This window comes from Gigantopelta aegis, chromosome 14 (genome assembly GCF_016097555.1).
Source record: "Gigantopelta aegis isolate Gae_Host chromosome 14, Gae_host_genome, whole genome shotgun sequence".
Classification (NCBI taxonomy): Eukaryota; Metazoa; Mollusca; class Gastropoda; order Neomphalida; family Peltospiridae; genus Gigantopelta; species Gigantopelta aegis.
The window spans coordinates 57609410-57681498 of record NC_054712.1 but is presented as its reverse complement, the minus strand read 5'-3'; the positions used below and the strand labels follow the sequence as shown (position 1 = coordinate 57681498).

Sequence of the window (72089 nt, the reverse complement as noted above, 5' to 3'; positions counted from 1 at the left end):
CCACAAAAATATCAAATATAAAGAAATTATGTACATTTATTAATTTCATTAACGTAGTGTTTAAAAACATTTATCTTTCGTAAGTTACTTTGTTGTAAGTTTGATTATATTACCTGTATATTATTGTGAACATGTGTATTGTAAATTTATTTATTTAGTTATTTGAATGTTTGTTTGCATTATTCTTTTAAGCAGTACACCAAACTGTTTGCAAACCGCCTCAAATGAGTGAATAAAGTTCTGTTCTGAAAGAAAAAGTTCAGGTGAGTGACATCAAGGTATTCAAGGTCTGCTGAGATTGATAGCGTCTTTCTGTGTCACCGTCGCGCACCGTCATGCACCGTCATGCAAAATGTAATGTATGTAGTAGGGACGGGTATTATGTGAATTGTTGTGGCTTCCCTGTCAACCGATTTTAAGGAAGTCGTGTAACAAAATAAAAAATGTTCATGATGCAAGTTGATGTTTGTGATTTAAAACACGAAATGTATAGCGCACTTCTGTGTACTAACGCGTATCTAACAATGTCAGACCCTTCCTTTTATAAAATCTTCGAACAGTTGGATCTTGGAGATCAGGGTTTGCGACTGACAACGAACATGAAACACGGAAATCACCAAGTGTATGGGTTCTGGTAGGTTGTATTGTAAACTAAGCCTACAAAACGAAATACGGATTGCTATTAAATATTAAAGTGCACACACACACACACACACACACACACACACACAGAGAGAGAGAGAGAGAGAGAGAGAGAGAGAGAGAGAGAGAGAGAGAGAGAGAGAGAGGAGAGGAGAGGGGGATAAAACTGGTTCATGGGGAAGTGTGACATCGGGAAAATGTATGGAGAGGTGCATTCTCTCTCTCTCTCTCTCTCTCTCTCTCTCTCTCTCTCTCTCTCTCTCTCTCTCTCTCTCTCTCTCTCTCTCTCTCTCTCTTAACCTCTTGTGTTTGAGTGATCTTGTATATGCACCATTCCAGACAGGATAGCGAACTAAGTGTAGGTATTTGTGTGGTTCTCCCCCCTCTCAAGTTGTTCCTATGGAAATGTTCAGATAGAGAAAGTACACCAATGTATTATTTTAAATGTATTTGTATTGTGCATTGGGGAACCGGCGTTACAAGATGGGGAGGTTAGATTATAGACTTAAACGTGTCTTTCAACTGTCAGTGTGCGTGGGGAAAAGTGTACTCAATTGGAAACTTGCGTATAAGCAGACAAGTTGCGTACTTCGTTGAGTACATTGGTGTATGTAGTTACGCCCATGCTCTGTCTCTGTCTCTTGCTAAGTATTAGTTTCTGTTCTTGACATTAGAATAATTAATCATCAAAAGAGCGGAAATTAACATTAAGCTTTGTTTTCAAAGGGACATTCCTGCGTTTGCTGGCTGCATTTTTTAAAAGATGTTATCAACTAACATAAGACTTTTTAACGATTGTAATTACATACCAAATATATTTTTCTGTTGATTGGCCTATTTATCGTTCCAACTAGTGCATCACTACTGGTATATCAAAGGCCGTGTTATGCGGTACCCTGAATGTGGGATGGTGCATATAAAATATCCCTTGCTACTAATGGAAAAATGTAGCGGGTTTCCTCTCTAAGATTATACGTCAAAATTACAAATGTTTGACACCCAATAGCCAATGGTTAATAAATCAGTGTGCTCCGGTGGTGTCATTAAAAACCCACTTTAACTTTCATTTTCTTAGACATAATTTCTGTTGGTTTCTAAACCAACCGAACATCAATTAATACGGTATTATAGAATTTATTAAAGCAAGACACCCTGTTTTAAACACTAATGGATATATATATATATATATATATATATATATATATATATATATATATATATATAACCTAGTTTACTAAATTTAATTCTTAAGACTAAGGAAACAAGGAAGTGAATTTTTGTTTTTTGACTGATGAATATTAATTAGGCGGAAAAGCATACGTAATGTCATTAATTTTGTTTAAAATCTGTATAAATATAAGCATTTTCTGTACATATTGGGTATTTCATCACACGTAAGACTTAGGTAAGAACCCGCTTCTTGTTCTATATTTATATGAATATTTAAGGTAATCTTATTCTTCGTATTATTAAAGGGCAATATTGTAAAATATTAATACCGACTTTAATGACAAAAACTTAGACAAGCCTTTCGCTGTCCAAAAATAAATAATGTTATGAGTTTTTATGTTGATATTTAATAGCAAACTTCATTAAAGGGACATTCCTGAGTTTGCTGCAATTTTTAAGATGTTATCGACTAACAGACTTTTTAACGATTGTAATTACATATCAAACATATCTTTCTGCATAAAATATTAGTGGCTGTATATTAAACGTGTTTTTGATCGTTCTAATATTTGTACTAGGTTACATTTCATTTTATTTCCTAAAATAAAAAAAATTTGTACGTACGAAATTATTTCAAGACAAAATCCAGCTTCTTACAAATATTAAGACGACCAGAAACGCATTGAATATACAGACACTGCTATTCTAAACAAGAAAATATATTTAACATGTAAGTTTAATCGTAGAAATATTTTATTAGTCGAAAACATCTTACAATGCAACAAACTCAGGAATGTCCCTTTAAAGGGACATTCCTGAGTTTGCTTCAAAGGGACATTCCTGAGTTTGTTGCATTGTAAGATGTTTTCGACTAATAAAATATTTCTACGATTAAACTTACATGTTAAATATATTTTCTTGTTTAGAATATTAGTGGCTGTATATTAAACGTGTTTCTGGTTGTTATAATATTTGCACTAGGTGAATTTTCATTTTATTTCCTAGAAAATATATTTAATATGTAAGTTTAATCGTAGAAATATATTATTAGTCAGAAACATCTTACAATCAAACTCAGGAATGTCCCTTTAATAAATGTCGTTTGGTGGTGAAAGGCGCTCTCAAATTCAGCGTAAGATATGCAATGAAAAACAGGCCTATAAACTATAGATCGTCGCGTGTTGTTCAGAACCCGCAGTGATCCCTGGTAAATGTTTACTATACAAATTTGATCACATATATAGGAGTGAATCCATTCTTTTTTTAGTGTTTTTTTTTTCCTTTTTGTTTTGCAATCTAACGAATTTTCTTGTCACAAGTATAGTAAAAATGTTTGTAATTCATATTTCTATAAAAAGTAATTTCAAAAAGGACCATGTAACATATGTTCCGCCCCCCCCCCCCCCCCCCCCCCGCTCTCATTGTCATAAACGGCCACCTGTAATCAGCGGTCATTTCATGTAGATGCACTCGTAATAAGTGGTTACCTGTCTAACGCGGCCAGCGGCCACTTAAATTGCCTCCCAAAATAACTGTATTAAGCGGCCACAGTAAATGTTTACTATTATATAAAATGGATATGTTTAACAACAGTGGTAAGGTGCAGCAAATAAGCGTTCTTCACACCTTCAGGAATACTAGACAGACGGACAGACAGAGTACATAAGCCATTCAGTAGGGAATTATGAGAGACGATATATACAATAAACAAATATTCACATTTATAATAAATTTAAAAACCAAAGATATTAATAGTAATATATATGCATATGAGTATGTCCTCGTAATATTAAAATAAGCTTTTGACAATAAACGAAACATACAAATTAATCAAAAATATAAAAAGTCTCTACGTCTCTGTAGAGTTCAAAAGCAGGTTTTGGCTGTTATAAAAGCAAGTTTTGGTTCAGACAGTAAAAAACTTATCATATTAAAATCAGATAAAGACATAAAATATTTAAAGGCAACTGGAGTGTGTTGATACAGAATAAAACAGAGGTTTTCGTAAAGGGGGCAGTATGTAGAAACATGCAATTCATCCTCCACACACTGGTTAGGACATACAAGACATAGACGTTCGTGAGCAGGTTAATTTCCATATCTACCCGTCTCTAGTCGTATTGGTGCTACACCACATCGAAACTTGGCTAGAGAGCTTCTGTAGTGGCCGGGCATTAACATTTCAACGTATCTTTCAACGTCAAACCAACTCTTAAATATACGATCGTCAAGTCCTCAGTTTTCCAGTATTGTGATATATAAATTCCCTTCACGAATCCATGAGTTTAAAGGCATCATTGATTATATATTGAGGTAGCGGAATATCAATGTCACAAAACTGTCCAATATGTTGCTGTAAACAGAATTGGTGCACATTAAAATTCGAAATTTTATACTTTTCAGATTGGAGTTTTTCTGTCCATATGAAAATACGTTTATTAAGTCTATTAATATCCATATTCACAAGTCTACTCCACTAGCGTAGTACCGTTTTCCACTGGAATACTTTCATGGGAGTCCACCCCATATCTCCATTCACAGCAGCATTGGGACTGCATTTCCCAATTCCCAGACGGTTCTGGACGTTGTTGATAACCGAGTACTCATTGGTACCCCATACACCAGCACCATACGTAATAATAGGCAACACACTGTAGTAATACAAATTACTAAAAACAGTATAAGACATTCCGCCCATAGGCTTGGTTTTAGCTATAAGTAGTCCTAATGCTCAACTAGCAGAGTGAGCAACAGTTTTAGCAGTTATATTAAAGAAAGTTTCGTCAAGCTTGATTATAAATTGACAGATAAACAACAATTATTGCATCTAGCCTATGGTTTTAGGAGCCAAAGAGGGCACTGGTGCTATCAAAATTCAGATTTAAATAAATGGGCCATGTAAACACATGATGGTCACCAATATGGTGGTCCAAATTGAGAAAATGACAATAACTTTCTTATTATTCGGTACTAAAATGTAATTCTTGCACCTAACCCATGGTTCTAGGGGTCATGAAATACGATGAAAATAGTTAAGTTTTTCTATACAAGTTAATTTTCATTAATTCAAGATGCCAACCAATACAGGCAATGTACCTAAGGAGATGGAACTGTTAAAAATAAAGTGCCACTGTATATTTGTAAAATGATTAACACAGTCATTAAAAAAAAACTTGTGGGTTTAAGATAATCAATTAATAATAATAAAATAATTTGACAGATGTAAAGAAGAAGTTTGTTTTGTTTAACGACACCACTAGAGCACATTGATTAATTAATCATCTGCTATTGGATGTCAAACATTTGGTAATTCTGACTCGTAGTCATCAGAGGAAACCCGCTACATTTTTCTTAATGCAAAATACCGGGGGGGGGGGGGGGGGGAGAGAGTTCGAAATACCAGGAGGCATATGCATCCCCCAACAATTTCCCTTGGATCCGCGGCTGTGATTAAATGTTTGTTGCGTGCCTATAATACAACAATGGCTTTAGGCCAGGTGGAAAACAAATTACTTTGAGTTGTCTAGACTACTTATATATGGAATTATTAATATTATTTTTATTTATTTCTGACATTCCAGATTCCGAGACTCACTTCCAACAAAATGTCTGGGATGTTCATTCTCTGTTTGTGCGCATGTGCGGTTATGACGTCAGCGACCATGTATCCAAGTTACAATTATTATCCGCAACCTGGTAAGTATGACCAACTTGATGTAAATCTAAATCTAAATGGCACATTCCAACCAGAGAATGGGTCTTTCGATGGGGTTCGAACCTGCGATCAAAACACCTCGGGCGAGCGCTACACTGAGATAGTTCTGTCCTGGTCAATCGGTTAAGTGTTTGCCTGAGGTGCTTGCATCGCAGAATCGAACCACCTCGGTGGATACATTCAACTGATTGGGGGTTTTCTCGTTCCGACCAGTGCACCACAACTGGTCAAAGGTCGTGGTATGTGCTTTCCTGTCTGTGGGAATCTGTATGTAAAAGATCCCTTGCTGCGCTACGAAAACTGTAGGTAGTACTAAACCAAATAACTTCCGGCTGGGTCAAAGTTCGAGGTGCACCGAACTTTTGATATAGAAGCGAACACCACAAATCCCCTGATTGGTGATAAATGTGTGTTTTGGTGGTAAAAAAAATAGTTTCATCTGGGCAAAAAATGTATGTAATTTTATTTCATCTAGTACCACTGTGTCAAGTAGCTTTTTTCTTGAAACATGTATGGGGTACCTGTAAAAATATGTACTGGAATTTTGTGTCGAACTAGAGTAGTCATAGACGCTACCAGTTATCTCAGAAATGAGCAGCTTGACCTCCATTTTTTAAAATTCACTTTAAGGGTGAGGCGTGGTAGTATTTATATCCGTGGCGTTTATGTCGATTGATACGCTGCAGGTAGGAGTTTTAGCCGCATATGTTACTATTGTCGTCTATGGGATTTGATGTGGTAGTACATGTATACACCCTGTAGCGGGATTCCTCTGCAGACTACGTGTATACACCCTGTAGCGGGTTTCCTCTGCAGACTACGTGTATACACCCTGTAGCGGGTTTCCTCTGCAGACTACGAGCATACACCCTGTAGAGGGTTTCCTCTGCAGACTACGTGCATACACCCTGTAGCGGGTTTCCTCTGCAGACTACGTGCATACACCCTGTAGCGGGTTTCCTCTGCAGACTACGAGCATACACCCTGTAGAGGGTTTCCTCTGCAGACTACGTGCATACACCCTGTAGCGGGTTTCCTCTGCAGACTACGTGCATACACCCTGTAGCGGGTTTCCTCTGCAGACTACGAGCATACACCCTGTAGAGGGTTTCCTCTGCAGACTACGTGCATACACCCTGTAGCGGGTTTCCTCTGCAGACTACGTGTATACACCCTGTAGCGGGTTTCCTCTGCAGACTACGTGTATACACCCTGTAGCGGGTTTCCTCTGCAGACTATATGTATACACCCTGTAGAGGACTACATGTATACACCCTGTAGCGGGTTTCCTCTGCAGACTATATGTATACACCCTGTAGAGGACTACATGTATACACCCTGTAGCGGGTTTCCTCTGCAGACTACATGGATACACCCTGTAGCGGGTTTCCTCTGCAGACTACATGTATACACACTGTAGAGGGTTTCCTCTGCAGACTACATGCATACACCATGTAGAAGGTTTCCTCTGCAGACTACATGCATACACCCTGTAGCGGGTTTCCTCTGCAGACTACGTGTCAAAATTATCAAATGTTTGGTATCCAATAGCCGACGATTAATTAATCAATGTGATCTAGTGGTGTCGTTAAACAAAACAAACTTTAACTTTAGATTGTTAATGAAAGTTATATTCACCAGGCACGGATTCCTGAGAGGTCCCAAGAGATCCGGACCCTCCTCCATTTTTGGTCAAACAATGTACATTACATAATACACAAAAAAGCAAGCTAATCCACAGGGCCGTAGCTAAAAACATTTACTGGTTAATAACCGTTATTGATATTGAAAGTAAAGTTTGTTTTATTTAACGACGCCACAAGAGCACATTGACTTTTTATCTTATCATCGGCTATTGGGACGTCAAACATATGGTCATTCTGACATTGTTTTGTTTTAGAGGAAACCCGCTGTCGCCACATAGGCTACTCTTTTATGACAGGCAGCAAGGGATCTTTTATTTGCGCTTCCCACAGGCAGGATAGCACAAACCATGGCCCTTGTTTACACCTACCAATTGAGCCTTGCGAAGCACTCACTCGGGGTTTGGAGTTGGTATCTGGATTAAAAATCCCATGCCTCGACTGGGATCTGAACCCAGTACCAACCAGCTTGTAGACCAATGGCCTAACCACGACGCCACGGAGGCCGGTATTGTTGATATTGACGTTTTCAGTATGTAACCTCCCTGAAATGGCTGCAAAGTGGCCTATAGATTTCAAAATTTCCTGGGGGGGTGGGGGGTGGAGGGAGGGGCATGTACCCATGAACCCCTAGTGTCTTGCGCATTCCGTACTCGTTCTTTCCAAGAATCCATCTGCACCTACCGTTACATCCCTGAAAAAATATATAATCCCAGCTACAGCCTTGATCCCTTCCACCTTTCAGGCATTTAAAAAAAAAATCCTGGATCCGCGCCTGTTCTCGACTGAAATTAAAGATCGCTAGTGTACCGCACAACACCCGTTTGTCGATCTACTTAATTACACACCAAAATTGCAATATAACAAGTGGAATAACATAACCGTATGCATAAAATTCGATCCGTTAGCCTAAACAATTTATAATCGAGTATCTGAAGTTCTTATTGCCATATACTAGTAACCATTTTGTTTTGTCATTGTAGAATACTCAATATGGTCCGGAATCAAGGGAATCCCTATGACTGGCTATCAACGTAAGTACCAATCCGCTTGTGGAAACAATTGATCTCGCCTATGACGAGCTAACCACGTCCCCGTCGAAATATTATTGGTCGAGAGTGGCTGTCAATCACGCCGTACCTGATTCGTGCATTTTAGTTTAATTTGGGCAACAAAATCAGCCTGCCTCTCCTACAAAAATGGGAGCCCGTACTCCTATGAACGTTGTGAGAGTTTGATGAATTAGATCCCAGAACTGGATATGTTCGTTGTTTGGGGAAATGAGAATACACTGTTTCGCATAGTTTCTCTTTCTTCTTAAAGGGACATTCCTGAGTTTACTGCATTGTAAGATATTTCTGTGATTAAACTTACATATTAAATATATTTTCTTGTTTAGAATATCAGTGTCTGTATATTCAATGTGTTTCTGGTCGTCTTAATATTTGTAAGAAGCCCAAACTGGATTTTGTCTTCAAATAATTTCGTACGTACGACAAAAACAAATATTAGAACCACCAGAAACACGTTTAATATACAGCCACTAATATTTTATGCAGAAAAATATATGTAATTACAATTGTTAAAGAGTCTCTGTTAGTCGATAACATCTTAAAATTGCAGCAAACTCAGGAATGTCCCTTTGATGCATTTTGCCCCAGCGCGTGCTGTAACCTCACCGTGGTGCAGGGGTTAACATTCTCTTTGAGAATGGCCAATACAGCACAACTCCCCTTTTGGGGCATCTTGTTGGCGGTGATGTACAACCCGTGAAAATGGATGATGGGATCCTGGTGACTGAGTTGGGGCATACCTGCGGGTATGACTTCTGGCAATACATCACTTTGGCCCGGAGTTCATATAGACGGGTGGTCAGGGAGGCCCGACCTGATCAATCGGCTGGTCATGCCAAGCTTGATAGCACGCAACCTTTGTTTTGTTTATAGTAGTCAAGAACAAACATTGTTTTAATTACTTTTTGTATTTGTTGCTCTTGGGGCGGTGGCTAGGGTCAATCGGGTGATTAATTTTTTCTTGCCTGAGTATATCAACCATATATTCCTGTCTGGTGGTTATCCGCACCATCATGTCCCCTTGTTGGACTCCGTGGTGGGTGGGGGCATGGTTCATGAAACATTTGAACTCTAATATGGCTACAAACCATTCTCAACCTGTTGATGGGACCCTGAAAAGGGTCCATACCGAAGTTCCGGATTCTTTATCATCAGATGAAGAATCCAAGAACAATAGTTTTAATAAGAAGTCCAGAGTTACATCTTCTGAATCCTGGCCGAGGTTCTTGGTTATCAGTTCAACTATTGACGGAGCCTTGAGCAAGCTTTTACCGCTTGCTGTTCAAAAGGGACTTGTCGGCTTGGCTGGCGAGTCCAATACTGTTAAAAAATTAAGAAATGGAACTTTGCTTGTTGAAAGCTTGACAGAAAGCCATTCTAAATATTTATTAAAGTCAAGTATTTTAAGTAATGTGCCTATCACAGTGACAGCTCATGCCTCCCTTAATTCTTCTAAGGGAGTGATTAGATCTCGTGATTTGCAGGGAGTTGATGATGATGAGATCATTGAGAATTTATCATCACAAGGCCTGACATTTCTAAAGAGGATAATAGTTCGTAGGAATAATAAGTTGGTTCCTACAAATACCTTTATCTTATCTTTTAACAAGCCAACTCTTCCTCAATCAATGAGGGCTGGGTATATCAGCATCCCTGTTGAACCTTACATTCCAAACCCTTTGCGCTGTTTTAAGTGCCAAAAGTTTGGTCATGGTCAGGCTGCATGTAGAAACCACCTGACATGCGCGCGTTGTGGTCAGCTAGACCATGACAGCAAAACATGTCAAAATGAGATCATGTGCATAAACTGTAAGGGACACCATTTTGCATATTCGCGAGAATGTACAAGATGAAAAACAGAAAGGAAGGTTCAGCAGGTCAAGGTTGAAAAGCGCTTGTCATTCCAGGAGGCCAGGAAATTGGTGGAAACATCCACACCAGTTGTTGCAGCAGGAAAGTCATATCCTGCAGCAGTACGGGTTTCTATGACAAGTGCTGCAACCAATACTGGCACTGTGACGAGACTAAATATAAAAAGCTGTCAGATATTGAGAAAACTGAAAAGCAGGTAGCAAAGGCTGCTCAGAAACAAAAAGAAGCCAATAAAATGACACAAGCATCTTTGGGATCAATAGATCTGTCAAGTAGGTCAACTTCTGGGGCGCCAGACACCAGTAGCCGCCCTCAGTCAAGGAAAGATGCAAAGTCATCCATAAGTAAATGTTCTGGACGTATGAAGAAGATTGAGATGCATGCCATCCCAGTCAGCAACTCCTTTAATGCTTTGGTTCCTGATGATGAAGATGGGATGGATTATATGTCCTTTGATCTTCCACAAGTACAGGTAACATCTTCAAAACACAAGGGAAAGTCCAAATTAACTCCCATACTTCCTCCCAATGACTAATTCAGTCATTCAGTGGAATTGTCGTGGGCTTAGGCCCAATTTTGATGAATTAAGTCTTTTAATTCAAAAACATAGTCTTCAGGAAACTTTCTTGAAGGACACTGATTATATTACCATGAGACGATTTAACCTCTATCATAAGTTTCATGAAACTGAAACTAGAGCTTCTGGGGGTGTTTCCATTCTTGTTAATGAAAACATTCCTCAGAGTATAGTAGCATTAACTACAAATTTACAAGCTGTGGCTCTAAAGGTCACGGCTCATAAAACTATAACTCTGTGTTCAGTTTATATACCTCCTCGAAACCATTTTAATTTTAATTCTAGAGATCTTCAAGATCTCATTAATCAGCTCCCTTCTCCGTTTATTATTATGGGAGATTTTAATGGTCACCACACTTTGTGCGGATGCGATGATGTAAATATTAGAGGTAAACAATTGGAAGACTTAATTCTCAAAAATGACTTACTTTTATTTAATGATAAAAGTCATACATATTTTCATTCTGCCAACGGTTATTTCACTTCTATAGATTTAACCCTTTGTAGTCCTTCACGTTTTCTTGATTTCTCCTGGAAAGTTGGTTCAGACCCTTGTGGTAGTGACCACTTTCCCATTATTTTGGAGAATGATGGACCACCATCACTTGAAAGGGTTCAAAGGTGGAAGTTGGCGAAGGCAAATTGGGGTCAGTTTCAGCATCTGTGCAGCACTCGTCTGCAACAATTTGCCATTACTGATGCTGATGATCCCATGTCTTTGTTCACTTCCATCTTGAAGGATATTGCAGATGAAACTATTCCTAAGACTTCGGCAATACCAAAGCGTTTCAGTAAACCTTGGGTTAATTATACGTGCAAAGATGCATTCAAAGAGCGAAACAGGTTGCTTGAGCGGTTCAAACGTGAACCTACAGCAGACAACCTGGATGCATTTCGTATTGCTAGGGCTAAGGCTCGCAGAGAGATTAGACAGAGTAAGAAAACATCTTGGAGAACTTTTGTCTCCAAGTTGAATTCACAAACATCGGTGAAATTTGTCGTAAAATCAAAGGTAAAGAATCCAGTAATACAGTTCATCATTTGTCTCTCAGTGATACGGATGTCACGTCTCAAAACTTGATTATGGATGCATTGTGTATGGGTCGGCTAGATCCTATACACAATCAGGGACTTAGGCTTTGTCTTAGTCCATTTAGAACATCTCCTGTAGAGAGCTTGTACTTTGATGCACACGAACCTTGTTTGGGTGCTATACATGCGCTACCAAGATCGATTCTTTACCATCACCTCCTACACATAATGCGGTGTTTGACTACAAATATATGAGGTTGTTTGATGCATGGCCAAATGCTATTCGTACATTTGGTCTTCGCATTAAGCGTTTTCTATCGCTTTCCAACATTGATTCATCAGACACTTTGGAAACTCCTTTAATATTTTGTTTTACCACCATGATGTATTACACCACCTAAAATTGTGTTTGATCTTTCGCATCTGAAGAAAGATCGTACAGATGCTGTTGTTTATAAACAGTTTTTCATGGAAATTCAGGACAAGTATCGTGATTACATTCCTGTGTATACAGATGAATCACGGGATGGGAATTATGTGGCTTGTGCTACAGTCTTTCCATCAGACACTATCATTTCCATACGACTGCCTGACTCGGCATCGATCTTTAGTGCTGACGTTTGGGCAGTCATTAAAGCCTTAGAAGAAATCAAAGATTCAATAGCATCCAAGTTTATCATATTTACAGATTCACTTTCGTGACTCCAAGTGTGTCTTTTTATTTATTGCCAATAAAGATGTTGTATTTCGTTGGGTGCCCAGCCATGTTGGCATTAGGGGTAATGAAAAGGCAGAGTCTGCTTTGGATTTGCCTCATGCCGGGGTTGGTGTACCTTATACTGATTTAAAAAATAATATCAACAAATTTATCTTTTCGCCTTGGCAACATGATTGGGACGGTGCGGTTGCGAACAAGCTTCATGCTACCAAGCCAGTCTTGGGAGAGTGGCAGTGCAGGAAGGATGAAATAGTCTTGTGTCGTGCTCGCATCGGTCATACATACTTGACCCATTCATTTATTTTGAAGAAGGGTCCTCCACCTCAGTGTGAGCGTTGTCAGTGTACTCTGACGGTACGCCACATTTTGGTGGAGTGTCCTCATCTCAAAGAGACTCGAAAAGATATATTTGGAGAAACAAATGTGATGCAATCATTTCGATTCCATCCAGAACTTTTATTGCAGTTTTTATGTGATACTGAATTTTACTCTAAAGTTTAATTTTATATATTTGTATTTTTACAGTTCTTTACACTGTGTTTTAATTTAACTGTTGAATTTTTATATTGATGTTGATCATCACATTATTGTTGCATTTACCATAGTTTGACACCCAATAGCCGATGTATTTTTCGTGCTGGGGTGTCGTTAAACATTCATTCATTCATTAATTTAATGCATTTTGGGAATATACGGATATTGGAGGGGAGGAGATACATGCTAGGAAAGGAGTGTTGCAAAGCTATATAATTTGAGTAAATCAATTAAATTGTTGTTTCTTTTCTGATTAGGTGTTATAAGTTGTTCTATTCTTAAAAGTTCACTTTGTATAGAGCTAGTTCTCATTGTGAGCTCTCGAAATGAAATTAAACTGTGAATTATCAGTACATCTATAGCAACATACTGTTGTTAATTACGTTGTTTTGTTCTTACTGCGATTTAAAGGGTCTGTCCCTAGTTTTTAAACACTAAGTCATATTTTCAGTACATCTATAGCAACATACTGTTGTTAATTACGTTGTTTTGTTCTTACTGCGATTTAAAGGGTCTGTCCCTAGTTTTTAAACACTAAGTTATATTTTCCACCTGGACCCTAGTTTCAACCGGTAAAAATGGACACTAAGTATGGTTAATTTACAAACCTGTAACACATTTGGATACAACAGAGTGAAACAAGAATCTGTGACTTTGAAATACCCTTAAAAATAGATAAAATGCGACTCCATCACAGTTACTTCTCAAACGCACGTGCGTTTTTAAAAAATATGAAAAAAATGCATTTTGTGGTATTAGAAACACTTCGGTTGTACGGAAATGGATAATCTAAACAATAAAATATAAGTAATGTTTGATTTTAGTGATCATAAACGGCTCTAATTGTGAAAAATGGGCATAAGTTTTTTTTAAAACTAGGGTCTGTCCCTTTAACCAACAGCAATTTTTAACTTTTGTAGGTTACAGACGATCTATCATAATGTCTCAGCCAAGCTACCACTATGCAACATATGGAGGCTATAGACCAAATGGTGGAATGAAAGGCATTGCACCTATTGGTGGGATGATGCCAGGCAGAGGAGGTTTTGCACCTATTGGTGGGGTAATGGCAGGCAGAGGAGGTTTTGGTGGAATAGTGAAAGGCAGAGGAGGTTTTGGTGGGATGGTGAAAGGCGGTGCACGCATTGGTGGGATGGTGAAAGGCATTGCACCTATTGGTGGTGTAATGGCAGGCAGGGGAGGTTTTGGTGGGATGGTGAAAGGCGGTGCACGCATTGGTGGGATGGTGAAAGGCATTGCCCCTATTGGTGGTGTAATGGCAGGCAGAGGAGGCTTTGGTGGGATGGTGAAAGGCGGTGCACGCATTGGTGGGATGGTGAAAGGCATTGCACCTATTGGTGGTGTAATGGCAGGCAGAGGCTTTGGTGGGATGGTGAAAGGCGGTGCAGGCATTGGTGGGATGGTGAAAGGCATTGCCCCTATTGGTGGTGTAATGGCAGGCAGAGGAGGCTTTGGTGGGATGGTGAAAGGCGGTGCACGCATTGGTGGGATGGTGAAAGGCATTGCACCTATTGGTGGTGTAATGGCAGGCAGAGGAGGCTTTGGTGGGATGGTGAAAGGCGGTGCAGGCATTGGTGGGATGGTGAAAGGCATTGCACCTATTGGTGGTGTAATGGCAGGCAGAGGAGGCTTTGGTGGGATGGTGAAAGGCAGTGCAGCCATTGGTGGGATGGTGAAAGGCATTGCACCTATTGGTGGTGTAATGGCAGGCAGAGGAGGCTTTGGTGGGATGGTGAAAGGCAGTGCAGCCATTGGTGGGATGGTGAAAGGCATTGCACCTATTGGTGGTGTAATGGCAGGCAGAGGAGGCTTTGGTGGGATGGTGAAAGGCAGTGCAGCCTTTGGTGGGATGGTGAAAGGCATTGCACCTATTGGTGGTGTAATGGCAGGCAGAGGAGGCTTTGGTGGGATGGTGAAAGGAAGTGCAGCCATTGGTGGGGTGACTAATTGTGGCGGACCTAGGGTATGCCCATAAAAAGAGTATACACAACCATCTGAAAATTAAAACTCTGGCTTTGAACTACATTAATAAATTCGAAAAATTGCACAATATCATAGAAAACTGTTTTTAACGTAATGAATTGATTTTGTTTTGTTTACTGATATATTTTTTTCTGTTAATGTATCTAATAAAACTTTCTTTTTGAAAAACTTTTCTCTGCTTTTAAATCATATTATTCCATTAATACGTTTTGTGTTCCAAAATTTAGTTACAGTCTTAACCCACTACCGACTGTTCTGCGTACTTGCTTAGGTTGGGGTCGTGGGTGTGGGTCCAGGATTTGTTTTTACAAGGGGAGGTCACTGTTTAAATGGAAGTCACGTTGTATAATAGCGGTGTATGCACTTGAAAACACATTAGAAAAAAATTCGTCATGAGCAGGATAATCGAGTCCCTTGACAGACCCCCCCCCCCCCCCCCCCCCGGTTCCGACCTGGGTCAGTAAAGGAATCCGAATTCTCCGCATGTGAACAATGAATAGGATGTATAAAGAAATGTACTATCATGGCTAGGGGGCGAGACGTAGCCAAGTGTCCAGCCAGTGCACCACGACTGGTACATCGAAGGCTGTGGTATGTGGTATTCTGTCTGTGGGATGCTACTAATGGGCAAATGTAGCGGGTTTCCTCTCTGAGACGATGTCAAAATTACCAGTTGTTTAACATCCAACAGCCGATGATTAATAAATCAATGTCCTCTAGTGGGGTCGTTTAAAATAATATAATTCCATTTTATAATTACTGTTTTGTAATAGGCGTCTGGATTGGTTAAAATGCCATCACGTGATCTAAAAAAAAAAACGTTCATTCTTCCATTAACGTGAAAACTGGACTTTTTCGGTAAACAAATAAAAACAGAATATTATTACCGGAACTACTTTGTATCAATTACGTCAACAATGGAATCTCCGAGGATTCCATCCTTTCTATTTGTATCCCAATATCATCTGCCCTGTGAGTGATAGTGACAAACAGACAGACGACAATCACAATGTCGGATTAGAGACACGAAGGTTTTGGTGGAGACTTTACATTAAGCCATCACAATTCAGGCTTTAAACGACTCCGGTTTTGAACTAAGACACATAATGTATATGACAAGCCACAAAAACAAAGCTTCTATTTGAAGTTATAGCAGAGAATGCTCAACAAATAAAAAAAAATAGACGAGCGCAGCTCTGTCACATCTGATAAAAACACCAAATCGACAACTTACACGCGCGAAAACACATACGCCTTCAAGGCTTCATGCACAATTACGCGACCTGTCCTTTCCGAGAATAATATCACACAATCACAAACTTCCTCTGAAATCCACACACACAGTAACACTGAAACCACTTTATCCCTTTCAAGTGGTCTTCACATTCACTTTCAACTAATTATTCAACTTTTGACAACTGCAATTTTAATATAGTAATTGATAAATCTTCTAAATAATTTGATGCTCTCCTTGTGTTAATTAGTTCAAAATTAATACTTTAACCGCTTTACAACAAATCTTCTATTTAAAGGGACATTCCTGAGTTTGCTGCAATTTTTAAGTTGTTATCGACAAATAAAATATTTCTGCGATTAAACTTTCATATTAAATATATTTTCTTGTTTAGAATATTGGTGGCTGTATATTAAACGTGTTTCTGATCGTTCTAAAATTTGTACTAGGTTAATTGTTATTATATTTCCTAAAAAAGATTTTTTCGTACGTACGAAATTATTTGAAGTTAAAATCCAGTTTGGGCTTCTTACAAATATTAAAACGATCAGAAACGCATTGAATATACAAACACTAATATTCTAAACAAGAAAATATATTTAATATGTAAGTTTAATCGTAGAAATATTTTATTAGTAAGAAATAATTTCGTACGTACGAAAAAACAATATTTTAGGAAATAAGATGAAATTTAACCTAGTACAAATATTAGAACGATCAGAAACACGTTTAATATCCAGCCACTAATGTTTTATGCAGAAAAATATATTTGATATGTAATTACAATCGTTAAAATGTCTCTGTTAATCAATAACATCTTAAAAATTGCAGCAAACTCAGGAATGTCCCTCTAAGTATATAGATCGTTCAATTCCTAATTAATTATCGTTTGATATTTTAAAAAATTAAAAATGTTTGCGTTATCGGTTGATGTTCAGTTATTTTAGAAAATTAAAATTTATAAAAAGTTATGTAAATCATTATAATGAATCGGAGATTTGACGGGGGAAAAAAACGAATGGAATTCCCTTATTTGTGTATTGATACAGTTGTAAATCATTGTGGAACAGAGTTCGATTGGATTTTTAAAAATATAGTTTTGTATAATGGCAATATTAATGCATTTGAAATTATAAAAATTGAACATTATATTTTTGACGTTCATGCGATGATAAACACCAAAACCGTTTTACACACTTGTTCATGAACGGTTTCGCGCTATCGCGCTACGTCATTCATAGTGTGTAAAACCATGAAAACGGTTTTGGTGTTTATCATCGATGAATGTCAAAAATATTTAATTTTGCCACCTTGGTGTATCAAACCACCAAAAATTGTATTCGATCTTGTGCATCTAAAAAAAGATCGCACAGATGGAGTTATTTATAAACAACATTTCATGGAAATCCAAGAGAGGTACTGGGATTACATTCCTGTTTACACAGACGGATCACGGGATGGAAATTATGTGGCTTGTGCTACAGTTTTTCCGTCAGACGCAATAATTTCCATGAGATTGTCCGATTCAGGTTCAATCTTTACTGCTGAAACCTGGGCAATCATTAAAGCCCTGGAACAGATTAAGGATTCATGTGCATCTAAATATATTATTTTTACAGACTCACTTTCGTGTCCCCAAGCTCTACAGTACATGAAATTGGAGCACCCCTTAGTTGGAATGGTGATACGAAAGTGTGTCTTTTTATCAATTGCCAATAAAGATGTTATATTTTGTTGGGTACCCAGCTATGTCGGCATTAGGGGTAACGAAAAGGCAGATGTTGCTGCCAAGTCTGCTTTGAATTTGCCCCGTGTCCATGTTGGTGTCCCCTACAGTGATTTTAAATTTCATATTAAGCAATATATCTTTTCGACTTGGCAAGACGATTGGGACGGTGCGGTTGCGAACAAGCTTCATTCTGTCAAGGCAGTCCTGGGGAGTGGCAGTCATCCTACAGGCGATGCAGGAAGGATGAAGTAGTCTTATGCCGTGCCCGCATCGGCCATACATATTTGACGCATTCATTTATTTTAAAGAAGGACCCTCCCCCTCAGTGTGAACATTGTCAGTGTACACTGACTGTGCGTCACATTTTGGTGGAGTGTGATCATCTCAAGCCGACGAGAAATGATATATTTGGCAACAAAAAGGTTTTGGAATCTTTTAAATTCCACTCAGAATTAATCGTAAAGTTTTTAAAACATTTTGACTTCTATACAAAGTTTTAAAATGTACTTGCCTTGATTTTATGTATTGCATTATATTTTTTACTTACAGTTCCTTACACTGTGGTTTTACATGAATATATATAAATAATATTTTCCATATACTTACCATTTGTGACACCCAGTAGCCGATATGTATTTTTGTGCTGGGGTGTCGTTAAACAAACATTCATTCATTCATTCTTCTACCATGGCCTCTAGCTATCCCGATCACTCTGCCATTCGAGAGCAAGACGGACATTGGACAGTTATGGCAGCTCTCTCATAACCGTTCAAATGTCCGTCTAGCTTTCGAACAACAGAATACTCTGGCTAGGCGACTCACATTTCATGGGATGTCTAGAAATGTCCTTTGTTTTGGAGGGGGGGGGGGGGGGCAACGAATCAGAACTACAAAACATTTACCATAATCAAAATGCATATCTTCAGAAAATCGAGTCAAAGGGAAGTTTTAACAGTCCTAACTGCTACCATGATGCATTGTCCTGTGATTTGTCTGGGCGGACTGCCACTGTTAAGACTGGTTTAACAAATTTAAGCCTGTTGTCTGTGTTGTGTTTGTTTATTTTGTTTAACGACACCACTAGAGCACATGTATTCATTAATTAATCATCGGATAATGGATGTAAAATATTAGAAAATTCTTAACACATAGTCTCGGAGGCAAATCCCGCTACATTTTTCCATTGGTAGCAAGGGATCATTTATATGCACTATCCCGCAAACAGGACAGCACATATCACGGCCTTTGATATAGGCCTACTAGTCGTGGAGCACTGGCTGGAATAAGAAATAGCCCGATGGGTCCATCGACGGGGATCGATCCTAGACCGACCGCGCATCAGGCGATATCTTTACCACTGAGTTACCTGCCGCCCCTGTGTATAATGAAACACGTTGTGTACACAATGGAGTACATTGGGTTTACGTAGTAACGCCCCAGCTGTCTCTGTCTCTGACATTAGAAAACGTAATCATCAAAAGAGCGGAAATTAACATTAAGTTTTGTTTTTAAAGGCACATTCCTGAGTTTGCTGTAATTGTAAGGTGTTTCCGACTAACAACATATTTCTACGTTTAAACATACATATAAAATATATGTTCTTGTTTAGAATATCAGTGTCTGTATATTCAATGTGTTTCTGGTCGTCTTGATATTTGTAAGAAGCCCAAACTGGATTGCGTCATCAAATAATTTATAAATATATATTTTAGGAAATAAAATGAAATTTAACCTAACACAAATATTAGAACGATCAGAAACACGTTTAATATACGGCCATTAATATTATATGCAGAACAAATATATTTGATATGTAATTATTGTAATTACAATGTTAGAAAGACTGTTAGTCGACAACATCTTAAAAAATTGCCCCTAACTCAGGAATTTCCCCTTAAACAGCAAGGTCTTCAAGGTCTGCTGAGATTGATATCGTCTTTCTGTGTCACCGTCACAGTCGCTGCTTCAGACAAGAACATATACTCTTCAAAAGAAGAAACGCAAAACCACATTGTCGTAACATTTGGAGAATTGATTTAATTATTGAATGGTGAATCCGATAATTACCAAATGTTGCAGGATTGTTCACAGTTCACTCTAGTCCATTGTGAGTAAGTGATAGGACACACCACCAAGGTCAAGGTCATCTGGAGTCAATACCGGGTGTGGCCTCCGCGTGTGTTGACAACTGCCTGGCACCGCCTGCCCATTGAAGCAACTAGAGTACGGATGACGTCCCGGGGGATGGTGGCCCACTCGGCCTGCAAGGCTGCTGCCAGCTCGGGCAGGGTCTGGGGCTGTGGTTGTCGCTGTCGGAGGCGTCGGTCCAACTCGTCCCATAGATGCTCAATTGGGTTCAAATCCGGTGATGTCGATGGCCAAGGAAGGACATTAATGTTGTTGTTCTGTAGGAAAGCCGTTGTGAGACGTGCTGTGTGAGGCCTGGCGTTGTAAAGTTGGAACACTGCGTTGGCGTTGGCCATAACTGGAACGATGTGTGGCCGGAGTATCTGGTCAATGTAGCCCTGTGCATTCAGGTTGCCCTGCACGTGGACCAGGTCAGTTCTGCCAGTGTGTGAGATGGCTGCCCACACCATGACACTACCCCCGCCGAATCTGTCCACTTCCTGCACGCAGTTTGCCGCATAACGTTCACCACGACGCCTATACACGCGACATCTTCCATCATGACGTCGGAGCAGAAATCGGGACTCGTCACTGAACCACACCTGTCTCCATCGCAGTTGAGGCCATTGTCGATGAATCTGGCACCACTGCAGTCGGAGTCGACGGTGTTGTGGTGTTAAGATGACACCTCGAACTGGACGTCTGGCACGAATTCCTACCTCACGTAGGCGGTTCCGTACGGTCTGGTCGGATATCCTGCGCAAATGTGGTATTGCTGCGGCTGTGGAGGTGGCAGTAGTCAATCGTTCCCGAAGGTGGCGTACCCGGATGTAGCGGTCCTGCCCAGGGGTAGTGACCCGTGGTCGACCGGATCTAGGGAGGTCACGTGTTGATCCATGTTGCTGGTAACGGTCCCACAGTCTGGAGATGGTGCTTGGGGACACATGGAATGCCCTGGCAACGGCCGTTCTGGATTCGCCTGCGTCTAGTCGGCCGATGGCATTGTTTCTCTGCGGTTCACTGAGACGTGGCATGTCCTGGATTGTCAACTGTCGGCCAGATACAGAGGCCAGGCAAGCGAACACCCTGCACTTTTATACTGTCGGTGTTCATGTTGCACATGCAGACAACGCACGTGCAGTGGTGACATGGTTTGCACGTGGCTGCGTTTTTGCGAATATTCACATTTTGGAACTTTATTGTACAGTAGCTGCGTTTTATCGAATGTAACCGTGGGAATGTGTTTGGGACATGCAATGACCTTATATTCACAAAGCATGAACCGGTAGGAAACATAAAATCGGAGTTATAACCCATTTGTACCCTTTTGCGTTTCTTTTTTTGAAGAGTATATATAAAAGTAACACTAATAGCCTCAATGATCCTGACTTACCTAATACCAACTCTGTACAACATATCCCTAACCTATCTGGTCAGAATGCTCAATTATCATTCGTTAGTATCAATGTATGTGGACTGAGAAGTAAACTAATGATACCGGTATTTGTAGATTATGTCTCAAAGCATGATATCCTCTGTTTTATTGAAACAAAAACCAACAAAACAGATTGTATGTCCACATTTATACCAGGCTATGCATTTTATTTAAACAACAGAAAAGGAAAAGTATGCCCATCTGGTGGCATAGCTTGACGAAACACTATCAGTTAGTGTAGTATATATATACACACACATACACACACACACACACACACACACACACACACTGGATTCCCATACTATAAAGAAGACACATTTGATATTATTGATCATGGAATTACCCAGGCTAAAAGGGGAGGTAATTCAATTTTACTTCTTGGAGATTTTAATGCAAGAACAAAATGCTTGCCCGACTACACTGCAATTAATATGGATTCAGAACAGTTAAATAACATGGAAACTGATATGATAGACTTTCTAAATGAAATTTCCACATTAGAGTCACATGGTGTGCAAACTGATAGATCAAGTCGAGATACTGGAAACGTGTTAAATTATTAAACATATGTAAAGCACACAACCTCTATATACTAAATGGCAGAGTAGGCAGTGATAAGCATGTAGGAAAGGTAACTTGTAAAGATAGTAATATGATTGACAGTGTCATGGGCACGCATCATACGGAAACGAATGCGAGAAAATATAGTTTTCTTGTTATGTGATTAATGGCTGGGGAGCTGCTTTGTATGCTGAATTGTTATACTGGGTTTGACAGGGAAGAGGATGCAGTTAGTGAATATGTGCACTTGGTTTACACTGGATACTGCCCCCCCCCCCCCCCCCCCCCCCCCACAGCACCTTGAAGTCATGCAACATTTGTTTAAAATGCATAGAAATGGGTGTGATTCGGTTCCACGTGTGTTTGTTTACATTGATATAACGTGAAAAAGAGCTGGACAACAGGGGTCGTACTTTTGGGTGTTCATTGGCCCAAGGCAGGTAATGTTTCTTGTTAAATGTCAACGGCCTGGTAAAATTAATAAAAGTGCTACAGCGACTGGGGCTATATGAGAAAACATAGTGTAATTAATTGTGATCTGAGGCCTGATCATGAAATTACCCAGGCTAAAAGGGGAGGTAATCCTATTTTACTTCTTGGAGATTTTAATGCAAGAACAAAATGCTTGCCTGACTACGCTGTAATTGATATGGATTCAGAACAGTTAAATAACATGGAAACTGTTATGATAAACTTGTTAAATGAAATTTCCAAATTAGTCATATGGTGTGCAAATTGATAGATCAAGTCAAGATACTGGAAAAGTCAATGGGCATGGTGTTAAATTATTAAACATAGGCAGTGATAAGCATGTAACTTGTAAAGATAGTAATGTGATTGGCAATGTCATGGGCCCACGTCATATATTTCCGATCACTAATCATTTCCACGTATGTCAGACTTGCATCGGAACACGCAAACGACAATGATACATGTAGTTCGGAAAATAGCATACCATTAATGAACGAAAGATTACGTAAATTTGTACCCGAGCAGTGTACCGAAATAATTAACAAAATTAACCTTGACTCGCTTGTAAATATTTCCGCAATCCTCGATTACAAATCTGTCGATATCAAAGCACGTGTGAACCAGATCGTCGATGCGATGAAAAACCTATTTTTAGACGCGGCCGCAGGCACTTTTGGGAACCCTTGCGCGTGCTGTAACCTCACCGTGGTGCAGGGGTGTAACATTCTCTTTTTGAATGGCCAATACAGCACAAATCCCTTTTTTTCTTCGAGATACAATTGAAATTTTTAGTAAAAGTCAGTATCTATCTGTGATATATTTTTTTTTGCACAGGTTTTTTTACACCGTGTTTTTATTTAAATCTTGAATTTTTATATTGATGTTGATAATTACTTTATTTGTTTGCATTACCAGTTTGACACCCGGTGGCCGATGTATTTTTCGTGCTGGGGTGTCGTTAAACATTCATTCATTCATTCCTTTACTGACCCAGGTCGAAACCCGAGGTATGTGTGTAAGTCACTTTCATTTAAACAGTTCTTTACACTGTTTTTATTTAAATCTTGAATTTTTATATTGATGTTCATCATCACTTTATTTGTTTGCGTGCTGTAACCTCACCGTGGTGCAGGGGTGTAACATTCTCTTTGAGAATGGCCAATACAGCACAAAATTGAAGTTTTGAGTAAAATTCAGTATCCGTAAAATTCTGTGATATTTGTGTTTTTGTACAGTTCTTTACACTGTTTTTGTTTAAAACTTGAATTTTTATATTGATGTTGATCATCACTTTATTTATTTGCATTACCATAGTTTGACACCCAATAGCCGATGTATTTTTTCGTGCTGGGGTGTCGTTAAACATTCATTCATTCATTCATTCATTATTTGTTTGCATTACCATAGTTTGACACCCAATAGCCGATTTATTTTTCGTGCTGGGGTGTCGTTAAACATTCATTCATTTGTACACTAAACGTAATCGATTACTATCTGTAAAATCCCACAGGTGCCGACTCCTCTCCGTTGTAAACACCATCAGGCAAAAAATAAAAATACATATAATAGAACTTTAAAAAATAAACTTAGTCTACTTTTTTTGTTCTTTATCCCACTGCCCCCTTTCCTTTCTCTCCTTTGAATTCCATGTCATTTCGTCCCGATCTGGCAACTCTTCCTATCTTTCAACTTCTTTCACTGTCCACCTCCACATCCCAGTTCCAGGCCGTCAAGTGGAAAATATGAATTTTTATTGCCTGAAAATAGGGTTAAAATATGAATTTTGCCCACAAAATAGGAAGAAAATAGGAATTTTGTATAAAAGTAAATGTCCCAAAATAGAAATATTGCAGGGGTCAAGCGAGTGAGCCATTTCAAAAAACTAAATATAAAAACAGAAAGCCATTGAAAAGATAATATAATAATACAGGAAAATAAGACAATGTGTATATCATAGGAATAAAATAGGCACTTATTTTGTTTTAAGATGGCCTCCCAACACCCCTTATAGCCATCCCGATCCACCACTTTTTATTCAGACAATGCAGTGGTTAAATTTGGTTCTTTGGAGTAAGACTTTTAAAAAGCAACACAATGCAGTATTCCTTTTATGCTATTGAATAATACAAGTTACAAGGTCAAATTTTAACTCTGAAATGACAGGGGTGTTGACTGAAAAAAACCCACACAAGGCATTGCTGTGTGTGTGTGTGTGTGTGTGTGTGTGTGTGTGTGTGTGTGTGTGTGTGTGTGTGTGTGTGATTGAATGTGGGTATGGACAATATTTTTAAAATTAGTTTTCTCTTGGTAGATTAACTGGATAATATAGCTGGATTTAGTAGCTGTGTGCTAACTGAATTGGTGGAAATATGTCAAATAATTATGATACTGCAGCTGTGCACATTTAATAGAATACTTGTTACGGTAAGCAAAGCACAACCTGCAAATGAGCACGGAAGTCCCACTTCCTTAGACACCATGAACCAGTACATCAGCCTGACTTCGTACAATTTAGACGTGATGAGAAATGTGGAAAATGTAAGATATTTGCACAAACACCCACCCACACACACAATTTAGCAGTTGTTTTGTTTTTGTTTCTTTTTTAGAGAAAAAACAATCAGGCCACCAAAATTTAAAATATAATGGCCATACAGCCCTAAATCCACTCTTGGCCAGTAGGCACGTAGTCACTGTGGAACTCTGTACAGTTACACTTTGAACTAAATTCAGCTACTACATAATTCACCACAAGTTACATATCAAATGTGTAGACTGAATGTATACTAATAAAACATTAATCCAAGTGACAAGGTACGAGTAACCATAAAGCTTGAAAATAATACTATGACTGTAATTGTAATGATAACCATTGTGACACCAAGACAATGCACTGATATTGAAAGTACCATGGTGAATTCATGCAAGTCATGTTGCCTTCTTAGTAGGAACACCACCCTCAGATTCTCCGGTCTTCCTTTTAGTAACTTTCTTTGTTGGAATAGCCTTATCCAACAGCTTCATTCTTTTGCTATCCAATTGCTTTTGTTTGTCTTTTATTATCTTCAAACGTTGCATTGCTTCTTCTCGTTTGCTTTTAGCAACATCAAGCATAGTTGAAGCAACTTTGGCACTTTGCTCATTCACTGGTGATCGACTAATGGCACAATGTAATTTTTTTGTAGTATCATTCAACAGTTCATCTGCTTCATTTATGGAAGCTATTGCCTGTTCCTCTTTCTTTTTCAAGTCTTCATCCTCTTTAGCCAATAATTGTTTCTTTTCCATCATCTGTTCTTTCTCTCTTTTCATCCTCTCTGCATCATCCGTTTGCTTTGCCTGTTCTCGATTTCTTGCTTCTTGAAGCTTCTCCTCTTCTAATCTTGCTAGACATGCCTTCATCTCTTTTGTTACAGGTATCATTGCTGGTTGGTTGTCAACTGGATCACAGAAGCGAACAGCATCTTTCACAGCACGTAGACCACATATTGTGGTATCACTTAAAGCAGATCTTTCTTTTGTGACTACTCTGGCATTGATGGATAAACTCCTTTCAGATTCTGCATTCATCTGTGTCAAAACAAGTCCTGATTTCAAAATGCGTGGCAGTACAGAGTACCTGCTGGTGTTGGTTACCGATTTAAGTGCAAATACTTCATTCCAGTAGTGCTCAATTCGTTGCTCTTTGTTGACTGCAGCAACATCACCATCAGCTTGCAAGGCTTTCCACTCATCAACAACACACGACACCATTACCATGCAGATAATGAACTAAAGAAATAATTAGTATGTAGCTCAAAGTAACTAGGTCTAGACTGAAAGGGTTGCCATATCCTTTCAACCTTTTAGTTTTGAGCATTCAACAAGATCAGATATTACCAAAAAACAGTAACATATCAAGAAATTCAGAAATTATAAATAAGAGGACTTTATATTGCTTTGTGAAAATTAATAACTGAAAGCCTGTAACCATGCATGCCATCTGCATATTCAGATTTCAATGACTATGCCACAGATATCACAATATGCCTCATAGCAAGTCATATGGAGCAAATGGTGTGAAGAGAAAAAATATGGTGTCGCCAAAAAAATATATTAAAAAATATATGAAACTGGTCAAAAGTGCAAAAAAAAAGGGGGGGGGGATAGGAATTTTCATCAAAAAGAGGGCTAAATAGGGACTCATAAATAAAAATAGGAAAAAATAGGATATTTGATGGCCTGCAATTCTTGTCTCTCCAACCGCGACAGGTGCTCGTCTCTTGTGGCTATCCGTGCCACACACCTGCCATTCCCCATCAACTTTTACCTGTGGGCTTAGTCTGACTACTTCGGGGAGTGTTAAGTAGTTACTTCTGGCATTGTTAAGAGGCACTTAATTCACACCCATACACCACCTACTATGCACCCCTACTACCGGCGGTCGTTAGTTAGTGCCGTGGGTCAGGCCAGCTTTATCAGCGGCAGAGGACGAGAAAGTTTCTATCGATCTGATGATCCCGATCTACGTTAAACTATTTAACCTTATGCTAGACCATAGTATTTTTCCTAATGAATGGTTAATAGGAATTATTAAACCGATTTTTTAAAATAAACGAACCCGAATGATGCCTGACAACTACAGAAGAATAACGTTGCCATGCTGTTGTTCTAAATCATTTACCACAATTTTAAACATAGGACTAAATACATTTATTGACGAATGTAGCATATTGCGCGAATCCCAAACAGCATTCCAAAAAGGCTATTCTACTACTGACCATCTATTTAGTATTCACTATTTAATAGAACTTTTTTAAAATAGGAAAAAGAAACTATACTGTGCCTTTATCGATTTTCAAAAGGCTTTTGATATGATCCCCAGAACCTGCTTGTGGCTAAAATTATTAGACAATAATTATTAGACAATAATATAAATGGGAAATGTTTCACAATTATTCACCAAACGTATCAAGGTATTAAATCTTGTATTTGCACTAACAATATATACTCGGAACTATTCTCATGCAACATCGGCGTGCGACAAGGTGAAATTTGTCACCTGTCCTATTTTTAATACTTAAATAACCAGGAAACGTATCGTCTTAGCTAAAACTGCATTGGGGTCTTTCCTGTTATCAATGATCTCGATATATTTCTTGAAGCTGTCATTTGTTTGCTTTCTTTGCTATATGCGGACGACACAGACTTCCTAGCAACGAACCCGCGTGATTTATAACATACCCTTAACATGTTTCACAATTATTGTAATAAATGGAATCGTAAAATCAATATCAACAAGACAAAGCTATAAAGTTTTAATGGCACAACCAATGATTACACGGAAACATTTACCATCGGAAATAAGGTTATCCAAAACGTTAAAGAATATAAATATTTAGGTTTAACTTTTAATAAGCAAAACAAGTTCAACACAACACGATTTCTTTTGTATCCCAACAAGCTACAAAAGCAATGTATTTCGTTTTATCTAAATCTAAAGATAACAATCTATCAATAGAATGTAAGTTAAAATTGTTTCACACAATGGTATTACCTATTCTTCTGTATGGATGTGAATTATGGGGTTATCAAAACACTGCCAGTATTGAAACATATATATAAATTTACTGAGACGCCTGCATCCTGTTAAAAAAGGTAAACCGATATGTATGCTATACGGAGAACTATGACGTAGACCGATTAAACTAATTATTCAACAAAGAATAATAAATCAGGAAAACACAAAACTATCCTTTCTATTGCATGCATTTATGCATTTATGTTGCATCCGTAAATGGACACAACTACACTTGGATTCAACATATTAAACAATTATTTAACAACCTAGGTATGTATGACTGATATATGGCTGTCTCAAAGATTAAAAAAAACCTAAAAACAAACAAACACCCACAAACAACTTCTTGAATATATCAAATTGAGGCAGCATGACCAGCACCTTCAAACATGGAACAATAACATTGCATCATCGTCTAGAGTGGAAAATTATAAAATTTTAAATCGGCTAATTTGTTTTAAATACCTCACCATATTGCCTGAAACACTATGGATCATTATTCTTAAATTCAGAACATCAAATTAGTATCTCTCGATTGAAATAGGACGATGGAATAATACACCAGTAGGAAATAGGTTATGCACACTTTATGATTTTAACGATATTGGTGATGATTATCATTATCTATTCACTATTATAATTTAGAAGAAGCAGCATATTGTAATAACAATAAATATGAGAAATTTATTTTTAAAAAATGGAAACTTTGGAATCATATTTTTCAGCAGACCCAAACCTGATAGGCGTCAAAATAATTCTGGACTAGGTAAAAACAGAAATTGATTTGGTGTTTTGACATTTTTCATAAACAAGGAAAAACTATAACAGTAAAGACTGAAAAGAAAATAATCTATTTATAGTAATCTTTTGTATAACAAGTTTAGTTTATTGCGAAAAATTCTCAAGTGTTGGTGGTTGTGTGTAAATGTGTGCCTTTTGTGCAATGTGTAAATGTATAAGTGTGTCACTATAATACATGTTTGTTTATTGTGAAAATGGTTCGGGGGGGGGGGGGGGGGGGTGCAAAAACTAAAAGTAGTGTGTGCGGTGGTAACCATGACTACAGGAATTAAAGGTTTGTTTCCAACACCTGTCTTATTTAAAAATTGTCATGCCATGTGAATGGTGGACTAACATTGACACTATCAGTACAATTAACATTTGCATGTAACAGTTCAACAGATTTGTTTTGCTTAATGACACCACTGGAACACAGTGATTAATTAATCATCGGTTACTGGATGTCAAACATTTAGTCATTTTGACTCGTAGTCATCAGAGGAAACTCGCTACATTATTCCTGATGCAGTAAGGATCTTTCATATGCACTTTCTCACCGACGGGAAAGCACATACCACGGCCTTTGTCCAGTTGTGGTGCACTGGTTGAAACGAGAAAACAATCAGTTGAATGGATCCGCGGAGGTTCAACAAAACAATGTCTGAAGTGTGAATACTTGCGTATGTGTGTGGAATGGACATTCACGGAAATTAGTTCATTGTTTGCGGGGTTTTTTTTACTACAAAAAAACTATATTAGCTGCTAGTGGCAACATATTAGCTGGTAGAAAGCCTTTTGACAAATTGCCACACATGCTTATATGGGAGTGACACAGGGATATTTGTTTTTCAATGTTAACAGTATTCGCAAATGCCATATTAAAGGCACACATTGCGTGTTAAACACGTTAGTAATGGAATGCTATACAACACGCCTAACCAACCCGGTTTGTACTAAAACACCATGTTGAATTACCTAAATATAGAATTGGAAACTTTACACCATTAAATTTCTCACAACAATATTTATTTCATTTTGTATGCATTGTTTTTAAGCTCCACCTAGTTTAGATCATAATCGTGTTCAAAGCGTTGCAGCCTCTTCAGTTCAAATCTCTGTCTTTGAAGCTGCAGTTTTGAACATTTATTATGACAATTATAGTAATTATGTGTAATACACCACCATGTTTGATCTTGCCCATCTGAAGAAAGATCGTACAGATGCTCTTGTGTACAAGCAATTTTCCATGGAAATTCAAGACACGTGATTACATTCCTGTGTATACAGATGGACAGTTTTTCCAGCAGACACAATACTTTCCATGAGACTGCCTGACTCGACATCAATCTTTAGTGCTGAAGTTTGGGCAGTCATTAAAGGGACATTCCTGAGTTTGCTGCATTGTAAGATGTTTCCGACTAATAAAATATTTCTACGATTAAACTTACATATTAAATATATTTTCTTGTTTAGAGTATCAGTGTCTGTATATTCAATTTGATTCTGGTCGTCTTAATATTTTTAAGAAGCCCAAACTGAATTCTGTCTTCAAATAATTTCGTTATATTTTAGGAAATAAAATGAAATTTAACTTGGTAAAAATATTAGAACGATCAGAAACACGTTTAATATACAGCCAGTAATATTTTATGCAGCAAAATATTTTTGATATGTAATTACAATCGTCAAAAAGTCTCTGTAAATCGGTAGCATTTTAAAATTGCAACAAACTCAGGGATGTCCCTTTAAAGCCTTGGAAGAAATAATGGATTCTAGTGCATCCAAATTTATAATATTCACAGATTTACTTTCGTGTCTCCAAGCTTTACGCAATATGAAGCATCAGGGGTAATGAAAAGGCAGATTTAGCTGCAAAGTTTGCTTTGGATTTGCCTCATGCCAGGCTTGGTGTGCCTTATACTGATTTTAAATATAGTATGCACCAATATATCTTTTCAACGTGGCAGCATGATTGGGACGGCGCGATTGCGAACAAGTTTCACGCTATCAAGCCAGTCTTGGGAGATTGGCAGTCCTCCTATAGATAGAATGAATGAATGAATGAATGTTTAACGACACCCCAGCACGAAAAATACATCGGCTATTGGGTGTCAAACTATGATAATGCAAATAAATAAAGTGATGATCAACATCAATACAAAAACTCAATGTTCAAACAAAAACAGGAAGAACTGTGCCAAAAATACAAACACAAATGTCACAGTATTTTACGGACGGATCCTACTCCACGTTCAATTGGTGGCTGTATTGGCATTTTAAAGAGAATGTTACACCCCGCACCACGGTGAAACAGCACGCGCAGGGGTCCTATAGATAGTACGAAGGATGAATAGTCGGGTGTCGTGCTCGATCGGTCATACATACTTGACCCATTTGTTTTATCCTCCACCTCAATGTGAGCACTGTCAGTGTATTATTGACGGAGCACCACGTTTTGGTTAAGCATTTTAAAGAACTCGAAAAGATATATTTGGACGTAATGTGATGGAATCATTTCGATTCCATCCAGAATTTGTTTTACAAATACTAACTTTTATTCTAAATTTTAATTTGATCTATCTGTGATTTTTGTATTTTTGCACAGTTCTTTACACATTTTTATTGTGATGTTGATCATCACATTGTTTTTTTTCTGTTACCACAGTTTGACACCCAATAGCCCATGCATTTTTCGTGTTGGGGTGTCATTTATAATTTCATTATCGTGGGTTAATTATAATCTCTTTTTTTTTTCAAAGTGATATCTTCCAAGGCTCTCTCTCTCTCTCTCTCTCTCTCTCTCTCTCTCTCTCTCTCTCTCTCTCTCTCTCTCTCTCTCTCTCTCTCTCTGTCCTGTTAGCCAAAAATAGTATACTTCCTTTAAAAATATATATCGCTTGGTGTAACTCGGTCGACTCATAAATATTATCATGACTTATTTCTTTGTCATTTTCATTTTCTTAGCCATCATTTCTGAGGGTTTCCTTCTTTTTAAAACTTAAATAAAACCGAACACACCAACCGGTCAGCAATTAATATGTTGTTTGTTGTCATTATCAATCATGCATCTATTGCTGTTCACAACAAAAACATTTATTGCTCGGGTAATATTTTCGACATCCAAACATTTCTTGGTGGTGCGTTTTCAATGCTGTTCAGTATATATATGCATACACACATACATACATACATACATACATACATGCAGTATATGGATATCCATACATAACTACATACTAGCCAGTGCCAGGTCTGCCCACTGTTTCATGCACATAAGCGGGATCGACCGCGTTGATTGTAGGCCCCATGCATATTGTTGAGTTAAAGAGCATCAATATGGATGCCTCAATAGCTCAGAGCGCATCGTGGCTAGTCTGGAATTTGCCGGCGATTCGGTGCCACATGTTCGAGTCCCAGCAACGGCATGGGACAATTTGTGAGGTCAGAAAGGATTTAATTATCCCCTGTGCCAGTGCGTTAATATCTGTGTATGTAACAGTCAACCGCGACATACATACAATATATAGATATCCATACATAAATATATACATCAATACATACATCAATACATACATATATATATATATATATATATATATATATATATATATATATAAAGCACATTCAAATAAGCAGGACGATATATACGACGGCCTTTTATGTGTCATACGTGGGACGCTGGTTGGGACGGGGGTGGATTACCAATGATCAGTTGATAACGTAATCTCGGATACTACTTAAATTTGCAGACCCTATATTGAACCCGCGGAAATGGGCACACAGTTGTGTTTATCTACAAACATGTACCACGTCTGGATAAAGTTATAATAGAGTGAAACTAGAGTCGGTGACCTTTAAACGGCGAAATACCCTTAAAAATAGACTAGAGCTCGTTTCCATAACCATTACTTCTCAGAGGGACGTTTGATTTTAGAATTATGAAAAATACATTTAATAATATCACAAACAGCAGGATGACCAGAAACGCTTCGGAAGTTTGGAAATGGATAATGAAAACAGTAGAATTTAAGTAATGTCTAATTTAAATTATCAAAAACGGGTTTTATAGTGAAAACTACGCGTCATGAATTTCCTGCATTGTTAGATGTTTCCGACTAATAAAATCTTTTAACGTCTAAAAATACACATAAATATATTTTCTTGTTTTGAATATCAGTGTCTGTAAATTCAATGTGTTTCTGGTCGTCTTAATATTTGTAAGAAGCCCAAACTGAATTTAAAAAATATTTTAGGAAATAAAATGAAATTTAACCTAGTACAAATACTAGAACGATCAGAAATGCGTTTAATATGCAGTCACTAATATTTTATGCAAAAAAAATATATTTGATATGTAATTACAGTCGTTAAAAAGTCTCAAAGGTTCAAGCACGCTGTCTTCGGCACACTCCTCAGCTATCTGGGCTGTCTGTCCAGGACAGTGGGTTAGTGGTTAGTGTGAGAGAAATAAGAGGGTGTAGTGGTCTAACACCTACCCGTTGAGTGGTTAGAACTCGCTCTAGGTGGGAGCCGGTACCGGACTGCAAACCCAGTACCTACCAGCCTTATATCAGATTGCTTAACCACGACGCCACCGAGGCCGGTTACAAAATTAATCGTTGATGCTATGCAGGTCTTGCCTTTATATCGAACTTGACGTTTCAACTATTGTGAAGAGTTAGCTCTCAAAATTAATAATTACTTGCCAAAATAAGAGAGCCAACTCTTCGCGATCGTTATAACGGCAAATTCGATATAACGGCAAGGCCTGCATAGCATCAACATGACCGTTATAAAGAGGGTTGACTGTACCTGGGTTGCCCGTCACAAACATACAATATGTAGGGCGTTGTCGTGACATTGGTGTCTCAGACTCTTTAACAGTATCCAGTCTTAGACTCTAGAGTCCAGGTGTTTGCTCCACCACTGGCATCAAACGCAAGACAAGATGTAGCTGTTTGTTTTCACCTTTTATTATTATTATTTTAAAATATACTTACCTGGATATGTGTAATATATTGTACTTTTCCCCACACATCCTTACACTGTGGGTTTTTTCATAATTTTAAAAATAATATTTCCATATATTTACCTTTTATGGCACCCAATAACCGATGTGTATTTTTTGTGTTAGGGTGTCGTTAAACATTCATTCATTCATTCATTCATTCATTCATTCATTCATTTCCTTTTTTCTATTTTATTGAAGGTTTTGGAATCTGGAACCACGGATTCCCTATCAATAATGGCTACCGACGTAAGTACCAATCTGCGTGTGGATATTAAATTTATCTCGGTCCCTTTGACCAATGACACCCAAGATATGTTTGTGGCACTTAGGTTCACATGCAATTTATTAATTGTGTAACTGGAAACTGTGGTCTAGTGATAAAGTCATTTGTCTTACGGCTGGTAGGTACTATAATCTTCCCCATTTAGATACAAACATGTTTCTTGGTAAATAATATCAGCGGGGTTTTTTGTTTGACGTAAGAAGAAAAGTAAAAGTGTTTTGAAAATAACACAAATAAAAGACTATTTTTGTGTGCAATTTAGAAAACAATCGGCAAAGAAATACATAACTTGTAGTAAATCCCATAATATGAAAAAAGACTTTCCCTGTGTGTGGGGGGGGGGGGGGGGACGACTATAGAAAATGAACATTTAACGGTGTACAATTCTGAGTAATACAAAGCTCTATAACTTAAACGAATAAATTAAATCGTTTCCTTTTTCAGATTTAAAACAAATTTTTTATTTCTTTTGAATACCATGACTGTGGACCCAGTAAGTTCTTGTTGCCAACCATTAACCTGTGGGTTATCAGCAAACATAATCTCTCAGCCAACTTACCGGTATCCAACATATGGAGACTATATCGGTGGATACAATGATATTATTAGTAAACAGGTACATCAGTAGGGGTGCAACGATACGGTCGAAACCGTATTGCGATATATTGCAATATAAGAAACCGTATTGCGATATGTATTGCGATATAGTTGATATTATTTATATTTAATATTTATGGGTTGTTTTTTTAATAAAATAAGGAGGCATGCATTTTTTAATGATCTTTATTTAGTTTCAGATGTCAGGTTAAATGTTTTAGGCTATATTTTTCTTCAAGAATATGAGCATGTCCACAACTTCAGGATTGAGTGCGGCCCTCTGTGCTGTGACAATGTCCCCAGCTGTACTGAACACGCGTTCTGATGGTATTGATGTGGCTGGAATACACAACCGTTTCCTGGCTAACTGTGAGAGAAGAGGAAATTGCCAGTGGTGTTCTTTCCACCATACCAATGGGTCTTCTGACATCGGTATAAGCGCGTGACCTTTGAAGACATCAATTTCGAATATTGCCCGTTCCAAGTTGGATTTCTTGGGTAACATCTCCTCCTTTATGAAAACAACATCACCTAAAATGGAGGCTAAACCACCACTGGCACAACTAGACTGAGTAGTGAGGTCACTTGTGATCTTTGTCGAGGTTGTAGTGACATCATCAACTGGTTTGACATCAGACTGTGCATCTGAAATATGGTATTAGAACAGCCCTGTATATTGCTATAGTGTAAATGATTTGTTGCTAGAACAACATTTTAAAAAGTAAACACTGACTCAACAGGAGTAAATAAGGAGCCAATTTCTTCTGATATATTTTTTAATATGAATACAATTAAATATCAAGAAGATTAAATTTCCAAGAAATAAATAACAGTAAACAGTGAATATATTTCTCATACTTTATACAATACATAACTTTACAATTGGCCCACAGTCTCATATTGTGACTGAATGATAGTAGACATAAAAAAAGTTACTTTAGCGGTAATTTGAATTTTGAATTGTTTTAATAAAAAATAATATGTTCATTTGCCTTGTTTTTATTTGTTAAAAAATAATTTAAAACCAGTAATTATTTTGTGGGTACAGGGTAACATTAAAAAAATTAAAAGTATTAAAGTATCCATTATTTATTCCAACCTGACAGTTTTTCAAGTGTACACATGTCATAACTTTTTGTCACACTTATACTTACAAACAAACATTTTTGGAAAAAGGTAATTGAATGAAAGACAAAAGTTACCAGCTGATTCCATATCTGGTAGCATGACTGGCAATGTAGGTAGGTCATCAGCAACTGTTGTGGTTGATGTGGTTGGTTCCACCTTCACAGACACAAGTCGTGGTTTCATATTAGCTGCTTCAACTGCAAGTCTGTGGTACACCTCATGTTGCTGCTCTGCATTCACACATGACACTTTAAAGCGGGGATCCAGTGCAGTACACTCTTTCAGAAACTCCTGCTTATTGCTATACCTGGAAGTAAGGGCGCGCATATTATTTGTCAAACCAACATCAGTGACATTCAGTGGTTGTATTCACTATTCAATATGTGTAACACCCAGACCCCCACCCCACCCGCTTTGGTACGTAATATACAGATAATGTAATGAATATATTGAGTAATATTGAGTATTCAATATTTGGAGCAACATTTAAATTCAGTAACATACCCTTTGTAAAATGTAACAGTATACAGTATGTATTTCATTTACAGGAAAGGACATTTTATTTTCATTTTCCAACAGACAGGACAACACACACATACCACAGCTTTTGATATACTTGTCAGTAGTCAATGAGCAATCATTTGGACAGGAGCCTTACATTTAAATATTATGATTGTGCAATACACTCCAAGATTATATTCATTAAAAGTTAAAACAGTCTTACCTGCTTTCCAAATCAGAAGCCATGGCCTTCTTCATCTGTTTAATAACATCAGAATCCATCTCTGTAGACACCAAGACACTTGTCAACCATTTCCTCTGGAGTGGAAGAATGATTGATACAGTAGGCATCTTCTCTGTGCACAATACAGTAGTAATTGCTTTCAGTGGAAGAAGGCACGACACAATGTCCTCTGCTATCGTAATATCTGCCTCAGATAATGTTGATATGTCATTCACATTGCTGCGGATTTCTTTAGCCACTAGTGCGGCATAGATTGCGGGCTGCAGTTCAAGAAACTCCAGCATATCACATGCAGAATTCCAACGTGTGGGTACATCTTGAAGTAACTTAACATTTTTAAGTCCTTGCTGTTTGGTTTTCTCTTTAAGCAAAGCTGCAGCAGTCGTACTCCGGTGAAAAAAGGATACGACGCGCCGTACACGAGCAAGAATTCGTGACACAGAATTCACCTTAAGGCCCCTCTGCGCTGCCAAGTTGAGTGTATGAGCGTAGCATCCAATATGAGGAATACAACCTGCCTCTCTCGCTGCAACTTCCATATTTGCCGCATTATCAGTGACCAAAGGAGGGTTCTTGTTAAGGCCCCATTCAGAAATTGCGTCAGTTAAAACTTGGGCAATGTTTACACCTGTATGGCTCTCTGGCAATTCTCTTGTTTGAAGTACGAATGACTTCAGGTTCCAGTCTTCAGTGATGTGAGAAGTTGTTATAGTAACATAAGACTGGGTTGCTCTACTTGTCCATCCATCAGTCGTGAGTGCTACTGGGACATCCTTGAGACTGGAAATAACGTCAGCGCGACATTCCTGGTACATGTTAGGTATGACAGTTTCGGCGAAATAAGTGCGTGATGGTAACTGGTACCTCGGATCAAGTTGTTCAACCATATCTTTGAAACCTTCGTTTGACACGATGCTGAACGGTCGGAGATCTTTAACTATAAATCTTCCGATAGCTTTAGTGACAGTTTTATGTCTTTCGCCGGTAGTTTTATATTTCGTTGTCTGTAAGAAAATGCTCGGTATGGTTTGTGGGAGCATTGCAGCCATTGATACTTTCTTCTGTGTAGATGAAGTAGTCGAAGCTGTACCACTTTTTGTATTAATTTTGTGATGACGATTCAAGTGTGTGCTAAGATTAGTAGTTCCACCACTAAAGCGAACGTCCATTTTACATCTTTTACAAACTGCCAACCCCTCCTGAATTTCGCCCGTGTCTTTTCGTTTCTTCAGTTGAAAATTTTCCCAAAAGCCACTTTTTGCCTTTTTGTTTGAAATTAATTCAAATTCCATTATTTGTTATCTGTCCTGACCGGCACAACCTGTCACGAACACATCTCAGTAACAAATGCAACTGATGTTAAGAACCGATCGGCAAAGACTTAATGTCGGAAAAAAATTAAAGACGGCTGAATTTCAGATCATAAACATCAAACGCATCATCAAAAACAATTAAACATCAAACACGTCGGTGTTTCTTTGATGGTCAGTTACTAAATACTTGTTGCACGTGTTTTTCTTGGATCAAAGTTAATAGACCTAAATGATTATATAAACAACGACATTTATTAGCATAATGTTTTTCTTGGTCATTTTTTAATTTTTATTTTTAGCACACGCTATACCACAGGTGTTACGGTGTCAAACCAGTTGTAAATTGTCGCATTGGGAAATCCTTACTATCGGGCTTTTCCGTTGCTGCTCGCTTGATACGGAAATGTACGTATTCAGTCGTAATCTTCCGGCAGATCGACCGAACCAAAGGTTATTGGCCGAAGTGTCTTAAACGATCAGCAGAAGTATTCCGAGTTCAGGCGAAAACAGCGAAGTGCGAGTCTCACTTGTTGCAAGTTGTTGGTTTATTTCTTTGACGATGATAGCAGTAGACGAATTCCAACGTAAATGAATAATAATGTGTAGGTAACAAAAGGTGTATTTGTAAATTTGTAATTATCCTTAACTGGTTATTTTTATTTGACTTTTAGCACGTTTTGTTTAGATGTCAGAACCAAGTATAACCGACCCGACTACGCTTGACGTGATTGTCACATTTCCTGTCATCGCCAATTAATCAAATGATGGGTTTTTTGTTTTGTTTATTTGTTTGTGTGCCTATTTCAAGTCAAGTCAGATACAAAAAAAAAAGCGTGTAAAAATCGCGATACGCAAAACTGTACCGCGGTTCGTATCGAGCTGATCAATTATCGTGATATACCGGTATACCGGTGTATCGTTGCAGCACTATACATCAGATTCTTTAGCTTTGAATAATGCAATTTGGCTATATTGACGCTTTAAGTTACGACATTTGAAGGTATTTATAACAACAGACAACGTTTTTATACGCCCGTCCTTTGACGGGTCAATTTATCGTTTGGCGTTGTCCGAAGCATATCTTTCTTGTCAATTCACAGCGGATCATCAAACATTGAATTCGACTTACTTTTGATGGGCGGGCCATATCTTTCTCATCAATTCATATAGGATCGTCATAGCTTGCATTCAACCTACTGTTGCTGGGCGGGCCATATCTTTCTTATCAATTCATATAGGATCGTCATAGCTTGCATTCAACCTACTTTTGATCGGCGGGCCATATCTTTCTTATCAATTCATAAAGGATCGTCATAGCTTGCATTCAACCTACTTTTGCCCCTGCGTGTGCTGTAACCTCACCGTGGTGCAGGGGTGTAACATTCTCTTTGTGAATGGCCAATACAGCACAAAATTGAAGTTTTGAGTAAAATTCAGTATCCGTAAAATTCTGTGATATTTGTGTTTTTGTACAGTTCTTTACACTGTTTTTGTTTAAGTCTTGAATTTTTATATTAATGTTGATCATCACTTTATTTATTTGCATTACCATAGTTTGACACCCAATAGCCGATGTATATTTCGTGCTGGGGTGTCGTTAAACATTCATTCATTCATTCATTCAACCTACTTTTGCTGGGCGGGCCATATCTTTCTCATCAATTCATATAGGATCGTCATAGCTTGCATTCAACCTACATTTGATGGGCGGGCCATATCTTTCTCATCAATTCATATAGGATCGTCATAGCTTGCATTCAACCTACTTTTGATGGGCGGGCCATATCTTTCTCATCAATTCATATAGGATCGTCATAGCTTGCATTCAACCTACTTTTGATGGGCGGGCCATATCTTTCTCATCAATTCATATAGGATCGTCATAGCTTGCATTCAACCTACTTTTGATGGGCGGGCCATATCTTTCTCATCAATTCATATAGGATCGTCATAGCTTGCATTCAACCTACTTTTGATGGGCGGGCCATATCTTTCTTATCAATTCATTTAGGATCGTCATAGCTTGCATTCAACCTACTGTTGATGGGCGAATCGTGTGCCTTAGTCGGTATTAGTTTTTCTTTAAAGACACTGAAATTATTATCCCAGCTTACATTATTCTTAATATAAATATTTGTTTATACACAACACGGGGACGTGGAATTGGAAGGATTGCTTATTTTACGAATGACACTTGTTCTTCTATTGTTCTACGACATGAGTCCAGTCATTCCTTTACCCACATAGTACACCTAAAACTTACAACTCATCAACTGAATATCTGTAAGAGTTACTGCTAATTTAAGAGCAAACGACATCCTTCCGAGTTAGATATTTAAAATATGCTAAATATATAAACTATAATATAAATATTTGTTTATTTCAGCTTTTGGTGTCGACATCTTGTGGCAGAAGTCTGCAAATGTGTGAGGATACCCAAGGATGTCCAAAAAGACTTGAAAGTCGGACTCTAAATTATTTAATAAACTCGTAAAACGAAAGTTTTGATCTCAGACGTTCTTTGTTAAATATACTAGTTTCATTGTATTTTTATTCCTTCTCTTTGTTTCTCCCCCCCCCCCTCTCTCTCTCTCTCTCTCTCTCTCTCTCTCTCTCTCTCTCTCTCTCTCTCTCTCTCTCTCTCTCTCTCTCTCTCTCTCGCAACCTCTGCCTTAATCCTGGATTAACTTGTGTATTTTCTGGCTGGTGGTACTGCCCCCCCCCCCCCCCCCCCCACCTTCCTTATGTAGACCGAGTAGGGAGAACATTGATGAGCTATGGTCGACATTTTAAAAAATGCCCATCATGGTCCAGGAAAATGTTGAAGATCTGGTAATGACTGTCAAGCACATTACAAACAGTGAATGACAAGTGTTTATACGATGCATTTAATTATTAAAGGGACTATCTTGAATTTTAGGCGACTGTTAAAATGATGTCGACCAACAGAGAACTCTTAAAGGGTTTGCTGCAACTTTTAATATGTTATCGTCTAACAGAGCCTTTTTAACGATTCTAATTAAATATCAAATATATTTTTCTGTATAAAATATTAGTGGCTGTATATTAAAGGTGTTTCTGATCGTTCTAATATTTTTACCAGGTTAAATTTCATTTTATTTCCTAAAATATAACGCAATTATTTGAAGACAGAATTCAGTTTGGGCTTCTTAAAAATATTAAGACGAGAAGAAACAAATTGAATATACAGACACTGATACTCTAAGCAAGAAAATATATTTAATATGTAAGTTTAATCGTAAAAATATTTTATTAGTCCGAAACATCTTACAATGCAACGAACTCAGGAATGTCCCTTTAATGACCGTATTTATATATTAAATATATTTTTCGAAGTACAGTATTACCTAGTGGTTGTATATTAATAGTGTTTCTGGTCGTTCTAGATTTTATACTTGATCAAACTTCACCTTATTTCCAGATATATATTGATTCGTACCGTACGAAATTATTGGGATACCAAATCCAGTTTGTGCTATTTACAAATAGTAGGACGATCAGAAACACATTGAATATACAGACACTGACATTTATAAACAAACTATATTTAATATGTAATACTAGTTATTACAAAATTTGATTAGTCGAAAACCGCGTCCTTTGATATACTAGTTATGGTGTACTGGCTGGGAGGAGTCCACCGATGGGAATCGATCCTAGACCGACCGCACATTAAGCGACCGCTTTTCCACTGGGCTACGTCTCGCCCCCTTCATGATACCTTGGCATAACCTACATCATATAGTCAGTCCCCCAACAAGCTGAAAAAAGTAGTATAACTCACATTTAAAAATAAACAAATTCATTGTAATCATCCGATAAATGCTTACCATAGTCTGACACCCAATAGCCGATGTATTTTTCGTGCTGGGGTGTCGTTAAACATTCATTCATTCATTCATTCCGATAAATGCTTTTGAGGTACCTTGGAATTCAGGACGCTACAGTCAGTAAAAAAAGAAAAAGAAAAACCAAGACAGAATTAAGAGGACAACCGTTTCCCCACCTGCACAGAATAGTTTACATTAAAAAATGCACTTTTGGTATTTTTATTGAATGACGACTGCTTCCTGTCCCTGCCCACGCTAATTACGGCCCTTACTCAGCACCCACTAGCCTCAAGATCGATGGCTTAACAACTACACCACCAACGGAACATTGGATTTGTCAAACCTCTATTGAGAGTGGCAGTCCTCCTGCAGACAGGTCACAAGGGGTGTATCAGTCTCTGTTGTTGCAGTCCACCTACAGACAGGATGTATTAGTCTGTAGTGTCAGTCCACCTACAGACAGGATGTATCAGTCTGTAGTGTCAGTCCACCTACAGACAGGATGTATCAGTGTGTTGTTTCAGTCCACTTACAGACAGAATGTATCAGTCTGTAGTGTCAGTCCACCTACAGACAGGATGTATCAGTCTGTGTTGTTTCAGTCCACCTACAGACAGAATGTATCAGTCTGTAGTGTCAGTCCACCTACAGACAGGATGTACCAGTCCGTCGTGTCAGTCCACCTACAGACAGGATGTACCAGTCTGTGTTGTTTCCGTCCAGCTACAGACAGAATGTATCAGTCTGTAGTGTCAGTCCACCTACAGACAGGATGTACCAGTCTGTCGTGTCAGTCCACCTACAGACAGGATGTATCAGTCTGTAGTTTCAGTCCACCTACAGACAGGGTGTATCAGTCTGTAGTGTCAGTCCACCTACAGACACGATGTATCAGTCTGTGTTGTTGCAGTCCACCTACAGACAGGATGTATCAGTCTGTAGTGTCAGTCCACCTACAGACAGGATGTATCAGTATGTGTTGTTGCAGTCCACCTACAGACAGGGTAGTGTCAGTCAACCTACAGACAGGATGCATCAGTCTGTAGTGTCAGTCCACCTACAAACAGGATGTATCAGGCTGTGTTGTCGTAGTCCACCTACAGACAGGATGTATCAGTCTGTGTTGTCGCAGTCCACCTAGAGACGGGATGTATCAGTCTGTCGTGTCAGTCCACCTACAGACGGGGTGTATCAGTCTGTAGTGTCAGTCCACCTACAGACAGGATGTATCACTATGTAGTGTCAGTCCACCTACAGACAGGATGTACCAGTCTGTCGTGTCAGTCGACCTACAGACAGGATGTATCAGTCTGTAGTGTCAGTCCACCTACAGACAGGATATATCAGTCCGTCGTGTCAGTCCACCTACAGACAGGATGTATCAGAATGTAGTGTCAGTCCACCTACAGACAGGATGTATCAGTCTGTAGTGTCAGTCCACCTACAGACAGAATGTATCAGTCTGTAGTGTCAGTCCACCTACAGACAGAATGTATCAGTCTGTAGTGTCAGTCCACCTACAGACAGGATGTATCAGTCTGTGTTGTTGCAATCCACCTACAGACAGGATATATCAGTCTGTAGTGTCAGTCCACCTACAGACAGGATGTATCAGTCTGTAGTGTCAGTCCACCTACAGACAGGATGTATCAGTCTGTGTTGTTGCAATCCACCTACAGACAGGATATATCAGTATGTAGTGTCAGTCCACCTACAGACAGGATGTATCAGTCTGTAGTGTCAGTCCACCTACAGACAGGATGTATCAGTCTGTTGTGTCAGTACACCTACATACAGGATGTATCAGTCTGTGTTGTTGCAGTCTGTGTTGTTGCAGTCCACCTACAGACAGGATGTATCAGTCTTTCGTGTCAGTCCACCTAAAGACGGGATGTATCAGTATGTAGTGTCAGTCCACCTACAGACAGGATGTATCAGTCTGTCGTGTCAGTCCACCTACAGACGGGATGTATCAGTCTGTGGTGTCAGTCCACCTACAGACGGGATGTATCGGTCTGTCGTGTCAGTCCACCTACAGACGGGTTGTATCAGTATGTAGTGTCAGTCCACCTACAGACGGGTTGTATCAGTCCACCTACAGACGGGATGTATCAGTCTGTCGTGTCAGTCCACCTACAGACGGGTTGTATCAGTATGTAGTGTCAGTCCACCTACATACAGGATGTATCAGTCCACCTACAGACAGAATGTATCAGTCTGTAGTGTCAGTCCACCTACAGACGGGATGTATCAGTATGTCGTGTCAGTCCACCTACAGACAGGATGTATCAGTCTGTAGTGTCAGTCCACCTACAGACAGGATATATCAGTCCGTCGTGTCAGTCCACCTACAGACAGGATGTATCAGAATGTAGTGTCAGTCCACCTACAGACAGGATGTATCAGTCTGTAGTGTCAGTCCACCTACAGACAGAATGTATCAGTCTGTAGTGTCAGTCCACCTACAGACAGAATGTATCAGTCTGTAGTGTCAGTCCACCTACAGACAGGATGTATCAGTCTGTGTTGTTGCAATCCACCTACAGACAGGATATATCAGTATGTAGTGTCAGTCCACCTACAGACGGGATGTATCAGTATGTAGTGTCAGTCCACCTAGAGACGGGATGTATCAGTCTGTAGTGTCAGTCCACCTACAGACGGGATGTATCAGTCTGTCGTGTCAGTCCACCTACAGACGGGTTGTATCAGTCTGTAGTGTCAGTCCACCTACAGACGGGTTGTATCAGTATGTCGTGTCAGTCCACCTACAGACGGGATGTATCAGTATGTAGTGTCAGTCCACCTAGAGACGGGATGTATCAGTCTGTAGTGTCAGTCCACCTACAGACGGGATGTATCAGTCTGTCGTGTCAGTCCACCTACAGACGGGTTGTATCAGTCTGTAGTGTCAGTCCACCTACAGACGGGTTGTATCAGTATGTAGTGTCAGTCCACCTACAGACAGGATGTATCAGTCTGTAGTGTCAGTCCACCTGCAGACAGGTCATAAATGATGTATCAGCCTTTAGTGGCAGTCCTCTTACATACAGCTCCTAAATAGTGTATCAGCCTATGTAATGACAGTCCTCCTATAGACAAAACACACGTGATTCACGGTAGCACTCATGATCTTATCCCCTGACTTCTTTGTGCAGAGATATGAATGTTTATTATTGTAACTCTTTTGATTTGGAACGAATGAGATTAATCACATGTAAATACTAATAATAATAACTAGTTCAAAAATCCAGTCCTGGTGGGGTTTTTTTTATAAATCTCTTAAAGACTGTAATAAGAGTCTGAGATTTTAACGTCATGGCTACGCAGTACAAACTGTATGCGCATGTCATCATTGGATATTTAAGTCTAGACTTAAAAGTTTTATACGCACGGGCTCAGATCTAAAAAATTATCTCAATCCAGATCACAGTTCACTGGTATTAAAACTTTCCAACATTATATACAACAATATCCCGTGGTAAACTGAGAGGTAGTATTGTAGGTACTTGATTAGGGAAACTGATTTGGAGGAGGGGCAGATTATTATATGTTGCATTCTTCAAGAAGTACTATTGCTTGAGGTAAGTTGAGAGAGAGAGAGAGAGAGAGAGAGAGAGAGAGAGAGAGAGAGAGAGAGAGAGAGAGAGAGAGAGAGAGAGAGAGAGAGAGAGAGAGAGACGCAGACATACACACCACACACATATAGACACACAGACACACGTACACAAACAAAGACATACAGACATGCACACACCACACAGACTGACACACAGACACACAAACAGATACACACAGACACACATATACCACACACGGAGACACACACATAGACACCACAGACCGACAAACACAGACACACTCACATACACATACAGACAGACACACACACACAGAGGGAGACAGACACACACACACACACACACACACACACACACACACACAGAGAGAGAGAGAGAGAGCACATACACATACAGAAAGACACACACATACCACATACACACACTACACACATAGACATACACACATTGACACAGGCAGGCATACACATACAGGCAGACAAATACGCACACACACACACCACACAGAGAGAGACAGACACATACACATGCCAGACATACACGCAAACACGCACACACACACACACACCAATGTCTATTAGCTTCCGCCGTGCCTGTACGTGTACTAATTGAAGGAAGGAAAGAAATGTTTTATGTAACGACGCACTCAACACATTTTATTTACGTTTATATGGCGTCAGTCATATGGTTAAGGACCACACAGATATTGAGAGAGGTAACCCGCTATCGCTACTTCTTGGGCTACTCTTTGATTAGCAGCAAGGGATCTTTTATATGCGCCACTCCACAGACAGGGTTAGTACATACCACGGCCATTTATATACCAGTCGTGGTGCACTGGCTGGAACGAGAAATAGTCCAATGAGCCCAAACCGACCGCGCATCAAGTGAGCGTTTTACCACTGGGCTACGTCTCGTCCCATGTGTACTAATGTGATTAGCCGTCCAGAGTGTAACAGTTGATGACTGGTTTCTCGGCGTTCGTCTTATTTAATGGCATGGATGAAAGGAAGATTGAGACACCTTAAACAATTTTATGGCAAATTAATCCATTAACGTGCCATCTCGTGCACCGATGGAGACAGTTGACAAACTTACTCGACACGCAATAGTGTATGCACTAGCAGAGAACGCATTGCTGCATGTGGTGAACGCATAAGTAATGGGCGAACACATATTTCCGTTTTGCTGTCAGAAGAAAGACACAATTTATTAAATGTAAATCCATGTATGTAAAACAGCTCCGAGTGAGGAAGGAAATGTTTTATTTAACGACGCACTCAACACATTTTATTTACCGTTATATGACGTCGGCCATATGGTTAAGGACCACACAGATATTAAGAGAGGAAACCCGCTGTTGCCACTTCATGGGCTACTCTTTTTCGATTAGCAGCTAGGGATCTTTTATATGCACCATCCCACAGACAGGATAGTACATACCACGGCCTTTGTTACACCAGTTGTGGAGCACTGGCTGGAACGAGAAATAGTCCAATGGGTCCACTGACGGGAGCCGCAAGTGAGTTTCGGTAGCCGAAACACCTCGGGCTATCGCTAACGCCAAACATAGGAAAGACGTGTCACCCTGGGGAATTGCATTAAATTAATGTTTAAGACACCCCCAGCACAAACATTCATCGGCTAGTAGGTGTCAAACAAAGGTAGGTATACAATAGGTTTAAATTTAACATCAAATATATAATTATGTAAAAACAAAACCCACAGTGTAAGTATATTTTAAAACTTTGTAAAAAAAAAAATCAAATGTTTTAAAAACTTTAAAATTAATTCTGGATGGAGCCAGGATTTTTAAAAGGGTAGGGTTAAAAAAATCATTAATATATTAAAAGGGCAACTTTGAACATATAGGAATAAAAAAATGTTTTATTTAACGACGCACTCAACACATTTTACTTATCGGTATATGGCATCACACATATGGTTAAGGATCACACAGGTATTGAGACAGGAAACTCACTGTGATTTGATGGGAAGTTGTACACAATAGATTTGAAAACTTTAATTGGTTGTAACACCGCCGTTGGGGTGGCCAGGTGTGGGATTGGGGACGGTTTGGTCATATTTGCAGTTATAAACAACAAGGAAAAGGTTTGCAACTCTAACCTGATTGCAGCTATAAAACATAAACAGGAGTAGAATTTTAATTCTTGTTTTTAAGGGTTACTAGCTGAGGATTCCTATAGAATAATTTTTTTTAAACTTATGTGATTAAAAATAATAATAATTTAAATAATTCTAATATATTTTAATTTCATAGTGTTTTAAAATACATCTCAAGAGATCCTAACGTTTCATACACCAACCTTTAGATTTTCAGCAGACCAAATTTTAGTTCTTAGCACACACATACATGTCTTTCTTTTGGTCTGCTATTTAAACAAAAAATAACAGGTCATATTTTACTTCCTTATTTCAAGCCCTGCCCTTGTCACATTCTTTATTAAACGTTTTTCTTCCTCTTTTTTTTCAGTGAACAAATTATAATGTTCTTTTATTGTCGTCATGGTTAATAGCATTACAGTATAGTATTAGACGTGTGTGTGTGTGTGTGTGTGTGTGTGTGTGTGTGTGTGTGTGTGTCTGTATGTGTGTATGTGTATGTGTGTGTCTGTATGTGTGTGTGTCTGTTTGTGTGTGTCTGTGTGTGTGTGTCTGTGTATGTATGTGTGCGTGTGTGTCTGTGTGTGTGTGTGTGTATATATGTATGTGTGTCTGTGTGTGTGTGTTTGTGTGTGTGTGTGTGTGTGTGTGACCTAGTTTACTAAATTTAATTCTTAAGACTGATGAAACAAGGAAGTTAATTTTAGTTTTTTTGACTGGTGAATATTAATTAGGCGGAAAAGCATACGTAATGTCATTAATTTTGTTTGAAAACTGTATAAATATGAACATTTTCTGTACGTGTTGGGGATTGCGTCACACGTCAGACTTAGGTAAGAATCCGTTTCTTGTTCTATAGTTATATGAATATTTAAAGGGACATTCCTGAGTTTGATGCATTGTAAGATGTTTCTGACTAATAAAATATTTCTACGATTAAACTTACATATTAAATATATTTTCTGCTTTAGAATATCAGTGTCTGTATATTCAATGTGTTTCTGGTCGTCTTAATATTTGTAAGAAGCCCAAACTAGACTTTTGTCTCCAAATAATTTCGTACGTAATAAAATGAAAATTAACCTAGTGCAAATATTATAACGATCAGAAACACGTTTAATATACAGCCACTAATATTCTAAACAAGAAAATATATTTAATATGTAAGTTTAATCGTAGAAATATTTTATTAGTCGATAATATCTTAAAACATTGAAGCAAACTCAGGAATGTCCCTTTAAGGTAATCTTATTCTTCGTATTATTATAGGGCAATATTGTAAAATATTCATAACTACTTTTATGATAGAAACTTAGACAAGCCTTTCCCTGTCAAGAAATATATACTTTTATGAGTTTTTCTGTTGATATTTAATAGCAAACTTCATTAATAGAAGTCGTTTGGTGGTGAAAATACCCGAATTAAACGACCACAGTAAATGTTTACTATTATATAAATACAACTGTGACATGGTGGAGCAAACAAGCGTTCTTCACACCTTCAGGAATACTAGTACCCATTCAGTGCCGATAGCTGTACTGTGTATCAATTAAGAAAGGATGACTTTGGAATGCATCTAACTGACTCTATATAGACTAAGTTAGACTCAGTTACTATAAGAATACACCGCATGAAGTAGTAATTAAATACTAAAAGAAAAAAAGAAAACAAATATGTTCAGAATGGTTAAATTAATACATGCCAGTTACACATTGTGTCTGCAGGAGGCGACGTGTCGAAAGCTGATTAATAGTCATCTATGGACCACACTAGCAGTACAGACGGTAAAAGAAAGAAACAACAACAACAACAACATACCTTTTAAAGACGGTGTATATGTGGCAACCTGAAATCAGCGGCCACCTGTCTTCAGCGGTCACTTTGTCTTCTCCCATGTGTGACCACCTAAGACAGGTTTCACTGTAGAGTCCTGGAGAGACAACAGGTTACTTTTTTTCATTAAAGGGACATTCCTGAGTTTGCTGCAATTTTTAAGATGTTATCGACTAACAGAGACTTTTTAACGATTGTAATTACATATCAAATATATTTTTATGCATGAAATATTAGTAGCTGTATATTAAACGTGTTTCTGATCGTTCTAATATTTGTACTAGGTTAAATTTCATTTTATTTCCTAAAATATATTTTGAAGACAAAATCCAGTTTGGGCTTCTTACAAATATTAAGACGACCAGAAACACATTGAATATACAGACATTGATATTCTAAACAAGAAAATATATTTAATATGTAAGTTTAATCGTAGAAATATTTTATTTTTCGGAAACATCTTACAATGCAGAAAACTCAGGAATGTCCCTTTAACAGCAAGGGATCTTTAATATTCATCATCTCACAGACAGGAAAGCAAATACCACGGCCTTTAATATACCGGTCTGGGTGCACTGGCTAGAACGAGAAATAGCCCAATTGGTCCACGGAGCTCTACCACTAGGCTACTCCCCCCACCTCTTTAGGGCTACTAAAAACATTAAAATAACATAATCCAGTATTAGACTAAATGTTCTAGGATGGATTTGTTTTCAGTAATAAAATATAACAAAATGCATAAATATATTTGATTGATATCTAGCAATGATTATTTGTAGCTAAATACATCACATCTTGTATTTAGATTACAAAATATTACACGTCCCTCATTAAACACAATTTAAATAATTATTTTAATTAGTTAAACACTGCATTTCGAAATTCGAGGAGGCATATGTATCCCCAGCACTCCCCCTGGATCAGCGCCTGTGATTAAATTTCTGTTGTGAAAACAACCCCCACACTTTGAGCTGTCTACTTATATATTTGTAGCTAAATATATTACATTTTGTATTCAGGTACCAACATAGTACATGGCCCTCATTAAACACAATTTAAGTTCGAAATACGAGACACTCAATAGCCGATATATTTTTCGTGCTGGGGTGTCGTTAAACATTCATTCATTCATTCATTCGAAATACGAGAAGTTATTCCTGTTGTGTACCTATAATACAACAATTTATAGGCCAGTTGGAAAAAAAAAAAAAAAAAAACAACCACAACAACAACAACTTTGAGCTGTCTACTTATATAGGGAATTATGAATATTATATTTTTTTCTTCTTCTGATATTCCAGGTTCCGAGACTCACTTCCAACAAAATGTCTGGCATGTTCATTCTCTGTTTGTGCGCATGTGCGGTTATGACGTCAGCGACCATGTATCCAAGTTATTATCCGCAACCTGGTAAATATGACCAGCTTGATCTAACTCTAAATGCCACATCTCAATCAGAGAATGGGTCTTCCGGTAGGGTTCGAACCTGCGATGCCCCTATGACCCCCCCCCCCCCCCACCCCCCAGTGTCTTGCGCTTTCCATGCTCATTCTTTCCATGAATCCATCTGTACCCACCTTGACCCCATCCCCACCCCCCAAAAACTAAATTTTAAAAATCCTAGCTACAGCCCTGATCATCTGTCAAGGACAAATTAAATATCGCTAATGTGCCGCACAACACTCGTATGTCGATCTACTAAATGCCAATATAATAAGTGGTATATCTAACCGTATGCTTAAAAATCGATCGGTTTTATAACCGATGATAAGAAGTTCTTATTACCATATACTAGTAACCATTTTCTTGTTCATTGTAGAATACTCAATATGGCCAGGAATCAAGGGAATCCCTATGATTGGCTATCAACGTAAGTATCAATCCGCTTGTGGAAACAATTGACCTCTCCTTATGACGAGTTAAAGGGACATTCCCGACTTTGCAGCAATTTTTAAGATGTTATCGATTAACAGATACTTTTTAACGATTGTAATTACATATCAAACATATTTTTCTGCATAAACTATTAATGGCTGTATATTAAACGTGTTTCTGATCGTTCTAATATTTGTACTAGGTTAAATTTCATCTTATTTCCTAAAATATAGTTTTTTCGTACGTACGAAATTATTTGAAGACAAAATCCAGTCTGGGCTTCTTACAAATATTGAGATGACAAAAAACATATTGAATATATAGATACTGATATTCTAAACAAGAAAATATATTTATATGTATGTTTAATCGTAGAAATATTTTATTAGTCGGAAACATCTTACAATGCAGCAAACTCGGGAATGTCCCTTTAACGACGCCTTTATTGGTCGAGAGTGACTGCCTATCACGCTGTACTGAGGGGTCAGTTAGATCATCGGGCAAAGACGACAGAGATATTCGGACAAAATGAGCTGACCTGAAACCATTTCACATTGTATTTCCATCATTCTACCCACAATAGTATGCTAGGTTCAGACTGCCAACTGGCATGACGATGTTGGCCAACTCGACGGTTGCATTGTAATTTCTGCAACTAATGGGTTACATGACGACATCGGCTTCGGTGGCGCAGTAGTTACGCCATCGGACTACAGGCTGGTAGGTATAGGGTTCGCAGCCCGGTACCGACTCCAACCCAGAGCGAGTTTTCATGGGCTCACTAACCACTAGCCAACTAACAACTAACCCACTGTCCTGAACAGACAGCGCAAATGGCTGAGGTGTGTTCCCAGGACAGCGGGCTTGAACCTAAATTGAAATGAAATGAAATATACGACGAGAATCGAGTTGTAAGAGCGCTCAGACCAGCAAGTCATAGAAGTCGTGACAGTAGAAAGTTGTACAATTCGTGCATTCTAGTTTAATTTGAGCAAACAATCAGCCTGCATCTCCTACAAATATGGGAGTCCGTACTCCCATGATAGTTGTGAGAGTTTAATGAATTAGGCTCCTACAAACATGAGAGTTCGTACTCCTATGAACGTTGTGAGAGTTTAATGAATTAGGCTCCTACAAACATGGGAGTTCGTACTCCTATGAACGTTGTGAGAGTTTAATGAATTAGGCTCCTACAAACATGGGAGTTCGTACTCCTATGAACGTTGTGAGAGTTTAATGAATTAGGCTCCTACAAACATGGGAGTTCGTACTCCTATGAACGTTGTGAGAGTTTAATGAATTAGGCTCCTACAAACATGGGAGTTCGTACTCCTATGAACGTTGTGAGAGTTTAATGAATTAGGCTCCTACAAACATGGGAGTTCGTACTCCTATGAACGTTGTGAGAGTTTAATGAATTAGGCTCCTACAAACATGGAAGCCCGTACTCCTATGAACGTTGTGAGAGTTTAATGAATTAGGCTCCTACAAACATGGAAGCCCGTACTCCTATGAACGTTGTGAGAGTTTAATGAATTAGGCTCCTACAAACATGGGAGTTCGTACTCCTATGAACGTTGTGAGAGTTTAATGAATTAGGCTCCTACAAACATGGGAGTTCGTACTCCTATGAACGTTGTGAGAGTTTAATGAATTAGGCTCCTACAAACATGGGAGTTCGTACTCCTATGAACGTTGTGAGAGTTTAATGAATTAGGCTCCTACAAACATGGGAGCCCGTACTCCTATGAACGTTGTGAGAGTTTAATGAATTAGGCTCCTACAAACATGGGAGCCCGTACTCCTATGAACGTTGTGAGAGTTTAATGAATTAGGCTCCTACAAACATGGGAGTTCGTACTCCTATGAACGTTGTGAGAGTTTAATGAATTAGGCTCCTACAAACATGGGAGCCCGTACTCCTATGAACGTTGTGAGAGTTTAATGAATTAGGCTCCTACAAACATGGGAGCCCGTATTCCTATGAACGTTGTGAGAGTTTAATGAATTAGGCTCCTACAAACATGGGAGTTCGTACTCCTATGAACGTTGTGAGAGTTTAATGAATTAGGCTCCTACAAACATGGGAGTCCGTACTCCTATGAACGTTGTGAGAGTTTAATGAATTAGGCTCCTACAAACATGGGAGTCCGTACTCCTATGAACGTTGTGAGAGTTTAATGAATTAGGCTCCTACAAACATGGGAGCCCGTATTCCTATGAACGTTGTGAGAGTTTAATGAATTAGGCTCCTACAAACATGGGAGTTCGTACTCCTATGAACGTTGTGAGAGTTTAATGAATTAGGCTCCTACAAACATGGGAGCCCGTACTCCTATGAACGTTGTGAGAGTTTAATGAATTAGGCTCCTACAAACATGGGAGCCCGTACTCCTATGAACGTTGTGAGAGTTTAATGAATTAGGCTCCTACAAACATGGGAGTTCGTACTCCTATGAACGTTGTGAGAGTTTAATGAATTAGGCTCCTACAAACATGGGTGTCCGTACTCCTATGAACGTTGTGAGAGTTTAATGAATTAGGCTCCTACAAACATGGGAGTCCGTACTCCTATGAACGTTGTGAGAGTTTAATGAATTAGGCTCCTACACACATGGGAGTTCGTACTCCTATGAACGTTGTGAGAGTTTAATGAATTAGGCTCCTACAAACATGGGAGTTCGTACTCCTATGAACGTTGTGAGAATTTAATGAATTAGGCTCCTACACACATGGGAGTTCGTACTCCTATGAACGTTGTGAGAGTTTAATGAATTAGGCTCCTACAAACATGGGAGTCCGTACTCCTATGAACGTTGTGAGAGTTTAATGAATTAGGCTCCTACAAACATGAGAGTCCGTACTCCTATGAACGTTGTGAGAGTTTAATGAATTAGGCTCCTACAAACATGGGAGTTCGTACTCCTATGAACGTTGTGAGAGTTTAATGAATTAGGCTCCTACAAACATGGGAGTTCGTAATCCTATGAACGTTGTGAGAGTTTAATGAATTAGGCTCCTACAAACATGGGAGTTCGTACTCCTATGAACGTTGTGAGAGTTTAATGAATTAGGCTCCTACAAACATGGGAGTTCGTACGCCTATGAAAGTTGTGAGAGTTCAATGAATTAGGCTCCTACAAACATGGGAGCCCGTACTCCCATGACAGTTGTGAGTTTAATGAATTAGGCTCCTACAAACATGGGAGCCCGTACGCCTATGAAAGTTGTGAGAATTCAATGAATTAGGATCCTACAAACATGGGAGCCCTTACTTCTATGAAAGTTGTGAGAATTCAATGAATTAGGATCCTACAAACATGGGAGCCCTTACTTCTATGAAAGTTGTGAGAGTTCAATGAATTAGGCTCCTACAAACATGGGAGCCCGTACTCCTATAAAAGTTGTTGCAATTTAATGAAAGAAAGAAAGAAATGCTTTATTTAACGACGCACTCAACACATTTTGGAATTTAATGAATTAGGCTCCTACAAACATGGGAGCCCGTACTCCTATGAAAGTTGTGAGAGTTTAATGAATTGGGCTTCTACAAACACGGGAGTCCGTACAGGGTTAGGGTTAGGGTACTTTCTCTCTATGAAAGTTGTGAGAGTTTAATGCATTAGGCTCCTACAAACATGGGAGCCCGTACTCCTATAAACGTTGTGAGAGTTTAATGAATTACGCCCCAGTACTGGTTATGTTCATTGTTTGGGAATATGAGAATACACAGTTTCGCACTGTTTCCCTCTTTATTCTTAATGCATCTTGGGAGAATACGAATGGAGTATTGCAAAGCTATATAATTTTAGTAAATCAATTAAATTGGGGGGGGGGGGGGGGGGTCTGATTAGTTGTTATATGTTGATGTTTTATTCTTAAAAGTAGACAATGGATATGGCCTGTTCCTTTAGTAAAGGAGTTGAATGAGATATTTTCCAAGCATTGTGCATTTTTAAGTCTGGATGAATTTGCAGGAAACGATTAATGTCTGGAGTTGAAGAAATGTATGATTTCCATTTTGCTTCCTCATACTCAAAAGCACTTTTATTAACTATTCTTTTCCAAATTTGTTTGGGAGGAAATGTGGAAGTTTTATAAAACTTATTTAAATATGTAATCAATTGATATTTACCAAGTATCCTGTGTATGTCTCTTGCAAAACCAACCGGAACGAGAACACACTGGTTCTTAAAACATAGTAACTTACTTGTTATAATCTTGTAGGGTAAACTCCATGCAGGACAGTGAAGGAGATGTTGTAGAAAATTTAATTTATGGATATCTATTCTGGCTTCAATTGAAATGGTACCGACTAACCCTAAACAAATAACTGTTCGTGTCCTTTTAGGTAGACCTTGTATATTTTTTACTGCAAATCTAAAGGCCCTTTCTAAAGCCAATAACTCGTTCTCAGTAATGGTGTTCCATAGTCCACAGCCGTAGAGTGCTTTAGATAAGCACAAATTGTTGACTAACTTCAAACTAGTGGTTGGATTCAGTCCCTGGATTCAGATCCTAGTTTCAACCAGTAAAAATGGACACCAATATGGTTAATTTAAAAACCTGTCATACTTTTGAATACAACAGAGTGACGTTGAAATACACTTAAAAATAGACTAAAACGCGACTCCATCACCGTTATTTCTTAGACGCATATACGTTTTTAAAAATATGAAAAATGCATTTTGTTGTATTAGAAACACCAGGATGACCGAAAACACTTCGGTTGTGCGGAAATGGATAATCTAAGCAATAAAATATACATAATGTTTGATTTTAGTGATCATATACGGCTCTAATAGTGGAAAATGTGCCTTAGTGTTTTATAACTAGGGTCCGTCCCTTTAACCGACAGTAGTTTTTGACTTTTTGTTTAGGTTACAGACGATCTATAATGCCTGCACATGAAGGCACTGGTGGGATGGTGAAAGGCAGTGCAGACATTGGCGGGATGGTGAAAGGCATTGTACCTTTTGGTGGGATGCCAGGTGCTGGAGGCTTTCGTGGGGAGGTGAAAGGAATTGCAGACATTGGCGGGATGGTGAAAGGCATTGTACCTATTGGTGGGATGCCAGGTGCTGGAGGCTTTGGTGGGGAGGTGAAAGGAATTGCAGACATTGGCGGGATGATGGAAGGCCGTGGAGGATTTGGTGGCACGGTTAAAGGCAGTGCAGACATTGGTGGGATGGTGAAAGGCATTGCACCTTTTGGTGGGATGGCAGGCAGTGGTCGATTTGGTGGCACGGTTAAAGGCAGTGCAGGCGTTGGCGGGATGGTGGATGGTATTGCACCTATTGGTGGGATAGGAGGCGGTAGTGGATTTGATGGGGTGGTGAAAGGCAGTGCAGGCGTTGGTGGGATGGTGGATGGCAGTGCACCTATTGGTGGGATAGCAGACAGTGGTCGATTTGGTGGCACGGTTAAAGGCAGTGCAGGCGTTGGGGGGATGGTGGATGGTATTGCACCTATTGGTGGGATAGGAGGCGGTGGTGGATTTGATGGGGTGGTGAAAGGCAGTGCAGGCATTGGCGGGGTGGTGGATGGTATTGCACCTATTGGTGGGATAGGAGGCAGTGGTCGATTTGGTGGCACGGTTAAAGGCAGTGCAGGCGTTGGTGGGATGGTGGATGGTATTGCACCTATTGGTGGGATAGGAGGCGGTGGTGGATTTGATGGGGTGGTTAAAGGCAGTGCAGACATTGGTGGGATGATGGATGGTATTGTACCTATTGGTGGGATAGCAGGCAGTGGTCGATTTGGTGGCACGGTTAAAGGCAGTGCAGGCGTTGGTGGGGTGGTGGATGGTATTGTACCTATGGGTGGGATAGCAGGCAGTGGTCGATTTGGTGGCACGGTTAAAGGCAGTGCAGGCGTTGGTGGGATGGTGGATGGTATTGTACCTATTGGTGGGATAGCAGGCAGTGGTCGATTTGGTGGCACGGTTAAAGGCAGTGCAGACGTTGGTGGGATGGTGGATGGTATTGCACCTATGGGTGGGATAGCAGGCAGTGGTCGATTTGGTGGTACGGTTAAAGGCGGTGCAGGCGTTGGTGGGATGGTGGATGGTATTGTACCTATTGGGGGGATAGCAGGCAGTGGTCGATTTGGTGGCACGGTTAAAGGCAGTGCAGACGTTGGTGGGATGGTGGATGGTATTACACCTATTGGTGGGATAGGAGGCGGTGGTGGATTTGGTGGGGTGGTGAAAGGCAGTGCCGGCGTTGGTGGGATGGTGGACGGCATTGTACCTATTGGTGGGATAGCAGGCAGTGGTCGATTTGGTGGCACGATTAAAGGCGGCGCAGGCGTTGGGGGGATGGTGGATGGTATTGTACCTATTGGTGGGATAGCAGGCAGTGGTCGATTTGGTGGCACGGTTAAAGGCAGTGCAGGCGTTGGTGGGATGGTGGATGGTATTACACCTATTGGTGGGATAGGAGGCGGTGGTGGATTTGGTGGGGTGGTGAAAGGCAGTGCAGACGTTGGTGGGATGGTGGATGGCATTGTACCTATTGGTGGGATGGCAGGCAGTAGTCGATTTGGTGGCACGGTTAAAGGCAGTGCAGGCGTTGGTGGGATGGTGGATGGTATTGTACCTATGGGTGGGATAGCAGGCAGTGGTCGATTTGGTGGCACGGTTAAAGGCAGTGCAGACGTTGGTGGGATGGTGGATGGTATTACACCTATTGGTGGGATAGGAGGCGGTGGTGGATTTGGTGGGGTGGTGAAAGGCAGTGCCGGCGTTGGTGGGATGGTGGACGGCATTGTACCTATTGGTGGGATAGCAGGCAGTGGTCGATTTGGTGGCACGATTAACGGCGGAGCAGGCGTTGGGGGGATGGTGGATGGTATTGTACCTATTGGTGGGATAGCAGGCAGTGGTCGATTTGGTGGCACGGTTAAAGGCAGTGCAGACGTTGGTGGGATGGTGGATGGTATCGCACCTATGGGTGGGATAGCAGGCAGTGGTGGATTTGGTGGGGTGGTGAAAGGCAGTGCAGGCGTTGGTGGGATGGTAGATGGTATGGCACCTATGGGTGGGATAGCAGGCAGTGGTCGATTTGGTGGCACGGTTAAAGGCAGTGCAGGCGTTGGTGGGATGGTGGATGGTATTACACCTATTGGTGGGATAGGAGGCGGTGGTGGATTTGGTGGGGTGGTGAAAGGCAGTGCAGACGTTGGTGGGATGGTGGATGGCATTGTACCTATTGGTGGGATGGCAGGCAGTAGTCGATTTGGTGGCACGGTTAAAGGCAGTGCAGGCGTTGGTGGGATGGTGGATGGTATTGTACCTATTGGTGGGATGGCAGACAGTGGTCGATTTGGTGGCACGGTTAAAGGCAGTGCAGGCGTTGGTGGGATGGTGGATGGTATCGCACCTATGGGTGGGATAGCAGGCAGTGGTGGATTTGGTGGGGTGGTGAAAGGCAGTGCAGGCGTTGGTGGGATGGTGGATGGTATTGCACCTATGGGTGGGATAGCAGGCAGTGGTCGATTTGGTGGCACGGTTAAAGGCAGTGCAGGCGTTGGTGGGATGGTGGATGGTATTGCACCTATTGGTGGGATAGGAGGCGGTGGTGGCTTTGGTGGGGTGGTGAAAGGCAGTGCAGGCGTTGGTGGGATGGTGGATGGCATTGCACCTATTGGTGGGGTGACAAATTGTGGCGGACCTAACGTATGCCCGTGAAAGAGGATACACGACCACGTGAAAGTTAAAATTCGGGCTTTGAACTATATTAATAAGTTTTAACGTAACAAACTGATTTTATGTGATTATGTTTACTGATGGGGGGTTTTCTGTTAATGTATCTAATAAAACGTTCTTTTTGAAAAACCTTTCCCTGGTTTGTATTGTTTTGTGTTCCAAAACTGCTCGTAATAATTAAATATAGTTACAGTCTTAACCCACTGCCTACTGTTCTGCGTGCATGCTTAGGTTAGAGTCGCAGCCGTAGGTCCAGAGCCCGTATTTTCGATGCCATCTTAGCTACGACATATCGTAGCTAGTTACGAGCAAAATATGAATGTCGTAGATTTAAGATACGACGAATTTTCGAAGGTATCGTAAAGTTCTCTTAATGTGTCATGATTTACGATGTTTATCGTAAACAAAAATGGGAACTCTCATTAAGTGGAGATAGAAAACATGTGGTATTTCTCGGTGACGTCATCAAGGAATTTCCCTCTATACGTCATCTCGGTATAGCTGACTTTCCAGAATGGATACTACTCAAGCGTCCGAACACCCGACAAAGAGGCCCCGTAACGGATACTAATAACCACAGAAGTGGAAGTGTCGTTAAACAAAACAAACTTTAGCTTTATGCTTTAAGAACAAAAAATCACACATCCAAGAAGAAAAATAGATACAGCCTAAAGGGCCGTTCAAATATTTGTGTCAAAATTAGACACCTTCCCTCCCCCTTAACGTTAAACCATACACCCCACATTTTTTGTTTATTATTTAAAGCTTGGAGACCTTCCTCATTTCCAAAACAAGACATGCCATGGGTGTAATATAATTTTAAGGTGCGGTTTGTATATTTATCAATAAACTGATTTGATTTGATTTACTTTGTTTTGCGATTTGGTAAAGCACAAATCAGTGGTGTGTGTGTGTGTGGGGGGGGGGGGGGGGGGTCATGCCCCCCCCCCAATCAAACCTTTTTTTAAACTATTAAATTTTATAAAATCATACATACATACATTCATACATACATACATACATACATACATACATACATACATACATCAATACATACATACATACATACATACATACATACAGTGTGGATTGGTCCGCTAATATGGTCCTTCCACCACACACACACACGAATATAAAATCCTGACTACGCCAATGGCGCAAATATGCATGCATTTCAAGTTGATTTATAATCATCATTGTGTGTTTACATGCATAGTTTGTACAATCCTCCTACAAAAATGTGGGGTTTTTTTCTAATTTCAGTTTGGTTTGACGTAAGAATGAATGAATGAATGAATGAGTGAACGAATGTTTAACGACACCCCAGCACGAAAAATACATCGGCTACTGGGTGTCAAACTATGGTAAATGCAAAACAGTTAAATTAAAACACAGTGTAAAAAACTGTGCAAAAATACAAATATAACAGATAGATGCTGACTTTTACTCAAAATTTCAGTTTGTGCTGTATTGGCCATTCTCAAAGAGAATGTTACACCCCTGTACCACGATGAGGTTACAGCACGCGCAGGGGTTTTGACGTAAGAAGAAAAGTAAAAGCATTTTGGAATTTACTTTTTTAAAACTATTTTTGTGTGCATTTAAAAAAAAACAAAAAAAACAATCGTTTAGAAATAAATAATTTGTAGTAAAATTTCATAGAATGAAAAAAGGCGTTCCCTGTGGGAAGAACTATAACTATAATTACCTACATTAAATATTGTTGCCGTGACAGTGTTTATGAGAAGGAAAATAACAGAGAGAGAGAGAGAGAGAGAGAGAGAGAGAGAGAGAGAGAGAGAGAGAGAGAGAGAGAGAGAGAGAGAGAGAGAGAGAGAGAGAGAGAAATTAAAACTGGTTTATAGACGTATAAGATGGGGAGGATCTGAACATTTGTTCTCTCTCACACACACACACGCACAAATTATTAACCTCTGTCTTTAATAAACAGGACGGGACGTAGCCCAGTCGTAAAGAGCTCGCTTGATACGCTGTCGGTTTAGGGTCGATCCCCCTCGGTGGCCCCATTGGGCTATTTCTCGTTTTAGCACACAACTCCACAACTGGTGTAATAATCGAAAAGAGTAGCCCATTAAGTGGTGACAGCGGGTTTCCTCTCTATATATCTGTGTGGTCCTTAACCATATGTCTGACGCCATATAACCGTAAATAAAATGTGTTGAGTGCGTCGTTAAATAAAACATTTCCTTCCTTCCTTGATAGGCATACCAGATCCCTATCAATACATGCATAAGAATAACTTCATCAAACGAGAGAAAATCAGTATTTCAAAGAAGAAACTACGGTTTTGGGTTTTTTTAAATTCCTGTTAGCCAAAAATAGTATACTTCCTTTAAAACTATATATCGTTTGGTGCAACTCGGCCGACTCATAAATATTATCATGACTTATTTCTTTGTCATTTTCATTTTCTTAGCCATCATTTCTGAGGGTTTTTTTCTTTTTAAAGGAAGCGACAATTAAAGGGACATGCTGCAATTTTTAAGATGATATCGACTAACAGACTTTTTAACGATTGTAATTACATATTAGTGACTGTATATTATTCTAAACAAGAAAATATATTTAATATGCAAGTTTAATCGTAGAAATATGTTATTAGTCGGAAACATCTTACAATGCAGCAAACTCAGGAATGTCCCTTTAAGGCATTTGGCCTGGTATGCATAGGTCACACTACACAGATGTTATCTGCCATTGAAACCCATGTTAAATCGCCCAACTTCAAATGAAGATTGCCAATAGAACGGGTTCTCGTTGGCACTAACAACATACACCATTATGCATTTATTTTCACTCCAAAACTGAGAACATTTCCGTCTCAGTTTTTTGCTATATGACCACATCTGGCTTTAATACCGGTCCGAACAGGTGGTTCATTAACCGATTCATTCCGGCTATCTCTTACGCTATACACCCATGTCCCAAAAGGTCATAGCACAATATTACAAAATAGCATGGGCAAAATACAGCCAGAATGCTTACCATTAAACATATATATTGTTTTAATTCTTCATCATTTCCTAGAAGTGAATATGTGAACCATAACTTGTTACAATTAGGAACTATAGTGGAGCGTGATGAAAGAACTCTCACCCGGAAGTGATCTGTGTAGTGAGACCATAGTCAACGATATATAATGCACATTATCATCCATTAAAGTATTTTGTAGGCGATATCGCTTCTATTAATCTTGATTGGTCAAATTTTAATCACTGCATTCTAATTAAGTCAATTATCAGCAACTACTTCTTGCTTTCATCTCACCTAAAATGGCTGCCATTCAGGTATTTCAAGCTGGTGATAATGTAAACATTGACAGATCAGGGTTTGCAATAGTCCGAGTACTCTGACTGTAAGAGAGCTAGACGGACATTTGGACACAAATACGCTCTCATTACAGTCAGAGACCAAGCTATGTATTTTGTTGGCAATTGCCGACAACCAAAACGTTGTCAAAGATTTCCGCTCTAATACCACAACAATCCTATGTTTGACGTCAAATACCGTTACATCGATAATTTTCGAGTTAATTGATTAAAAAGAAAATCCACATATTAATGACTAATACACGCACTACAGAAAGAAACCCGATAGCACCCACATTCAGCTAAGCTTCGGCAAACTCCCGACAGCAGAATTCTAAGTTCGCCGACCTATATCGTGACGTTGCGTCACATGATCGCCCGCTTAGCCATCCCGTCTTCCAGGTGCGGTCTCAAAACGACAAGTGCCCGACAATCACAAAAAAGGTTTGTTTTGTGTAACGACACCACTAGAGCACATTGATTCATTAATCATCAGCCATTGGATGTCAAATATTTGGTAAATTTATCATAGTGTTAGAGAGGAAACCCGCTACATTTTATCATTAGTAGCAAGTGATCTTTTATATACATCATCCCATCATCCCATAGACAGATACCTACTAAGACACAAATACGGATATTCACTCAACCGTAGCATCGAATTTAGCAAAGGTAGTATCCAGGCCTCTTGGGCGTCATTACCTACTTTCCGTGACCTTGACCTACTTTCCTCGTGACCTTGACCTACTTTCCTATGATCCTGATGACGCCATGGCCTTGTCACGTGACCCGGCCCCGTCCTACTGGCCCCGACCTACTTAGACCAGTCCCGACCTACTTAATCTAGTCCTGACCTACTTAGACTGGCCCCGTCCTCCTTAACGACGTCCGTGCTATCCTGTCTTTGGGATGTCAAAAGTATGTTTGACATCCAATAGCCGATGATTAATAAATCGAGGTGCTCTAGTGGTGTCGTTAACCTACCACTTCTAACATCCGGCAAGTGATAGTCTTGTGTTGTCAGTCTCTAAATAAAATAATCTACAGAACTTCTAGAATTTACATTCTCAAAGTGTGACAGAAATACGAAATGTTTTAAATAGGTACCATAAATATCGTATTACAAAGTGAAGATATGTTTATAGATAGATAGATAACTATTTTAACATGCCCCACCAGAGCGCTTTCAGATTGATCTACTCCGTCCCTTCGTCGCGCAAATCTATATATATGTTTTAAATTACAGGCTTTGCTCATATCTGTTGAATAGGGTAGTCGGTAGCGTACTGGACTTGAAACTTCCGGTTTGGGTTTTGTCACTATCGGACGTGTTTACTTCGGCTCCGCAAATAGTGTTTTGTTTGTGTTTTTTTGCATCTGCCCTTGGCCACCTTTGTGCATTAGCCTGCCTTGCATGGAAGAAGCGAGGGGAAAGATGGAAGAAAAGAAGGTAATTACTAGAAAAAAATATTTCAAGAAATAGTGTACCGTGGAGGTTACGTTGGAAAAAGAAATGAAAGAAGGCGACTTGATTGACTATATTAATGGAGTTCACAGTGACGGAGAAATTTTAGCGTGTGTCCCAAGGGGAAGAGAGATGTACGAGATTACTTTTTCTGACGAGAGATGGGCAAGAGTGTTTGGTGAAGAAGGAGAGATGGTATGTAATGGGTTTAATATGAAACTTAACCTGGTGTATTCAGATAGCGTTGTTATTTATGCATTTGCCGGCTTATGTCAGTGATGATGAAATCTTTCACCTGAAATTCTTTCACCTGTAAAAAGACGGGTGCATGAAAACACAAACGTTGCTGATGGGTCCAGGTATGTGAGGGTTAGATTTCCACATAATGTGAAAAGCTTACCCTACTCTATGAAATTTCAAACCATTGAAGGAATGCAATTTTTTTAGAGTTCTACATAACAATCAATTAAAAGTTTGTTATCAGTATTTGGAAGACAATCATGTCATTAAAAAATGTCCCTATACCAAGTGTTACAAATGCAACAAATGTGGACACATTGCTCGTTCGTGTACAATGTCATCGTTGTGTGAGAAATGTGGTGGTTCGGGTGTGGATTGTTCATGTGATGGTAACGATGATTCGGACAGTGAACGTGAGACTGACAGAGAATGTGAAATGGATGAAACTGTCAAGAGGGCAATCGAACAACCCAAGCCGAGCACTGACAACTGTGATCAGCCGTCCGTGACGAAGGGCAAGACGTCGTCAAGCGTAGGCGATCAAGACAAGCTCGTGTCTACCCAAGAGAGCCAAGCTGAAATTGATGACGAGGTTTTGTATACAGATGAGGATGGTTCGAAAGTGACTGACTGTAAAGACGGTGGAAATAAACTGAGTGAAACAAAGAGAGTGACGCGGAGATCAAGACTTGTGAAAAGACCAGCGGATGAGACGGTGTGGAGCATTGTTGAGGGAAGAAAGGAAAAGCGAGAGAGGAGAGTGTCGGATGAAAGAAAGAAGGATGGGTGTACTGTGAATGAAAGAAAAGTGAATGATAGAAAGAAGAATAAGGTTAAAACTAAAACTAAAAAATAAAGATGGATATGTACTTTAAAATAACTTTTATCTTAATGCTGCTATTAGTATCTTTAAATGTGAATGGACTGAGGGATATTCACAAAATTAATGCTGTTTTTTCAGCTATCAAAAGTAAGAATAGTTATATTACTTTTTTACAGGAAACGTTTTGGGATGATAATTTTATTGAGAGTCATAAACATTTATGGGATGGTAATTTGTTTAAATAATAATTGTCCTAATAATAATAGAAAGGGTGTGGCAATATTGATATCAAAAGATTGTCCATATACATTTACTTTTGATAGCTGTGATAATAAAGGTAGGGTTTTAAATATTAAAGGGACATTCCTGAGTTTGCTGCACTTTTTAAGATTTTATCGACTAACAGAGACTTTTTAACGATTGTAATTACATATCAAATATATTTCTGCATAAAATATTAGTGGCTCTATATTAAACGTGTTTCTGATCGTTCTAATATCTGTACTAGGTTAAATTTCATCTTATTTTCTAAAATATTGTTTTTTCGTACGTACGAAATTATTTGAAGACAAAATCCAGTTTGGGCTTCTTAGAAATATTAAGACGACCAGAAACACATTGAATATACAAACACTGATATTCTAAATAAGAAAATATACTTAATATGTAAGTTTAATCGTAGAAATAGTTTATTAGAGTAGTACCACGGCCTATATGGCGCCATGACCTACTTTCCGTGACCTTGACCTTGATGACGTCACGGCCTTGTCACGTGACCTCGTGTTGGGTATTGCATCACACGTCAGACTTAGGTAAGAATCCGTTTCTTGTTCTATAGTTATATGAATATTTAAGATAATCTTATTCTTCGTATTATTATACGGTACTGCCGAAGTCTTAGGGATAGTTTCCTCTGCAATATCTTTCAAGATGGAGGTGAACAAAGACATGGGAACATCGGCACCAGCCACGGCAGTTTGTTGCAGTCGAGTGCTGCACAGATGCCGAAATTCATCCCAATTTGCCTTCGTCAACCTCCATCTCTGAGCTCTTTCAAGTGATGGAGGTCCATCATTCTCCAAAATAATTGGAAAGTGGTCACTGCCACAAGGGTCTGGACACACTTTTCAGGAGAAATCGAAAAAAAGTGATGGACTACAAAGGGTTAAATCGATGGATGTGAAAGAACCACTTGCAGGATGAAAATAAGTATGACTTTTATCATTAAAAAATATTAAGTCATTTTTGAGAATTAAGTCTTCGAATTGTTTATCTCTATTATTTATGTCATCGCATCCCCACAAACTGTGGTGAGCATTAAAATATCCCATGATAAAAAGGGAGTAGGGAGTTGATCAAGAAGACCTTGAAAGTCCCTAGGGTAAAAATTATAATTGTTTCGAGGGGGTAAATAAACTGAACATAGAGCAATAGTTTTATTAGATATGACCTTTACAGCCACAGCTTGCAAATTTGTCTTTAATGTAACTTTACTCTGGGGAATGTTTTCATTTACAATAATGGAAACGCCCCCCCCCCCCCCCCCCCCCCCCCAGACGCTGTTTCCAGTTTCTTAACATTTATCGGCAAGTCAAGCCATGCTGTAGAGCAAACAGCCTGTGTTTTGTTTATACAGTCAAAAACAAACATTGTTTCCTTTACCATTTGTATGCGTTGCTCTTGAAGCGGTGGCTAGGGACAATTGGGTGATTTATTGTTTTGTTTATTGCCCAAGTATATCAACCATGTATCCCTAGCATGGTCGCCTGCTGGTTATCCGCAGCACCATGTCCCCTTGTTGGACTCCGTGGTGGGTGGGGGCATGGTTGAAGAATTAACACACCACATTAGTATGGATATTCTTAAATCTCCACAATCTGATGGGACACTGAAAAGAGTCCGCACCGAGGTTTTGGATTCCTCATCTTCTGATCCACGTTGTCTACATTAACCGCAAAGAAATCAAAAGTGATCTCTTCCGATATTTGGCCTAGGTTCCTGGTTATTGAATCGTCAATTGATGGAGCCTTGAAAAAACTATCACCTTTTGCTGTTGAGATGGGACTCCAAAGCCAAAGAGTGTAAACAAATTAAAGAATGGTTCTCTGTTGGTAGAATGTTCCATAGAGAGTCATTCCAAATGTCTTCTCAAATCCACATTGTTGTGTAATGTATCTATTAAAGTCAGTGCACACAAGTCCCTTAATTCATCACAGGGAGTGATTCGATCACGAGATTTGGAAGGAGTGAGTGAAGATGATATATGTGAAAATCTCTCTTCACAGGGTGTTTCATTTGTCAAAAGGATAAGTGTTCGTCGGAATAGTGAATTGGTTCCAACGAACACATTTATCATCACTTTAAATAAACCTCTCCTTCCTGAATCCACCAAGGCATGGTATCTCAACATACCTGTTGTACCAGTCATTCCAAATTCCTTGCGGTGTTTTAAATGCCAAAAAATTTGACATGGTCGAAACACCTGTCGTGGAAAATTGATATATGCACGGTGTAGGCTGTTTGATCATGAGAGCAAGACATGCCATACTGATATTTCATGTATTAACTGCAAGGGAAACCATTTTGCGTACTCTCGTGAGTGCCCAAGATGGCAATTGGAGAAACGGATACAGCAGGTTAGAGTTGAAAAACGTCTGTCGTTTCCTTAAGCCAGAAAGTTGGTAGAGACCAAGTCAACTGTTGCAGTTGAGAAATCTTATGCTGCGGCAGTTAAGGTCTCAGTTCGGACAGATTTAACCTGGCCTAATGGTGTTGATCGATATCAGAAAATTTCGGATATCGAGAAGGCTAAAACACAGACAGCAAAGGCTGTTCAGAAACTCTGTCCCAAGTGTCCTCAGATTCCACGAATCCACCAGCTGGACAACCAGGTTCTAGCAAACCTGTGACCAAAAAGGACATTAAAAAACAGCACAAAGACAACTTGACAGGTACACTAAAGAAACATGAACAGTGCTCTGTTTCAACTGGCATTTCATTTCAAGTTTTGGATGATCTAGACGATGAGATGGAAATCTCCTCGCAAGATTATCCTCAAACAAAACGACGACCACCAAAGCCTAAGTTAACACCCATACTTCCACCCAATGGCTTAGGCCCAATTTTGATGAATTAAGTCTTTTAATTCAAAAACATAATCCTCTTTCAGTGCGTCTTCAGGAAACGTGCTTGAAGGACACTGATCATACTACCATGAGAGAATTTAACCTCTATCATAAGTTTCAGGAAACTGAAAATAGAGCATCGGGGGAGGGGGGGGGGGGGGGGGGTCCATTCTTGTTAATGGAAACATTCCTCAGAGTAAAGTAACATTAAGACTAATTTACAAGCCGTGACTGTAAAAGTCTCATAAAAATATTACTCTGTGTTCAGTTTACTTACCACCTCGTAATAATTTTAATTTTAATCCTAGAGACCTTCAAGATCTTATTGATCAGCTCCCTACTCCCTCTGTTATTATGGGAGATTTTAATGGTCACCACACTTTGTGGAGATGCGAGGATGTTTATATTAGAGGAAAACAATTAGAAGACTTAATTCTCAAAAATGATTTACTTTTATTTAATGATAAAAGTCATACATATGTTCATTCTGCAAGTGGTTCTTTCACTTCTATTGATTTAACCCTTTGTAGTCCTTCTCGTTTTCTTGATTTCTCCTGGAAAGTTGGTTAAGACCTTTGTGGTAGTGACCACTTTCCCATTATTTTGGAGAATGATAGACCTCCATCGCTTGAAAGGGTTCAAAGGTGGAAGTTAGTGAAGGCAAATTGGGGTCAGTTTCAGCATCTGTGCAGCACTCGTCTGCAACAATTTGCCATTACTGATGCTGATGATCCCATGTCTTTGTTCACTTCCATCTTGATGGACATTGCAGATGAAACTATTCCTAAGACTTCGGCAGTGCCAAAGCGTTTCAATAAACCATGGTTTAATGATACATGCAAAGATGCATTCAAAGAGCGAAACAGGTTATTTGAGAGGTTCAAACGTGAACCTACTGGGGATAACCTGGATGCATTTCGTATTGCTAGAGCTAAGGAAAGAAGAGTTTCTAAGAAACAAGTAAAACAAGCAGCGGTTCACTTATATGCTTAGAGGGAGATTGGAACAGTGTGGTTGTTAAGTAATTAATGCCAGTGGGGATGCAGATCTACTAATTGCGAAGACAGCTGTTGGGGTCACCAGTAAATCTGAGGCTACTTGTTGGTGATGACACAGACTTATTGGTACTAATGTGTTAATATTATAGCAAGAATGCAGCGCACAATCTAATTTTCATGCCAGAACCAAAGAAAGGTTCATTGAATCCAAGAAAATGTCTGAATATTGGAACCGTGCAAGACGTGTTTGGTGAAAGCGTTTGTAAAAACATTCTCTTTGCACATGCACTGCTGGGTTGCGACACAACATCAAGATTGTTTGGGATTGGAAAAGGGCATGGGTTGAAATGTTTGAAGGGCAATGCAACATTCCCTGAACAAGCCATTGTTTTTGGTAAACTAGAGTCGACATCATCTGAAATCATCGCAGCAGGAGAAAAGGCAATTGTTTGCCTCAACAAAGGCAGATCATCAGATACTTTGGATCAACTAAGATTAGTAAGGTTTCAAGAAAAGTTAGAAGTAACCAAATATTCCCTTCACCCACGTGTTCTTCCACCCACATCCTCAGCTACCAAATACCATAATCTTCGTGTGTTTCACCAGGTTTAAGACTGGATCCTCTTGAATGGGGTTGGAAAATATCTGATGGGAGGATTATCCTCATACATTCAGACTTGGCCGCAGCACCAGTCTCTTAAACTTGTGAGGTGTTCTTGTTGTGCCAACAAGCGCTTCAGTTGTCGCAGTATTGGTTTGCCTTGCATGATGGCATGCAGTGATTATAGAGGCATTTGTGCAAATAGTGATGATCTGATGGAAGATTGATTGGTAACTGACTTTGTAATATAATGATGTGAAAAAATACCATACTGGGACTCTTAAATAGGAGTATTTGATGCTAAGGACTATTGTTCTACAGTAAATGAAGTTTTTAATCTACATCACTTGCCACCACTAAATCTCTGAGTATCTGACATTGCAATCATCACTTGCTTCACTAAATCTCTGAGTATCTGACATTGAAATCATCACTTGCTTCACTAAATCTCTTAAGCATCTGACATTGAAATCATCACTCGCTTAACTAAATCTTTTAAGCATCTGTTGTGGTAAGATATTATGGATAAGACATTAGAATAACAACTATATCAATTAATTCACATAAAAAACTTAGGAATGGCCAATGATAGTATAAATGTACCCCAATTATATATACATGTAATTGTTTCTTGCTTTGATAGATGCATGGCGGCCATCTTGAAATTACTGTAATCAAATTACAACATCATATCAGTATTAAGAGTGAATTCTTTCACATATAAACTAAATAGGAATGATCACTAATATAATAAATGTACCCCAATTAAAAGCAGATATTACATTTTGGGATTTAATAGTCACATGGCGGCCATCTTGGAATTATTGTAATCTAGTTAATTTAAACATCACAGATGTATCAAATATTAATTATCTGATACAAAAATAGCCTATAATATTATAAATGTAGACCATATAAAATCCTGGATATTATATTTTTTGTTTTTATATATATTTGGCGGCCATCTTGAATTTTTAAAGATAAATAATCAAAAGATCAGTTGGCAACATTTATTTTTGGATTCAGCACCCATGAATTATGTAAACTTAATGAGTTTCCATTTTTTAAATACAAAACACCAAAAAGGTACACAATGATACATTTAGAAACTGAAAATAAACAATGTTCCACTCATTATTTTTTAGTAGAATTTTACTATGTTACTTAGGTGGTCCAAGGTTTAAAAAAAAATATCACTTTAAGAATCTTGCAATTTGTGGTGGGTCAAGTCGTAGATTGACTGGCCTATATAATAACTAATCCAAAAAAAGAAGAAAAAAAAGAGAAATATTTTTACTCAAATTATATCGCTTTGCAATACTCCTTTCGTAGCATGTATCTCCTCCCCTCCCATATCCATATATTCCAAAGATACATTAAAGGGACATTACTGAGTTTGCATAAGATGTTATCGACTAACAGAGACTTTTTAACGATTGTAATTACATATCAACTATATTTTTCTCATAAAATGTTAGTGGCTGTATATTAAACGTGTTTCTGATCGTTCTAATATTTGTACTAGGTTAAATTTCATTTTATTTCCTAAAATATTGTTTTTTCGTACGTACGAAATTATTTGATGACAAAATCCAGTTTGGGCTTCTTACAAATATTAAGACGACCAGAAACACATTGAATATACAGACACTGATATTCTAAACAAGAAAATATATTTAATATGTACGTATAATCGTAGAAATATTTCATTAGTCGGAAACATCTTACAATGCAACAAACTCAGGAATGTCCCTTTAATAATAAAGAGAAACAATGCGAAACAGTGTATTCTCATCTCCCCTAAAAAAAAAAAAAAAAAAATGAACATATCCAGTTCTGGGGCCTAATTCATTAAACTCTTTCATAGAAGTACGGGCACGAATCAGGTTTTATAAAAACATTGAATCATTATTAATTGGCATTACTACCAAAGAGCTAAATAGGGTTGCAAACGAATTACTAAGCATTTTTGACTCGTCATACCTAGAGGTCAGTTGTTTCCACAAACGGATTGGTACTTACGTTGATAGCCAATCATAGGGATTCCCTTGATTCCTGACCATATTAAGTATTCTACAATGAAAAACAAAATGGTCACTGTTGTATAGTAATGCGAGTGCGAGTAATTTTTACATGCTCATATACCACTAGAGTTTCGAACATGTCCGTCCCGGGGCTTGTCTCTGGATAGCCAGGGGCTTGTCCCGGGGACAGAAAAAAATTAAGGGTACAATTTTGAAATTTACATCCAAAAATTAAATAGTGGGCCTTTAAAATTTTGATGCGCATCTCTAATTAATATAATTAATAAAGAAAATTCTACTCATTAAATTTGGTTGCTAGATTAGATCGGGCGGTCAAAAAGAAAATTAGATAAAATGGTGGCCTGACTCGGGATGGGTGGGGGGGGGGGGGGGGGGGGGGGGGGGTAGAGTTGAAAATGGGCAGAATTTTGAAAATAGCAATTAGTAAAAAAAAGTTAATAGAATTAAAAAACGAAAAAAAGTTACAAGCCAAAAATAAAAATAATTGACTGCTCGGTCGAATATTGATATAATTTGGAGCATTTTAGAAGGACA

General features: G+C 38.9%; 3 protein-coding genes across 4 annotated transcripts; 2 read left to right on the top strand and 1 right to left on the bottom strand.

Moving 5' to 3' along the window:
- The first annotated feature begins 2020 nt into the window (after positions 1-2020).
- LOC121388921 (spidroin-1-like) lies at positions 2021-15148 on the top strand. The gene is made up of 4 exons (XM_041520462.1): positions 2021-2047; positions 5394-5508; positions 8154-8204; positions 13897-15148. Exons 2-4 carry the CDS (start codon positions 5418-5420, stop codon positions 14970-14972), a joined length of 1218 nt encoding a protein of 405 aa, XP_041376396.1. The 5' UTR covers positions 2021-2047; positions 5394-5417; the 3' UTR covers positions 14973-15148.
- Positions 15149-34988: 19840 nt separating this feature from the next.
- LOC121389357 (E3 SUMO-protein ligase ZBED1-like) lies at positions 34989-37693 on the bottom strand. Its single transcript, XM_041520951.1, has 3 exons — positions 36624-37693; positions 35974-36206; positions 34989-35416 (listed from the first exon to the last, which is right to left on the bottom strand). The coding sequence occupies exons 1-3, from the start codon at positions 37691-37693 to the stop codon at positions 34989-34991; spliced, it is 1731 nt and encodes a 576-aa protein (XP_041376885.1).
- A 10623-nt stretch (positions 37694-48316) lies between these two features.
- LOC121388869 (uncharacterized PE-PGRS family protein PE_PGRS46-like) lies at positions 48317-59060 on the top strand. Of its 2 annotated transcripts, none has more exons than XM_041520394.1 (4): positions 48317-48346; positions 50648-50756; positions 51166-51216; positions 56102-59060. In XM_041520394.1, exons 2-4 carry the CDS (start codon positions 50672-50674, stop codon positions 58909-58911), a joined length of 2946 nt encoding a protein of 981 aa, XP_041376328.1. In that variant the 5' UTR covers positions 48317-48346; positions 50648-50671; the 3' UTR covers positions 58912-59060. The 2 variants fall into 2 exon arrangements, with proteins under 2 accessions (XP_041376328.1, XP_041376327.1); XM_041520393.1 differs by lacking the exon at positions 48317-48346 and adding an exon at positions 49238-49458.
- Positions 59061-72089: the final 13029 nt, after the last annotated feature.

What these genes read in the sequence shown, in the direction of transcription:
- LOC121388921 (XM_041520462.1), top strand. Translation starts at nt 5,418, where the DNA reads ATGTCTGGGATGTTCATTCTCTGTTTGTGCGCATGTGCGGTTATGACG. An exon ending in CAATTATTATCCGCAACCTG is followed by an intron (nt 5,509 to 8,153) that starts GTAAGTATGACC and finishes TTGTCATTGTAG; the next exon opens with AATACTCAATATGGTCCGGA. An exon ending in CCCTATGACTGGCTATCAAC is followed by an intron (nt 8,205 to 13,896) that starts GTAAGTACCAAT and finishes TAACTTTTGTAG; the next exon opens with GTTACAGACGATCTATCATA.
- LOC121389357 (XM_041520951.1), bottom strand. Translation starts at nt 37,693, where the DNA reads ATGGCTGCAATGCTCCCACAAACCATACCGAGCATTTTCTTACAGACA. An exon ending in GCTTCTGATTTGGAAAGCAG is followed by an intron (nt 36,207 to 36,623) that starts GTAAGACTGTTT and finishes CCTTACTTCCAG; the next exon opens with GTATAGCAATAAGCAGGAGT. An exon ending in ACCAGATATGGAATCAGCTG is followed by an intron (nt 35,417 to 35,973) that starts GTAACTTTTGTC and finishes ACCATATTTCAG; the next exon opens with ATGCACAGTCTGATGTCAAA.
- LOC121388869 (XM_041520394.1), top strand. Translation starts at nt 50,672, where the DNA reads ATGTCTGGCATGTTCATTCTCTGTTTGTGCGCATGTGCGGTTATGACG. An exon ending in AAGTTATTATCCGCAACCTG is followed by an intron (nt 50,757 to 51,165) that starts GTAAATATGACC and finishes TGTTCATTGTAG; the next exon opens with AATACTCAATATGGCCAGGA. An exon ending in CCCTATGATTGGCTATCAAC is followed by an intron (nt 51,217 to 56,101) that starts GTAAGTATCAAT and finishes CTTTTTGTTTAG; the next exon opens with GTTACAGACGATCTATAATG.